Genomic DNA, 72089 nt, shown 5'->3' on the forward strand with positions numbered 1-72089 from the left:
ATGTCTCATACAGCTTCGGTGATAGAAAGGAATATGAAACTCCTAATCAAATTTCGTTATAAACTGATTTTTGCGAAGTTGCACTACTGTATATAACATATGGAGACTTAATTTTGATCAACAAAGCCCTCAACGTTTAAATCAAACAACCATACCGATATTAATTCATTCTGAAGAATCTCAGTATATCCACTGGATACGTTAAATTGAATTAATAATTTACTTCTTATGTAATATCTTCTTATTTGCTTAGCCTTTGTAAAGTGTGATCTGTGATTCAAAAAGTAAGCTCAGAAATTGGCTATGTTTTAAACTTAATACTAATTTTCATACGACAATTAATAACATACAACTGGTGCAATGACATTTAATAACAACTGGTGCAATAAATCTATATCTAATCATTTAGTTTTCACATAATTACTTTATTGACACACGTATCCAAATTCACACAAAGTTGGCTTACGATTTTAAAAGCAACAACAGAATAGCATACTATAAAACATCTTGCGCTCGCTTTTGCCTTTCGCAGTGTTGATACACTGATATTGGGATTAAAAAGAAGCCGAAGCTAAATCGTGGAAGATTTATATGAATTACTGGTATTCATAAAACTTTCAGCAATTGTTCCGGTAGTTATTAATTTGTTTTTTTTCTTCTATTTCTTGAAATTTTCTCTGAAATATGATTGAATATCTAAAAAGAAGCTGCAGCTGAAACATGTCTCATTACCAGGTTCTTTCAGCGAGCGAGAACCCCACACAGCCACATGCGCGCTACTTTCAAGTAGGAGCTCCACTGACTTGTTCAGCCGCGTTGAGACAGATTTCGTGATGTCTCTCTGTGGCCTGTTTGACGGCGACAGAACTTTAATTTCCCAGTTTTGACAATTAAAATTATTTACAAATTAGATTCTACCACTATTGCTATTAACCAACCTATCACGGACTCTATTATTTCTATATTTTTCTCCAACATGAAATGTATATTGATTCTTATTAAGAAATTCTAAAACTATCTTCTTTTAATTTGAAAGGGTAGACAGTGTCTCAGTGTCTCATAACTTACTACGCCACTGTCGCTCCTCTACACTTTGTCGTCCTCCTGGCTGCTCTTGCAGTGACGTCATGTCACCAGCCAATCAGCGTCCCTTTACCGATATAACCAAATATTATTAATTCTAGTAACCTAGAATCACTCTACGAAAGAAATACGCAACCGCAGAAGAAGATTGGACAAATAAAGTTACTTTTCTGAAAGTTCTCGTAAATCATTTCATTAACTGGCAAAAAAATATAAGGGAAGTATAAGACCGGTGTTAAATTCTTATTATATTTCAATTCACAATGGCTGGAGAGGCGTCTGTTAAGTTGGAATTGATGTGCAAAGATGAAATTGCTTATGACTTACCTCAGGAAGATCCACTCGAAGGGAAAGGGTGGACATACGAACTGATGACTGACAACAAAGAGTTAATATTGTGTACAACGGAAGGAGAGCAAACAATGGACAAGGATACAGCTATGTGTTCTTTGGACGTGAAACTAAACGTTGATAGGTTGAAATCAGAATTAACAGAAGATGATGATCCTGCATTTGAAAGGAATATAGAAACGCTACGAAAAATAGTGGTTCAGGAGACTTGCGCGTCGTACTCTAATGACTCCCAACAATTAACCACAAAAAATTTAAATTCAGTTCGGCCAGAAAGGTAATGTTAATTTTTTCATATACTAATTGGCTCAGATTGATAATACGGTTACATCGGTTCGGAAAATTGTTGTTTAAAAGAAATGCTTCACAAGAAGTATTTATATATTGGAGATATCTCGAACTTAAGTTAGTGATCTACAATTTGGGAATGACGTGGCACACATACACTAGCTGTATACCAAATAACAAAAAGGAATTTTTTTTTTTAAAAAAAGAAAGGATATAAAGGATTTTTTTTTTCAAGATATAAACTACTGCTCATACAAGTCTTATGTAGTGTATATCTTGATAAAAATTTGATTCTTTTATTATTGATTACACATTACTCACTAATTGTTGCACATTTAAAATATAGGTACTCGACGATATTGTTTTATTTATATAGAGACTTTAGTAAAATAAGAAATATCGAGAATAATATTCATCCTAAAATTTTCCAAATTAAACGTGGAATGTATTATATTGGAACAAAAACTATGGACGTTTGTAATTTTACTCAGGATTTAGCTTAAATTGGTCTAGCCTCATTTCTCCGGAGGGCTTAGAAAGACATTAGCAAAATACAAAATATAGAATATTTTTACCAACAATGGATGTTCATTAATTGTAGAGGCCCATACACAAACCCATTTCATAGCTGCACTAATTTCTTTCAAGGAAGTCTACTTTTTAAATTCCCAGCAATCATTTCTAGGGTATGGACCTCCATTTCTCAATATAGGATCACTTTTGGGGTTTAGTAAATCTACATGAATATGAATCTATGTACAAATAACTCTAACGAGCATGCGCTAGATGGCCAGTAAAAAGAACATTGCTGTGCAGATTATTGCATTAGGCAGAATGTTGGTAAACGAGAATAGCGCAAAATACTTTATTTAGGATAAACTTACATGTCTTGCGTATTGAATGTGTACTTGAACGTTCCTAAGTATTTTATAGGTAACATTCTGAAATGCTTTCTTTGCTTGCATATTTGTGTTCCGAAGTACCACAATACATTAGGGACGTAATTTCTTAATTATATGGATTCCTTCATTTCCAAACATTTTTCTAGTTCCGTGTCATGATTTGACACATTGAATTTTGATACTCCATTTCGTGTACAGTGGTTACTAGATAACGTAACACGGGGTTGCTTTGCACATCGTTCGTTAGTTTGCACGAATATGAAAAGAGTTTCATAGTCAGCTTTCGGTACAACCATGAACTGTAAACAGGAAATTTCAATTACAATGTAAGATAGAACATTTAACTGTATTTTGGCTACAATGTTGGGTGTTAGCATCAGTTCTACTTACCGGGAGGGTTTGTTGAAGTGGTATGGAAAGCAGTTACTGTAAAAACAGCCTAAAATTAAAAGAATTTCCGTCAAAGTTAAGTCAGTTTCATAGAATACTAGCGCATATAATTGGACTGTGATGCAATTGCTGAAATTGAAATGTTTCATAGGTGGGGTTACTTTCAACAACATACAAAAAAGTATGTTGAACATACGTTTCAATGCAATGTCTTCATTCAGTATTTAAACATTTTACACTCTACACAAAACTGCATGCGTTTTATTAACATTGATATCAGGGTAGATTGATTTAAATCAGTCTGATTTAAATCACGATTTTAATCAAGATTTAAATCACTTGATTTTCTAAATAAAAATCGTTGATTTAAATCTAAATCAGAAATAAATTAATTTAAAATGAAAATATATAAAATCCCGTTTCTGTTCTGTTATTTCGATTATGAAAGATAATAATCATAATAAAATGAGACTGAAATTTGTGCAAGCACAGTATGAAAACGAGTATCATTCAAAGGCTAATTAGGGAAAATCCCGTTTTGAACGGATAACGGATGAATCTTGCTTTTTTCTTCTCGTAACATAAGGTTTTTAAATCGTTGACTATTATTACGGGGAAATCTCCATGGACATTTAAGCCGAAAATTCTCTTGTGTCCACGTCTATTTTTTGTTTTCCAGATAATAGGAGCGCATATAGAGAGGTCCGTTCCCCCCACCTAAAAAAATTAAAACTAAGCGAAATTTATGTACTAAATACATAGAAGTTCGTCGGGATCATAATACGGCAAATTTTGGATGCGTTAAAATATCGAATAATACTTTTGATAAAGTGGATACTTTCAGATATCTAGGATCAATATTAACCGACCTGTACATATTCACGAAGAACTTAAATGTCGACTAAAAGCAGGGTATTCTTGTTATTGATCAATTCAAAATCTTTCGTCGTCGCGAATTTTGGCGAGAAATTTGAAGCTTAAAATACTATATATAAAATGATAATAATGCCTTTTGCTCCATATGGTTGCGAAACATGGTCGCTTACGAGGGAAGAGCATAGACTGAAAGTACTTGAGAATAAGATCCTGAGACGAATATTTGGACCCAAGAGGAACGTGAATGGGGAATGGCGGAAACTTCATAATGAAGAACTACATAATTTATATGGTTTACCAAACATTGCTAAGGTCATCAAGTCTAGGAGATTCAGGTGGGCAGGTCATATAGCCAGAATGGAAGGAAGTAGGAACGCTTTTAAAGTCTTAACTGGAAAACCAATCGGAAAAAGATCATTAGGAAGACGTAGACGCAGATGGGAGGACAATATTAAGATGCATCTCGCAGAAATAGGAATAAGAAATAGAAACTGGATCCAATTGGCTAAGGCTAGAAGTCAATGAATAGCTTTTGTAAACGTGGCATTGAAACTCCGGGTTCCATAGAACATTATTTAATTTTAGGCGAAATTTATGTTTTTTATATGTATGCCGCTAGCTAGTTCCGGTTTTTAAATATGCCCCTGCAAAATATCAGTAAGTTTCGTGTCATGTTGATGAATGTTGATTTACTTTTTCCTTAATATTGAAGAAACATTGTTTGGGATTGAAATAGGTTAACAATTGGGGATTAATTCAAAATTCAACCCCAATACTTTCACTTAAATGGCATAATTAATACTTAAAACTAATTCCTAATGTTTTTTCTTCAGTTCGCGACCTGTATTATACGAGGAGAAAGATTTGAATTAAAACAAAAAAAAAAAAAATAGATTTAAATCAATAAAACCAACAAAAATGATTTTTTTAAAAAAAAATCATGATTTTTTTCCACCCTAATTGATAGTATAATGATGGAACCGGTATCAGTACTTACTTTGAGTTATCGATATTTGTAAAGGAAATTATGTATTTTCTGGTACCGACTATGGAACCACATTCTAATAGTTCAAAATATGTCCCACAAAAGTGCCAACTGACGAGACAAAAATCATGTCCAAGAATATGATCCGAATACATATCAGTTTAAGATTTACGGGGTTTGTACTTTTCAGGCTGAAACCCACCCAAAATGGCAAGTTTTTTTACTGGCTAGCCTGCAATTAGACCTCAGACAGTGACTTTAATAGGTTCCTACAGGTTTAGTCACTTCCTGGCACTGTTTCTGCGTGAGTCACTTGGAATTGTTCGTGTTTTTGGTGTAACGTCTTAGTTCAGTGATTGGTGGTAGTTCATATTTTTCCCATTGTCTCTGTACAGTCATATGGCAGTTTGGTACTGTGACGTCACATGTTCTGTCTGCTTGTATGTGTGTGCTGTTGCTGGTGGAATGCGGTGACCGGGTAATTGAATTTTCGTTTCATGGCGACGATCTAGTTAGGAAGTGCGATTGAGACAACGTAACTTGAATTTAATACAAAGAATTTGAACTTGTCGTTTTTAAATAAGTTTGTATTAGATTCGGATATTAACACATATCGCCTTTGAGCACTGTGGTTCAATTAAGTTAGAGAAAACCTCTGATGGTTGTGGTCGAACGCTGAAGATATTCCCGACGTATGGTAAAAATGGGCGGTTATTGTTTAGTCTTATTTGTTATAATAACAAATTTGCTCGCTTTAATAAATCGACGTATGTGCAGAAGGGAACATTTTCAGTATTGTGTAGTTGAGTATTGCGCATGTCTTGCTGCTATCTTAGGTTTTCGGGAATCAGAAACTATGAGTTCATTATTAATGAGTTTTCTGGTATGGCAAAACGGCGAGTGCTTTCGTTTTTTAATTGATATTATTTTTATTCTTGATTTGCTTTGCATTTGAGTATTTGGCAAAGTATCTGCTTTGCTGCTGGTTGTTCCATTATCTCGCTGAAATGTAATTTATTTTTCCTTGTCATGCTTCACTGATTTATAATTAGTGATGAATGTTTTTTTAATGTTTTTCCTTCTTACATTAGCTTTATAGTAGTGGTTTGACTAAATATTATTATTTTTGGATGTTTTTATTGTACTTGAGTAGGACGTAGGTGGGTTGGTAGTCCCCGTATAGATATCAACATTGATAGTCACCACTTCACCTGGATTGATATAGAATAGTGTTTAGTAACATTTTGGCCCTTGTCTTTATAGTATAATTCTTAACATTGTACATTATTTTGACTTGGACAGTAACTATAACCGGTTCAACTGATCCGGTTCTGAGAGCAAACTGGAGCATTTTGGGAATCATTCCTAAACTGCTCCCAACACCGGATCAGATAAATCGTTGGAGTCACTGCTTGAGTCAAAATAAAGATTCGCCTAAAAATCTATTGCTAGTGATTCCTACGTGTATAAGCTGCAAGCCCAGTCCCCAAAGGTCTAGTAATTTCTTTAAAAAAAAGAAAAAAAACAGTCTTTTTAAACGAAGCCTCTCTCATACTACTTTTCTGGATCTGCCACTGTTCATAATTTGTTTTCTATCAAACAATCCATTCCAACATCTACGTAAATAAGAAATTCACCTAAATTTAAAACACAGGAGGCTCCAGTGGTAATAGTTTCCTATCTAAGCTTTATTTCGCACTGGTGCAAGTTAACCACTAGTACAGGCTTAAACGCCTACTCTCAGTTTTACGTTTTTTATGATTTTAGAACGTTTCACATTTCCATTTCAACTACTGCATCCCAGTCCCATTATACATGGTAGTATTCTACGAAACTAATTTAACTTTGACAGAAATTCTTATAGATGATATGTTAAATTTTATCATCCTTTACAGTGACTTTACAGCCTTTATCAGCCTTTACATCTACTAGAACAAACTTTCCCGGTAATTTGACCTGAATTTTACCGCAAACATTATAGCTGAAATACAGTTACATGTTCTATCTTACGGTGGCAGTTGAAACTTCCTCTCTACTGTTCATGGTTTTACCGACAGAGTACTGTAAATCTCTTTTCAAATTTTGTGCAAAGTAACGCCCGATGTGCAAAGTAACCCGTCTTATGGTACTTTAAAGTAGTTTTATGCAAGACATAATAGTTCTGATTAAACGGTAGGTTATATATCATTATTTGGTTTACCTTAACTGGGGAAAAGGAAGTGTTAAAGCTGTTATTAACTTACTCTTTCTCTTTCCCTGTCGTCAGTTAGGAGGATGAAGCTCGACTCGTATACTAACTTATAAGAGCTATAAATTATGGAGTAAGGTACGATAGATGTGAAAGACCCCAATATATTAGGAAGAGTAGAGATGAGAAAATGATCAAATACGGCCGCTATCACTATCGAATCCATAGTCTTCTAGCGCAGTAGGTGTTGCTCATTGGTATTTATTCTGTTTAATTTTTATAATAATAGTTATTATTATAATTATGATAAGGAATTAGAAATGTACCGGAAAAGACATTAAAATCGCAAGATATTTGCTCCTCTTATTTATTCTTATCAGTTCCTTATTTCAATTTTTTTTTTGTATGCACATACTTTTCCTGAAGCTTGTGCTATTTCGCCTAGTACATGGTAAAATGCAAGTTTGTACAGTACTATAATATGAATTTTTACCTAATACTGCTGAAAAAATTCCGAATGTGTATCATTGGTTTAACATAATATAAAAAATATACCAACAAAATATATATTAATAATCATAACCTATTGAGCAATCGGGGACAATACATAACGATTCCAGTTATGTATAAAAATATTTATAATAATCTTTAAAATATCCAACACACGAAATCGAAAATGGCATCAATATTCACTATAGTTTGGAAACACGTCTCAAATAAACAAAAAAGTAACAAATTGTTTGTGATTCATATATAGGCCCATTCTTTCTGTAAGACCCTCGAAAATTTTTAGTAATTTCACTTGTCTTTTAAATGGTGTGATTTCAAATTATAACCCCTATGGTAAAAAGCAGAACGCTCGCCGTTAACATCTCCAAATTCTAAACATGTTACAAGTAAAACGTTTGGGTATAATTGTATAGCTCTTACCTAGAATATTATTATCCCTTCCTAGATTGTAGAAAATGATAACTAATTATTTCACTCATCGGGTAGCGATAACGTGATTTGAAGTGAAACACCTCCGCGTTAGTTCCTCAGAGCTCGTAAATGAGAAGTCAAAATTTAGAGTAGGTAAAAAAAAGAAAGAAAAGGATAGTTTCAGTTTCTGTAATCTACGGACATAATTGTATGTTTTATATTGTATCATATAGCAACAAATTTGTTTCTCTCAGTTATTACCGATAAGACAGTTTCAAATTATATCTTTTGTGTTGAGAAGCGGAAAAACTGTTATTATCAATAACAAGTTTGATAATATTTCAGGAATAAGGATCGGAAATATTTTCCTAACTTGTTTCGGATTTGTACCTTTTACTTGCAACTATTCTACAACCAACTCTACTGAATAAATAATTTATTTTTTTTCATATTTAGGAGTTAAGTGTAACAAATAAGGAGTTTATGCTTTCTACAATTTAGAAAGTTGTAAGAATGTCTTTAGCTGGAAACTGTAAAGAAAGTTGTATTTTTTTGTATTGTATCGTATTGTATTGTTGAAAGTTGTATTGTATTTTTATTTACAGCAATTGGAGGTTTAATTTTGCAGTTGTGCTTTGAAGGTTTTCCAGAAAGAACTGTCCAATAAATGTCGTTGTAAAGCATATTTACAAAGTTAGGCCCGAGAAGTATGGTTGTATATTTAAAGATTTACTACTCAGGCCAAATGTGATTTATGCTTTTTAAGCCCCAGTCCGGCCAGCGGACTAATCATTTTATATATTAAGAAGAAGGGGTTCTAGTTTTTATTACTTCTACTTTAATGTTACTTAATTATGCACCAGAGCATACTGTCATGAGAGCAATGAATGAATGGTAGAGTGAGAAAACTGAAGGGAAACGGCAGAATACCGCGAAAACCCACGTACACGTTTTTGCTCTTCAACTACAAAACCCGCTTGATGGAAGCTAAACGAACAAGCAGAGCTTTACCACTCAGACACCGTGTCTCCAATTAAAATAGAGTAGTACCACTTTGCAGCTCTCCTACAATACATATTCTATACTGATATTAATTTGTTTTGCAATTCAGAATTTAACTACAATATCATATAATTAAGAACTTGCTACTCGAAACTATTGGCATAATAGATTTTGTCTCTTTTTTGCCTCTAACTTGTGCGCTGATGACGGGTAATTAATTAAAGTAACTGATTGTAAAATTAGCTTTTAGCACTTTTACGTCGGGAATCGAACTCGGCACCACGTGCACAAATGGCACGAGCTAGCAATTTGAACAACGGCGAAGGTTTTATCCACATGCACAAACTGTCCTATGACGAGAAAATGACAAGATTAATGGTAGGTAAATTCCCAGGAAGATATTTTTCGGGAATATTCCCGGGAAGATTCCCAAAAATGGGAGTTTTCCGGGAATTTATGAACAATAACATATAAAAATGCATTCTGTTTGTGTATATAAGTTCAAAGTTAAATTCGTTTTTATATCACAGTATATTATTACAGTTGTCCCCAGAGGAGTCTTTAAAATGTATATTCTGAACGATGTTATGTTATTTTATTAATAGTTTATTATATTTAGAGAGTACGCATAAATTGATATTTATTTACAATATGTTCTACGAAAGAATATATGTTTCAAAAATGGTATAGTAAGTCCGCATACTTTTAAACGGCTAAAAAGTTTAAGTTTACATGTAAGTGGATTTTCGAAACTTGACTCTACCACTGATATAAACATATTAAATTATTACATGTTATAAACAAATTAGGTTGGGTAACTGCTAGAAGACACATGTCCCACAATTTTTTCAACATTTGGGCATAAATATGTATGTTCGCAGTATTTCCAGGAAAAATTGTTATCTTTATAATTTTGCATGTAATATTGCCACACGACCTCTCTTCCTGCCCATTTCTAAAAATGTCATGCTTTAATTTACATGTAAGTGAAGTCCGAGTACCTCTTCAAAAATTCAAGCCAGAGACAGGATTCAGACCGACGTATATTACTAACACTGTTTCAGGGTTTATTAATAGTGCTACATCTCTATTTCTACGTAATTCTAAATTACTTTTAAAATGATTCCTTTTCATTATTTGTAATTTAGTACTTTGGTATTTTGGCTATTGTTTATATTTGGTAGACCAGCATATGCGCCTACTTTTTGCGATATTCTATTCTGATGCGGTTGTTTTATGGTTTCATATGTTAAATTACGTTACCAACATTAAATTCAGACAGCATTGCCGAGCGAGCGTAGCCAGTGAAGGCGGGATAGAGCCCCGCAGGGCACGTTGTTTTCTATCTTCGTTACCAGCAATTCACATTCTTTTCTCACATAAATCACTTCCTCTTACACTTACGGTTCGTGAAAATCCCCTACCCCCTAAAGGAAATTGTGTTCGGTACTTTCTTGAGTACTTGTACATCACTGTCAACACATTTGTTCCGTAAATTGTCCTACGTTTTGCTAGTTTTGGCCCCTATACTAAACAATTACCCTACTTTTAGTTCAAATGGAAATGGAATTTAAGAAAATCATATTGTTAGTTATATAAAGTACAGTCAAATAATTTTAAACTTTTTAACGTCCAAATTCTTTAAAGTTTAGAAGTAATTCATATTATTTTAAAATAAAGTAATTAGTCATATTGTTCTTATAATTTGGAAGATAAAGTTGAGAAATGGAAATAAATTCCTTCCCGGGATTTTTTAGGCCAGGGAAAAAAACCCGGGAATATTCCGGGCCTCCAATAAAATGGTAAGAAATTTTTTGTGATTCATATCTAGGCCCATTCTTTCTGTAAGTCCCTCAAAAATTTTAGTCATTTCACTTGTCTTTTAATTGGAGTGATTCCAAATTATAACCTCTATGGTGAAAAGAAGAACGCACTCCATGAATAGATCCAAATTCTAAACATGTTACAAATAAAACGATTGGGTATAATTGTATAGCTCTTGCCTAGGTTATTATTATCCCTTCCTAGATTGTAGAAAACGATAACTAATTATTTCACTCATCGGGTAGCGATAACGTGATTTGAAGTGAAACATCTCCAACTTACTCCCTTAGAGCGCGTAAATGAGAAGTGAAAATTTAGAGTAGATAAAAAAATAGAAAAGGAAAATTTTTAGTTTCTGTTACCTACGGACATAATTGTATGTTTTATGTTGTATCTTATAGCAACAAATGTGTTGCCCTCAGCTTTTACGGATAAAACAATTTCAAATTATATCCTTTGTGTTGAGAAGCGAAAAAAGTATTATTACCAACCGCACGTTTGATAATATTTCAAAAAGAAGGAATGGAAGTATTTTCCTGACTTCGGAATTCCTTGTTTTGGATTTTACCTTTTACTTGCAGCTATTCTACAACCAAATTTACGGAATAAATAATTTATTTATTTTCATTTTTAGTAGTTATGTGTTACAAATTAGGAGTTTGTGCTTTCTACAATTTAGAAATTTTAAGAATATCTTATTTGGACATTACAAAGAAAGTTACAACTCGTTCTAATTCAAGCGCTTTTCAATTCGATTTTTTTTTTTTTTTGGCGGTGCTCTGAGCCTATCGTAGAGGTATATATTTGACATACTGCTATTCCTAGTATAACAGGCAAGAAACTCATGAGTATTTTTTTTTAATGAAGAAGGAAGTATTAATCTCCGTACTGACAAACAATGAAAGAAATTTTGATCGTAACATTAAACTTATTTTAAATTTGGTGTTCAGAACAGCTCCTACTCTGCGAGTGGTATAATTTGAGACCGTTTCATTTATTTTAGGCGAGTGAAATGAATTGAGATCTTATTTGAAAATATAGACGAATGTAAGAATATTCCAAGTACAAACTTTGAAAAATTTTCTAACCAATCTGTTTGAAAACTCTTGCGAAATTTAACAGGTATTGCCAGTTATTTTGCTTCTAATTGCAGAGAATGTAATTTAAGATCAAGATTTTCTTATTATTTGAGTGAAATAAATTTTGTTATTCTGCTTTTAGATTTTAGACAAGTAAGAATGGCCCTAGATACAAGTCCCGCAGGATTTTGTGTTCTTTATTTAAGAAAAGTTTGGTACAGAAGATTAAGAATAGATTTGTCAATACAAACTAAATTTGCAAAGTATGTTTTTTGACAAAATAGAATCTTAGTACCTTTAAAAATGTGCCCAACGTCGGCTTTTTCTTTTTAGTTTTCGTTTAAAGGGAGGTGGTCATTATGACTACTAATCGATTTCTGAGTAACGTTTGTTTCAATTTTTTTAAGGGGCAGCAGCATTTTATCAGATAATGTTCTCGCAGTACATTAGAAAACTATTTTATAATAGATTTTCGTTCTTCTATATAGAACTCCTGTAGCCTGACATCATCATTATTATTCAAATTTATTTCAGAACGATGTTAAGTCAAATTTCATTGTGGGTTAATGAGATGTACTCATAAAATGCCAGCGAAGCGTTACTTATTTATTTATAAATTAGCCCTGTACAGTCCAGATTACGAATATAATCGTAAATACGAAATTACTAAGTACGTCCCGCCTTTCGAACAAAATATTTTAGTAGCATAGACTGTATTTTGCTACAAAATATTTTAGTTGCAAAATGTTTTAGTACACTGTCTAAGCTGAATTTCATTCTGGATTGTAAGTTTGCATTAGGAGAGCACGATGATGGATATGAATCCAAGGTTTTTTAGTGAAAGATATAAACTGCTTTAAAAAAATGTTCACTTTTATTATATTTCTTGCACGGGGGAATATATTAAATTATCCAATCAAAAGTGCAGGAACGTGAGAGTACGTGGAACCAAGAATGACGAGAAAGTTATGGAGCTAATGGTTTATAGCTTATTTGTGTATCAGTTTTTTGATATATTTTGTGTTTCCACGTATATTTCCCTTTCTTTAATTTGCACTTTTTCTCAATTTTTAAAAGTTTTTCACACTATTTTCGATTGAATTGCACCAAGATATGAGTTTTCTACCATTTTGTCAGTACTTGTGTGTATTGATAGCCTTTCTCATACTTCATACTGCCTTTTTGGACAGTTCCATATTTTTGCACTTGAAGCTATAAACGCTGAGGTATTTCATACAAAATCAGGAAGTTCATGAGTGAAACCCTAAAAATTAGTTAAATTTTACATTTCAAGTAGTATTACCAGTTGGCGAAAAAAACTGTAAGGCTGAGATTTTTTCGAAGTTTGTTTTGAAATTACAGGTTCTCAAAATACTGACAATTTACCATCAAAGTATTACATGCTTGACATTTGTTCGATTAGGACTTGCAGAGAGCTCAAAGTTCATAGGATACTAGCAAGTAGCAACATAGCACTTGCAACATAGATATTTTCTATTTCGTATACAAGTAGTATGAGAATCGTGAAGGTAAATTAAATGATATTTTTATTACTTGTTTATGGTAATGAACAATTTGTTAAACGATTAATTTATATTTTAGCTGAGTGTGACGTAAAAAGCCACGAAATATCGAAAGTGTATGCAAGGTGGCAATAATATCATATGACAGTAGGGGGCGCGGTGGCTCAGTGGTAGAGCGTTCACCTCTGGTGTTGGGGTCCCTGGTTCGATCCCAGCTCGCGCCGGGTGTACTTTGTGGTGGACAAACACCGTGCTCGTGGGTTTTCTCGGGGTTCTCCCGTTTCCTCCCACTTTCTTCATTCCACCATTTCACTCATTTCTCATTATCACCGTCTCCTTTAGCCTAACCGGCATAATCGTGGGACGTTAAACTTAGAGATTTCATGTCATTTCAATATCATATGACAGCACATGATTAGGGTACTACTTTCGTAGTGTCATCATTAGCACACCTGCGGAACTATTTCCAAACAAGCAAACGGAGTGAAAATGAATACCCAGTCAGCAATGTCCAGAGGAATAGTAACTGTATTCGTATCAATAGTAATTGTATTTAAGCGCAGAACTCAACTTTAGCAAACTTGAAACCAGAAACTTAATGAAACGACATAATGATCTTACTTTCTTCCAGACACTATTATGTTTTCACCTTGAATTTACCATGAAACCATTGCCTTCAGGAATCTTAAAAACACAACTCTTGAGAGATAAGGTTGGTAACTACTCTTTACATCTTTTATACGGTACCATGCTGATAGCGGGAAATGCAATAGGAATACCAGGAAAACGAAGACCAAGGATATAGTATGTAGGCAGTTACGAAGAAGGGACGTTATCAATTTTAAAACTGATCTTCGATCGTAGAGAAAAAAATCATAGTTTCCATGTTGCCCACCTACCTATGGTTGGGGGGAACAGGAAGGAAACGATTATTTAAAGAGTGATCTCCCAAATTTGCCATATTTACACAACTTCCTTAAGGATGATTAGAAAGTTGATTTCATAAATCTACGAAGCCAGTTCTACCTCTTGAAGGATGTGACCTCACCAATAATCCATGCGGGAATTACATTTCGTAGCTTTGTTAGATAATGTTCGTGGAGTGTAAAGCTTACTTTGAAAATCATATGTACAAGCTCTCGCAGGAATACATCGGAACCATGTCGTGTTATTTATTGAAATAACCCGCGTTCAAATATCGCCTGCTGCAAGCTATATTTTACTCTAAAAAAACACATTGTTTTGTTATTAATAATTTGTTTTCTGCATTTCTTCTAAATATCTTAAATTTTATTGACCAGTGGTTAGTGGTTAGTATACTTTTGTCAAATACCTTTACACTTCTATTTGTTTGTTTTGACTGCATGGGTTATTCCTGTGGCCGTGAAATCGTGTTTCTTCTCGTTGTTAGAATCTTGTAAATATAATCGTAACGCTCATATTGATTTTCACCTTTTTCCCAAAAGTTTACACGTCCCTCTCTCTCCCTGTCACTAGTTTATTCCGTTTATCCCAGCTTTGCTGCCGCAAATCAAGATTTCTTCCGTACCTACGTTTTATCATAAACGTAAGCTAGGGAGAACGGTAGACAAAGCGTAGGTATCGCAAAAATGGAAAAGTGAGCAAATTATCAAATTAAGCTCAGATATTAAAAAAAACTAAAATTATTTTGCAGTGCAAATCACAAAACCTTGTTAAACAGTATTCAAAATCTAACAATACTGAATGTAATTCATACAAAGTAAAAGAACATCAAAAGGTTACAAATGAACAAGTAGCTTTTACTGAATATGTTTACGCCCGTTTCGACTTCTTTATTTCCACCTGTATCTTCTTTTTTCTTTTAATTCAGGTGGCGGTGTGGCACAATGGAAAAATTAAGATTTCACTTACAGTAATCTTCGACCGGTCATCTCCTTCAGTGGCGTTGCAGTTATAATGATCTGATACGTTCCACGTCGGATAATCCCAAGTGTCCTCTGGAGTTTTCTGCTCATAGTAATAAGTGATCGTCCAAGCCGGCACAATTATTCCGTCCTTTTCAATGATTTGGAGAGAAAAATTGTCACACAATACTGAAATTACAAACAAATATTAAGGTGCTAAAACATTTCTACTAGTCACTTCACTGCTGATTTCTGCACAATATTAGAAAAAATGTTTTACACGAAGGTGTATGCAAATATCGTACAAGCACTGATGATAAACTAAAAAAATTGGCTCTCGCGCATGCAAACGGCGATTTAGCTTGCGAAGCTGAATCCGTACAAGTGGAGCACTCATAAGAGTATAACGTGTGTTTACTTTACAACAATGCACCCCACTCGCCTTCCTGGGTGCCTTTCCCAGCGACGACCAGGCGTTCGTGCAAAGCACTGAAGGTTCTTTTAGCAAACCAAAGCTTGTATATGGTCAGCCGGGAAAATCCCGATTTTCACTCCCAGCATCGGGACCGGGTAGACGTACGAATTTAATCCCCATTTGAGTGAACGTAACGTAATAAAATGCCACTTAAATGTAAACACTCAACATATTCAATTATTTATTTTAAACTGTTCAGCTCTTGTATTTTATAATGTGATGCATAACATATTTCTTTAATATTTCGTTATTCAGTGTGTAGCATTTATCGTCGCACGCCCTATTTACTTTTAACGTAAAAAACAATAATGACTAGAGTGTTTCACGATGCTAATAACATTCGAGGGGCATTGTTTGCAAAAGCCGTGTAATAGTACGATTCCAAATCCAGTATATATTTCGATTTCTGCGATTACATTACACCGGGTTATGATAAATTTAAATTCTATGTTTAGATCATAAACATAAAAGCACTAGTAATAATCAAAGAGTAACGAAAGTTTTAATGGTTGTCCATATTACCTTATCGTGGAATTCTGGAATCGTTATATCATTTATTTCAAATAAGTGGTTTAAAATTACAAGAAATTGAAAACATTATGCTTGTCAAAAGTATTTAATAAGAATGTATCAGATGTAACTACGTAGCTACATATCAATATACGCAAAATTTTACTATCTCAAGGCATCAGACTATATAAAACCGCAATTTGAAATTGGTATACATAAGGGAATCACGTATCTTTAAAAGTTAAAAGTTATTATATTAAAAGTTATTATATCGTTCCTTTGTTTCTTTGTAATCATAGTCACAGTTTCTTGTAGCTGCAATTGAAAGAATTTTTTCCGATTTTTAAATTCTCTGACACAAAAAGTAATGATATATAAATAAAGTTAGTGACACCCGTCTCTATTTTCACTTATAATAATGAAATGTTTATTCCATATAGCACAAAATAAGTATTTTGGTATGTACCAGGTTAACTCTGATATCGTATATATCGTGGCGGACTTAAGTCTTTGACCAGGTAATGGCGACTTCTTTGAAACAAATGCAGCTTATGGGAATTAAATCGTTCCTATCTGTAGTTTCCTGTGCAGAAGAATTATACTTCTGGATCATGATCGCAGTGGTTCGTGGTGAGTGGTGGGTCGTAGTGTGTCATGGTGGTGGTGGAGGATCGCAGAGGGTCATATGCATTTGTCCCATGACCGACTGACCACCGATTCAACGAACAACTCCAACAGTGGCACTTTCCGGAATATCGGTACAGATTTTGGAAAAGTTGCAAAGGATATGTAATGGTTACATTTTAGGTTTAGGTATTACTAGTCTGCAGTTTCATTTTTGAATGGAATTAGGATTCCCGTGACTTTTTCTACATAATTTTCGTGAGAAAACATTAATGACCAATAGAAAATTCAACTTTTTCGATTCGGATTGGTTTGAGTTAACAGCTTGAAAACTAAATCCTTTAATGCCCAACGATTATGCCTGTTAGGTTAAGGAAGGACTATGATTAAAGCAAGTGAATTATGATGGGCGAATTCTTGGAATGACAAAGTCGGAGTATCCCGAGATAACCGACAAGCACGATGTCCGTCTCAACCTTACTTGCCTTGGGAACGAACCAGGCACCCCACATATCAGATTGTTTATTATGCGGGATCTCACTTTCGATTCCCCATTAGAAACACTTTTAAATATTAAATGTCTTCGATGTATCTGTGTTCGTGTCCCTGTCGTTCAAGGTTATTGGAAACACCTGTAAAACAAGAATAACCGAATATAATAGAGATAAGTTACGGAGATACTTTGGGTCTTTTTAAAATTTAATGTTGAATTCGCAACTCTTAATTAAAAGAGCGTTCTTAGGGTGGTGGCTTGAGCATTTGCTGTGTGTGTTAGGGGTCCGCAATTCGATTCTCTCCGAGGATATTCAGAAAAAATTATAATTTAGAATGTTTATATTTCTGATTTATAATAAAATGAAAAATTTTCAATTTCTCTTGTTCTTACAAGTTAGAGTTTAAACGACTTCTTTGACAGGGAAAACTAATTACATGACGCCCTCGGTTCCTACTGTCTAAAAACTTCGCTTGTTCTACAAACAATTCGTGAATAAAAATGCGTCATTCTTCAGAGCTATGAGTCATAAAATATCCTGAATTGTTACTAACTGTTCTTCTTCTCATAGTAGAAGCAATAATAATGTTTTCCTTCTCCATTTTCAACACGTTCCTTATATTTGTTCAAGAAAATTTATAAATAGTAACTATTTCAGTTGTATATTTTGATGATATTTCAATATAACGCATCCATAATCCAACGTCTTTTACCCAAATAAAGGGTGTTACTTAGAAAGAGTGTCGTGATGAAGACAAATCCTACTTAGCTTCTTTTAAGGCATCCGAAGTTTCGAATTTCATATTGTCAAGTAGCTGACACATTTTTTCTCTCTTATAAACTCTCTTGAAGTATCTCTCATAACTCAATACCTCCTTATAGGGTGATAGAATTTATTTTCATTTTCGTAATTTGAGTATGCTTATTTGCATTGCAGTATGACGTAATATTGAGATATCAAATATTCAGTAATAATAATAATAATAATAATAATAATAATAATAATAATAATAATAATAATAATAATATAGATAAGAAATTCCATACAAGGACACATATTATTAAAGCCTGTATAATCGCCGGTAGCGTCAGCCAAAAGTTACAAAATACTCGGGATTGGGAGAAGTGTCAGGACCATCAGGACATACCCTCTCCATACGTCCCTACAACTAGCCAAATGTTATAACGGAAAGTTTCGAGACAAATTTCGTGAAGAAAGTAGGGATTCTGAATTCACAAGAGCCGTAAGAAAATTTATTTTAAGTAATGGTTATGCCGGATAAGCTACAGAAGAAGTCGATGATGAGAATGAGAGAAATATTCGAAAAAGATAGTGGAAGGAAGCGGAACACGGAGAAAACCTATACACACGGTATTATTTCAGCACAATACTCACGAAACGGGAGTTAGGTGAAACAGGTTGAACCATTAAATTTACAACATTTCAGTAATAATGGTAATAATAATAATAATAATAATAATAACAATAAGGGTATTAAAAGTTTTAAAGTTGTCCTGAAATTTGGCAAAACTTATTTAAACGTAGGGGTTTCGGAAAAGGGATTCCGTAACTTCCTGAAACATTTCTGCAGCTACTCTAATTTAATCGAAAGCTTTCCGCTAAAGTTTCCTGTAGAAAATATTGTATTGCACGATTTCAGTAAAATAACTGTAATAAATCAAATGAATATTATTGAACACTAAGGGTTATAATAAACTAAATTGTGGAGTTTGCAGATGTAACTATATATAAGCTTTGCTAATATATATATATATATATATATATATATATATATATATATATATACACCATAATACAAAGTAAGAAAATAATATATAAAATTCAGTCTACAGAGCAATGTTACCTAAAGAGTGGCATATACCCTTTCGAGAATCGGGATGAGACGAGCAATGTTTCCGATACTTTTCGTCTCGTCTCGTTTCTCGTCTCTAAAGCGTGACGATATTGAGTTAACCTTGTCCCTTGTGCCATCTCGAATTAAAATGTTAAGCCTCATCCCAATTTTGTTCGGTTTGTTTTAGAATGGAGATGAGAAATTCGTCTTTTCATTGGCAACATTACAGAAAACCGAAATATTTTTTCTAATATCAAGTTCCTGCTTGTAATGGTATGACTTGTGCGATAATAAATTTTTGTTTTTTAAATATTTCACGAGATAATTATTATTATTGCTAGTATTATTCCTGAAAATTTGATAGCTCAAGTATGAATGTAACAAACGTCTGTCTGCCGATCAATCGCAATCAAAATTCTTAAAGTAGAGAAAAAAAGTTGCACGACGTGTATTCGGTGAAAGAATCTCCAGCTTACTGGTCAAGCGTCTAGACCACTGAACCACGATCACTACGCTGTAAACGATTCATCTTTAGTCTGGTTACGTTAAGTTTCTCTCCTCAGCTCGGAAAGTTGTATGTTACTTTTTCTTTTTTTCAAAATGACTTTCCTGTTCCACTTATGATGATATAAGTGAATAATCTTCGGTAGAGTTTATATTAATAAGTTGAGTTGTTCTTAAACCTTTGGTTCGCAAATTTGTTTTTTCTCCACACTAAGCTTCAGATATGACAGATTTACTTCTCATAATCTCCATTTGTTTCAAAGCAGTCACATGGTCAATGACTTATGACCGCCACGATACAAATGATTGTTCAATTTGATATATTGAAAAAGCTACAGGCTCTTATTTTGAAAGTAGAAAGATATGGACACTTCTCAGTGGTACTCGAGTTCATATTTCTACAATATTTCATGTAATAAAACAAATTAAGCCTAATTTTATCATTAAATATAGCCAATGATGACAATTTTTTGTTGCTACTTAATGATTATCTCCAATCACATTTCGTTGTTTGTTCAATATGTTACAGGCCCGATAACGTATATGCTTCCCACGGAGAAGAGAATACGTTTATTATATTAAAGAAAGCCATTTCTCATTCAGATCAGGAATCTCATACTTCGATGCAGTTTGGCAAAGGATTTCATCGATCGCGTTTGTCAAGACATATGCTGACGCAGGAAAGTGGAAAGCGTCATATGTACCAAGACACTGATGAACGCTTTAGTCAAAGCTCAAATATGTCAAGCGGTAAGTTACTGCATGCAAGTGAGAAATCCCACATCTGTGGAGTATGTGAAAAGAAATTTCGTGTATATTCAAGTTTGGCTAGGCACATGTTAATCCATACAGGAGAAAAACATCACACTTGCCAAGAGTGTGGTAAGGCATTTAATCAACGTTCAAATTTGGCTACACACATGTTAATCCACACAGGAGAAAAGCATCACACTTGCCAAGTGTGCAGCTTATCATTTATTCGACGTTCGGATTTGGCTAGACACATGTTAATCCACGCAGGAGAAAAGCATCACACATGCCGAGAGTGTGGTCGGGCATTTAATCAACGTTCAAATTTGACTACACATATGTTAATCCACACTGGGAAAAAACCTCACACGTGCCATGAGTGTGGTAAGGCATTTAATCAACGTTCAAGCTTGGCTACACACATGTTAATGCACACAGGAGAAAAACATTACACATGTCAAGAGTGTGGTAAGGGATTTAAATATCGTTCAAGTTTGGTTAAACACATGTTAATCCACACAGGAGAAAAGCATCACACTTGCCAAGTGTGCGGAAAATCATTTAATCGACGTTCAGATTTGACTACACACATGTTAATCCACACAGGGGAAAAAAATTACACTTGCCAAGTGTGCGCAAAATCATTTAATCAACGTTCAGGTTTGACTACACACATGTTAATCCACACAGGAGATAAGCATCACACATGCCAAGAGTGCGGTAGGTCATTTAATCGACGTTCACATTTGGTTACACACATGTTAGTCCACACAGGAGAGAAAGATCACACTTGCCAAGTGTGCGGAAAATCATTTAATCAACGTTCAAATTTGAGTAGACACATGTTAATCCACACAGGAGAAAAGTATCACACATGCCAAGAGTGCGGTAAATCTTTTCATCGACGCTCACATTTGGTTAGGCACATGTTAATCCACACAGGTAAAAAAAAACACACTTGCCAAGAGTGTGGCAAGGTATTTAATCAACGTTCACATTTGGCTACACACATGTCAATCCACACAGGAGAAAAATATCACACTAGAATGGAATTTATTCAACGTTCATACGTTTTGACGCACAGCAAGAAAACGTCATACGCGAAAAATGTGAAAAAATATAGTCTACGCTCAACCTTAAAAGACATTTCAACATCAAAGTAAAAAACCACAGAGATGCAAAGATCGTAGATTGCATTTAGACAAGGTTCACACATAGTAAATCATGTACATTCACAGAGGACAATAACCACACGTAACGAGAGTGTAGAAAAATATTTACAGGCAGTTCTCATTTGGCAAATGGAAATATTAAAACATTGCAATAACCAAACATGCAAATAGTGTTGAATAAGATATAGTTTGGTATCAGGTTTGGCAAAACATGTAACTATACATAGGATATAGAAAGATTTGACACACTCACAAGATGTTAAGTTCTGAAAAAAATGATAAGTTCACGACAAATATTCTACGAGATAGGTTTACAATAATATTAAAGGAAACATTAAGTCCTTCAAATAACACCTCCATTTTGTGACGGAATGTGTTTTGGAAGACATGTTTTAAGTTCGTAATTTCGCAGATATTACTGGAAATTGGTGCCGCATCTACTCTACGAGCTGCACTTCTGCCTTGCCGTCAAAGGGATTGTAGCATGGTGTAAAATGGCTGACGCCGAGGAAGATTCGAATGACGATTCCTCAAGTAAATGTATATCTGAAAATAATGACTCCAAATTTACCTCTTCTTGAGTCTACATATATGTAATGGAGATGACGGTAACAAGTTTATCGACATCGATAATCAGGGTGCACCTTCCGCATCAGCTACAAGTGTAGATCCAGCGGAACAAACATGTTCCATGTCTATTCCAACACTAGGGCCTTCTGGATCATCTGCGATTCGGCTGCATCTTGCTGGTTGATACCTGGTTGCGCAAACCCGTTTTCACCGCATATATTTATATTTCCCAAGACATTTTTTCATGCCGATTGACGGAAACTATGGCAAATTGAAGAATAAAAGGGACCAAAAAATCAAGTCGTCCTCTCTTCCACATGGGATAAACTGATCAGACAAGTTTAGGCAGTTTAGTAAACCACACATACGACGAGTTTAGAAAAGTATTTTGTGTATTTTTAAGTCTGGCAGGACATTTTGATACACAATGGAAAATCTCTCACACTTGAATACACACAGTTGAAAAGAAGATTTATATGGAGTTCACATTTTGCAATGCATGTTAAAACACGCAGGAGAAAACATTAAAAACTAAAGCGTTCTAAGTGTGTACAAATGACTGAATAAGTTTATATTTTGCAACAGATATATTAATACACATGGGGAGGAACTGCTCGTGTCAAGACTATGAAGATTGCTATAGTCGAAGTTCAGTTTTGGGGAAACATGCTATTTCATACAGGTAAAAGATGGCTATGCATAATTGTGAAAACCGTTTACAAGAAGTCCATATTTTGTTAGTGATAAAATATAGGAAGATATGTGAAACGATTTACTGAAAAATAAAGTTTGTATATAAAATGGTATAGTCAAGTTACACACGTGATAAATATACAAATGCGAAACATCTTAGTTGTAAAAATTTTGCGATAAAATTCGTTAAATATCATGTTCTTTAACCTTCATCCGCTCACTTACTGCCAATTCACGTTTCCACTCGCGACGACGTCAATTCAGCCGCCATCGATTAATCACATATTTCAGCATTGCGCATGATGCAAAGTGTATGTGTTGGAGCATTTAGGTTTAGTAAATTAAAACAAATCATTGTTGACCAAAAGTATACTTTTGCTTTAAATTAAATTACAACACTGTATGAGTGAACACACTCAACAAAATACAAAAGAACAGAATCTAACCTAATCAACATCCATGTCACTGAGCTAGCTGTTATAATGTTGATATTTATTGCAGGGAGCAGTAATCATTGAGTGCTTTCTGCACATGTTTTTCCACAATATGTAGATGCCAGGCGAGTTCAAAATGAATCAACCTCCATGTCACTGCCCTCTTTCTGAGATTGCTGGCATGTATTGCAAGTAGTAGTAATTGTTGACTGCCTTCTGAACACGTTTTTTCCACAATCATTACATTCAAGGCGAGTTCTGTTTTGTCTTGACCAGGAGATGTAGCAGTTATCTCTTCGGATATGTTAGACTGGTTCATCATCGGTATTTTGCTTTCTATATTTGCCAAGGACAGCTGCAATTTTTTTTTTCAAAGTTGAGATTTCAGAACGAGCTTTCAGGTTTTCATTTATTAGTTCAAATGCTAACTGATACAGATGTGGTCTTCTTGTATTATTTTTGATGTTAGGGATGCTAAAAATGAAACAGCGACTGAAACCTAATGAAAGATTTACTTACATTGCATGTAAATGTGAACCAAAAAAAAAATCACGTTTTGGCTACCTCTGATAGAAGATGGGCCATCCAACTTCCAATACCAACTTTGACATTGTACTGAACCGGAAGTAATGTCTTCGATAAGTTTCTCGTAGAGGATTCATATGTTTGAGGGTAGCGAGATATTGCTTCAGCAAGAGACATAACTTTCTAATCCAGATTTATAAATGGGAGAGAAACGGACTGTTTTCCAACAACAGGGAAAACAGGTTTCCCTGACGGATCTATGAAAAATGAGCGAAAGCGGAAAAGAAATAATAGATGACGTCGAACGCAGAAAGGTTTTGCTTATGTTGTCCTGGCCAGAGGCTCTCAGGCCGGAGAGAAAATAAAAGTGCAGAAGTGATAGACAAATGAGATAAAATGGACAAGCAAACGGATTGAACAGTGAAGTACGATGATTATGTAGTTTAGAATTTATTACAAAATAACTCATTAAAATTTTCTGTTTTTCCCTCAACTTCTGCACCTCATGCATCTTTGTACCTTACTAGATGTATGCTAGAAGTTTTAGACCTAAGACCAAAATCGTTTAGTGTTGTTGATGCTGGTGTCTGATTTTTTTTTTAAAATATATAGTTTAGGTATTCGCTGCATCTCAATAGCTTTTTTCCTATATCAGAAAATCTTTTAAGAATATGTGTTCATTTGGAAATGGCACGCCACAATTCCCAAAGCTTTGTCTTATTTCGGAATGTGTGGCAACTCTGTTCGCCATGCCTTGTTGGAAATGTCATTGTTTTTACTTTTTTGAGCCGTACAAAATATGTATTATTGTTGCATTAAAAACATCAGAGAAATAACCCACTGTCTCGTCTATTGTTCCATCTAGTAAAAGTGTCCATTGTAAAACCTGTAGTTTTTTTTACAAATTTCACCCAAATAGTCCGTCCTTCTGTCAGGCACAAACTTTCTTTTTGAGTTGGATTGCTGGCTTCTGGGTTTGGGAGTAACATATGGAACGAGGAACTCGCGGTCTGGGAGAAACAACACTTTATATGAGATGACACATTCTGTTGGAAAGATAGAGATGACATAACCTAAGCTGTTATTTTTACGCGCGTTATGAATATTGTACTATCCCAAATCGAGTCCTTGAATAGAATTGTCTACAAAGGGTCTCATGTTATCCCATGTTTACTGTCGATCCATATCTAAGCCTAAGTTATAGTCACAAAAATGAGCAACTTTGTCACCTTCTAATGGCAACTGGAAGTGATTCGTTGCATGTTTCAAGTAAATCTTGAGGACTGTTTCTATATAGTCTGCAGAAACACCCGACGAAATTTGTGTTTTTTACATACCTTAGCTCAAATAATTTCACACACGTACGAGATGATTCTATGCTCTGCTGCCCCATTTATTTTAATATTACGAACACTCCGCCCCTATTATCTTGCGGTCGTTTATCTATGTAGACAATTGGTTGAGAAACGGCATTCCACTGTTCATTACCAATTCTTTCAATCACGTTTCACTCACCACTAAACACCCATATTCCGGCAACAAACTAATATTCATAGCAGAGTCCGTAAAATTGTTTTTAATGTTAGGTGTATTTTGGTAGTATACTTTAAATGTGGTTTCCTGTTTCCTGCACTTTTGATCTGCATTCTTCTGTACATCAGCACATTAAACAGACAATATGGAGGAATTTTCTAGCGTGGGATCACGTTGTCCAATCACTCTCACTCTTTTCTTGCCATCTATGTTGAACATTGTAAATTATATTAAGTGTTATGTAGCAATAAGAGATAACGGTATTTCACTGCATTTCCAGCTAAAGATACTGTCAAACGCAGACCCTAGCCGTAAGCTTACTACTGGGTTCACAATGGAAACGATAAGAGCAGAGAAACCACAAATATTTCTCCCGAAACAGGAGCACGAACTTTAACTTTTCTACAGTTTGATGCCATCTTTTTGAACTTTATTAATAGACGATCCTAAGTACTTTGAAAGTTTTCTTAGTGCCAAACTTAACATACAGATTTACGGTGTGGAGCCGCATCATCCAAGATCTATCAGAAACTTTTGATTCTCTAACTATAAGTTTTCCACATAGGTTTCCTTGTCCGATTACCTAGTGCCACTCTGGAGCTATACCAACACATAACTTTCCCCATATTACAGTTATATATCGAAAAACTAAATTTCACCTATATCAACAAACTCTTCAAAACTCAGCATCCGTTATTCATGCAGTATCTTGTGTCTCACTTTAGACACCACTCCAAATCGCTATCAGCATACCCTTTACCCCTAATGTTTACACTCTGTCACTACACTTTGCCCGCGTGAGATTCACCGTTCTTAACCCTACAGTGGTAACGTGAAAGAAAATTTCATGAATGGTAACATTTTGCCTCCTGGACCCAAAAACAGTTTTGCCTGATAAGATATGATCTAGGATTTAAATTTCTATTATATTTACAATATTAAATACAAACACCAGATAGTGGATACGCTTTAAGCGAAACTGTACATTCACTATATTGAAGCAATATCTTTCTTGTTATAGTTAAGTTCGATACCTATGTGACTATTTTATTGCTTAAATACCAGCACTCAAAATAAAATATTTATTAACTAGAAAAAAGTAAACAAGGATTCTCCTAATACTGGTGTATTACACATAAGGAAACTCATTATGTTCATTGTTGACTCATTTTGTTCCATATCGAAAAGACGAGACTTCACGAGAAACTAATCAATTTCTTTATATTCATAAACTATTAGCATTTGGCAACCACACTCTTCAAAACGTTAATCTTTTGCACAACCATGAATATTACACGTTCCGCACGCAGCTTGCAACATTCTTCACTTCGATTTTCATGTCACTTACAATGGTTCGTACGTGCAATTTGATGTATCTTCACTCGACACAAATATTTAACTTCATAGTGATCATATATACCTAGGTATTTGACTATGACTTTTATTTCTATTTCTCAACATTCTCTTCTACTTACTTCATGAACTCACATTTGAACAATTATTATACGAGGAACAATTTCACACATTGCTTATCAGTAAAACGCATCTCACTTCCAAATTTAATTGGAAATTTACCGGCTATCAACTCATTCCACACGATAAGAAGTTTCCGGCTCGACGCGCCACAAGCGCCGTGACAATAGTATTTCATCCTTACACATGGTATAGTATTGACTCTCCATCTAACATTCCAGAACATCTAATCATAACTATTTATTACAGATTTTTATGTGTCACAATGACAGTCATCTATGTTCGACCAGGTCGTCCTATTCCCCTCCCATTCCAATATATTTCAAATAATTTCCGACATACCTGATCTCTTTCAATATTAACATCCATAGCCGCTCAGACCGAGAAAAAACAGCTTTTAACAATTTTATCCCTGCCTCCACTACATGCTTCATTCACCCACTACCCAAACCAATCCGTTCCTGATCTAACACTACTTCTGACATAGTGATCACATGATCTCTCGCCCACAGTATTTTCATCTACATTCTAGATCTTCTGGGTAGTTAACATGTGCCCATTATACTCACTCAAAGAGTTTCCACTACTTCTTCCTCCGTCCGAGCACCTCCTCGGCTAATACTTCGCTACTAAACTTACTAAACTCATACACAGTCAGCGGCCTATCCTCCTTTTACTAAAAATGAATTACACCTTTGAATACCAAAATTGGGTCAATTTGGCCCAGATGATCTTTTATAAAGAAATGACACAATATCAAAGAGAGGTAGTGGGCTAATATTTTTGGTATTCTTCCATTAGCAACCATTTTTACTTTTGGAAATCATTTCAGTAGAATTCATATGAAAAAAAAAAAAAAACAGAATACCCCCAAAAATGGCAGAAAGTGTAGCTAGGTCATTTTCATCCAGTTTTGGATACCTCGCGGCACGGCCCGCAAAAATATCATTTTATTATTATTATTATTATTATTATTATTATTATTATTATTATTATTATTATTATTATTTTGCCAATTGAAATGAAACCTGGAATAATAACTTCTCCGTTCTACCGAGCTTTGATTCAGGTAAGAGTAATAGTAAATATTATTTTATGAAACTCCTTTTTTCCCCACTCTTTCCCACGTGCACACGTCACTACATATTTCCTTCTCAGCAATTGTTATATTTTGGTTCAGTTCCCTAAAATATTTTTTTAGTAAGACACGTGATTCTTCACCCCTTAAAAGTACATAGCTTGGATAAAAAGTACTGGCAACCCTGTCGGCACGCGCCAGTCTAGTGACTGAGAACCGCGAGGTGGCAGCACCGGAGAAGACAATCTCAGTTGAGGAAGTTAGGTGAGTTGGAAAGCTATTGAGTCAGTCAGTCAACGAGAGCAGTGGCGTCAAATTGGTATCGCGAGTGGAAGCGCTCTAAATACAATGTTCACTAAACATGAACAGCGTTCGTGGATCAAAATTGAAGTGGCACGTGGTCGTAGTGCACGAGAATGTTTTCAGGGACTGCGGGAAGCCTGTGGTGATGCAGCGTTGCCACACCGCACCGTAGCTCGATGGGTTAAAGTGTTTCGTGAAGGCAGACAGAACGTAGAAGACCGCCAACGTTCTGGACGACTTCCAGTGGACAACATGACAATTCAGCTCCTTGCATCCTTGCTGGACGTGGATAGACGGTGGATTGCGCGTGAGTTATCGGCAGAGGTTGAGGTGTGCCATAAAACTGCTTCACATTTTGAACGACATCCTGGGTTTTCGCAAATTTGGAGCACGTTGGGTTCCACATGTCATTACCGAGGTGCAGAAATGGTACCGATATGCACTGGCACAAGAATTGCTCTACCGCCACCAGAGGGAGGGTGACAAATGCTTGGGCAGGATCGTTACCATTGATGAAACCTGGGTTCCATCCTACGAACCATGTTTGAAGCGCCAATCCAACGAATGGAAGCATCCCGGTTCCCCTCAGCCAAAGACTGTTTGCCCTAGTCAGGGAGTAGTGAAGGTGATGTTGATAGTGGCGTATGATGTCCAAGGGGTTATCCTGCACCATGCTGTACCAGCAGGGCAGACTGTGAATGCGCCATATTACTGTTCGTTCTTGCAACACCATCTGCGTCCCACACTTCGGAGAAAGCGACCTGATCTTTTGGCACGGACCCCAATCATTTTGCACGACAATGCACGCTGTCACACAGCTACCGCCGTGACGGACCTTTTACGTGCCTGGAACTGGGAGATTCTGAAACTTCCACCATATTCGCGGATATGAGTCCGTGCGATTATGACCTGTTTTCCAAGATGAAGCAACCACTTCGCGGACAACGATACAACACCAGACAGGCCATCCTCAATGCCGTAGGGCGGTCGCTGCGAGACATAGCCAGAGAACAACGTGCTGACGGAGTACGGCGCCTTCCATACGTGTGGGAGAAGGTTGTGGACATGGGGGGTGATTACATTGAAGGAATGTAAACGTATTTTCCTTTCTAATACAGTCATTTGTAAATTATAACAATTGTGCCATTACTTTTTATCCATCCCTTGTATGTAATCTGTCACAAGCTTGTTTGCAAAGCGCATTGCACCAGCAAACCGCTCTGCAAGGGCTGTCAGGTGTAATCAAAATACAGTGTGTGTCAGAATTTATTCCTAACAAAGCGTATTTTTATGTATAAATTTCTAATGTTACAGTACTATAATTCAGGTATTGTTTGAAAAAATCAAAAGCCGCCACTGACAGTGTATACAGCGTATAAAATTTACTGTAAGAAGCACGAATGGGTCAAAATAACCCACGCTTAGTACTTTACCTAACATTTTAGGTTGGGTTCTCTAAGGGTTAACCACTCTAATCTCTACCACCAATCACTCAACTCGCAATTGAGCTTTTCATCCCTCAAACCGCATATATATATCACCTCATCATCCTAAAATTCCTCCGCGCTACTTTCGTCTAGTTAAACACTCACGTCAAATCTATACAGAATGTGTTTGCACTGGCAACCACGAAGCTCTTCAGCAACATAGAACCCTCCACCGAACAGTGTATAAATTACGACAGTGGATTAAAACCTAAAACACAATTTCTGCTTTATCACACCCTTCGCAATATTAGATGCGTTTCATCGCATTAGCTGGTAAATTTATCCAAACCTCTTATCCTCTCTTACATCACGATCAGGAATTGTACAGAGACCAAGGAAAAGCTAAAACCTTTGCTTCCTAATTATAGGAGATTTTTACACCTCTATCATTCACTTAGCATTTTAGGCCTAATTATCATCCTGTAGGCATTTCAACTTCAATTCACCACATATCCATCTTCAACCCAACATATATACTCACAAAGCACTCACTACCTTCATTTCTACCACTGAAATCACTAATTTCATCAATCATAAATGTTATAATGACCCGAAAATCAATAACATCTATCGACATGTAAGACAAAGTCCACGAATACTGCTAAATCTTACAAATCATCCAAATTTCTCTTGTTTTTTAAAATCAACAATACCGTCCGATACAGCTCAACAGAATCTTCAACCAAATTCTAAGGAAATATATCGTCAAATGACTTCATGCTCATGTTTCTCATTACTATCTTTACCACACCATCAAGCAGGCTCCCGCCCACAAATTACCATCAACGATCAGCTTCTGCGTCTCCTCAGCTGCATCCATAAGCAGTATAATACCACCAAGCCATCCTGCCTGGTACTCTTTAATTTAGAAAAGGCATGTAGCGTTAATGACGTGTAGCGTTAGGATTTGCCTTCAAACCTGCTACACTTTCGCCTTATCGCATATATCCGTTTTATTTACAATTTCTTGTCTGGTCACCGTACTTACGAATACCTTAATCAACAGTCATATCAAATGATATTTATGCACTCAGCCGTGTTTAAGGCTCTTTACTATCACCCTTATTATATCTGTTTTATGTTGTTGACATGCCTCTTTCCCCACAAAATATTCAGTTCTTTTCATACGCTGATGATACAGCTTTTCTTGCAATTTGCAGTATTATACACTAAGTAAACAACGCCTTACAACCAATAATACAGACGTTTGGTCTGTGGTGCAATAATGGGCTACTGAAATCAATTGCTGCTAAAACCCAAACTACAGTATTTCTGGTCCCTGAGAAACGCTCCAGATTTCACAGTAATTCACTTCCGTCACTGTTAACGACAACTTTCTTAGAATCTCCAAAACTGCAAATACTTAAGACTCACCATAGATAGACACCTCAGATGGAAGACTTATGTCCAGGACATCAATAGAAAGGCATACATTTGACTCAATCTATTAAAACGACTTACTGGCACAATCTGGAGTAGTTCTACAAACCTACTCTTAAATACTTATGTAGTATTCCTTCGACCTGTGATTAGTTAAGGCCATACCGTTAGGTCTCGGCAGCTACCCCCCCTTTTTTTATCAAAAACTTAAGGTTCTCGAACATCACACACTCACAATTCTATACCACATCAATCTCCTGAGCTCTATGCTCGCGTGAATTTTCCATACATATGGTTCCATGTAGAAAAGATTTGCCTCAAATACTTCCGGAACGCTCAATCTTCATCGTCTACTCCTCTCTGATTCCATCAACGCTCATATTTATTTTTATATCGTTCACAGCATATGTCATTCTTCCTCTTCCTCCTCTTTACAATATATCTTTATTCCTTACCACCGAATCATCAAGATCTTCCCCTCATCAGAAACTTTCTTCTCTATCACCCTCCATACAATATCATACATATTCTACACAATAATTCCTTTGTCACTAACAGAGCTACCCATCCCTTTGAATTATGCTTGAAGAAGTCCCCGAGGGAGAATAATATCCTATATCCGTCATTTTAAAATATATTATAGTTTTTCTCGTCCAAACGCACCTCGTCTTATAGATTTCACTCAACAACGCAATATGATTGAATGTAAATCCAAATATTTTCATCATGATGTCCATAATTCATTGTACAATTTCCATTCTCCACCATCATTATAATTACGATTGTAAAGATCGTAATGTCCTATTTACTCACGTTGTTTATGACATAAAATTACAAAATTTTGAAAATCCCTTAGACCATCTTTAACTCCTTTCTCGAAATACCCTTCGCTTCTCTTTCCCCCATGGAGGGCATAACCCTTGAGCGGGTGGTTATCTAAAAGAAACACGCGCCATACCTTTACGTTATAATTTCAATTATGTTATTTCTAAAGGGTGTCTTATAGGTAATTTATGTCTTGAAGCAAAGTAAAGTTCTTTGTTTATACCTTTATCACAAGACTGAAGTCGCTGTAAGACCGTAAGTAAAATTTTGCAGAAATATGTACAACGTTGGCACTTTCAGATAATGTTTTTTCTTTTTTTTCGTATCAGGGAGCCAACACAAATATAGGGAATAAGTGTGAGGTTTAGGACAGTTGGAGATGTGGGACAGTGATATACCTCTCTGGTGATTTGTGTTAAGCCATAGCGGTTGCTGGCAGATGTGGCGGCTACGTTTAAAGAGCATTGCTACCAGGTTCTGAACGTGTACAAGGTTTTAGAAGCAAAGACAGATTTTCCTTCACCGCTGATAACTATTATATCAGATGTATATTATAAACATATTTCGCAATATGAAGAGGTAGTAGAGGATTTGATATAAAAGTAGAGAGTTATTTATTGAAAGTATATTTAGAACATTTTTGTATGATTCTAATACCAGAGTTCGTAGCTTTATAGTAACAGTAGTTAAAATGGGTATACAGGGAGGATTATAACATGATAAGTTGTGGAGGATTGGGACACTGCCCTACTCCTTTCTGCACACACGTGTGAAAACGTTGGGTACCTTTATTATAATTCCTGTGTTTCCGCTTGGCTAACGCTATATTTATTTAGTACTTTATCAGAAAAATGCCACGCAAGTGGAAGAATTTAAACCTAGACTACATACAAACAGCAAACAGTGATATTCTGCAAGCCGTAAAGATAGTAATATAGAAAAAGAAGAGTATTTGAGAGGTAGCAAGAGAACACAACATATTGAAAAGTACAAGCAAGACTCAAATGTAGATGCTGTAATATTTCAAGGAAATCTCTTTGTGAGAAACTCTCGTTAGCGCAAGTAAGACGAACTATGGGCTTAGAACGAGGCACGGACGAACTTTGACTTACGCATATGAAAATGTATTGAAGAAGAATATGCCAGAATTTTAAACTGTGCAAAAAAGTGCGGGATATGGCTGGCTTAATGGTTTTATGGAGCATCCCCCTCAGTTATCTCTGCGATCCCTGGAATCAAAAGTTTATCAAAAAGTACCAGCTTCAATAAGCAGAACGTGGACGACTTTTTGAACAATTTGAAATCAGCATATGAGAAATGTAACTTCACTCTGAAGTGTACTTTTAACTGTGATCAAACTGGATTTAGTACCATACACACAACGCCACCTGTGATAGCTTCACGAGGACAGAATCAATTCGGACAGGTAACTTGAGCGGAACGTGCTGAACAAGTGACAGTCCTATATACTCCCATGTGCAAAGAATATTGCGCGTATACTGTAACTCATGATTTTTCGAATTTATTCCATTATCCTCACGTTTATGAGTAAAATTCAGTTGTTAGTATGTGGAGATAATAGAAAGCTATTCATCTAAGGAGATATTTCCAAAAAATACAATAAAATAATAAAAATATAAGCAAAAAACAAAATTACGCTCGGTTTTGTGTATACTGGCAATCATGCTTTCGAGGGATTTTTCAGTAGCATAGCACAACCGCGAAGGGAAATTGACAATAGGAAGTGAACGAGCTGGCGGGAAGAACTGGAAAATGGAGTAAAATATTGAATTTATTGGTTTAAACCTAGTGTCTAGATGGTTTGCCAAATATAAATTAGCTCCTGTAACTAAGTTGTCATACGAAAATATAGAATTAAACAGAAAAACTCTTATCTTAAGGTTCGAAGCGATACGCAAGATGGTTATGAGCATTATTTGTTAAGGAAAAGAGAGGAAACAAAACGTAGTCTCCGTGGTTAAGTGGATAGAGTGGCAGACTAGTAGTGATTTTATTATTTTGACACGAGATCGAATCTCATCCCATTCCATATATATTTTTTCTTACAAAACATTATAGGAAGTTTATAATTTTGATGTTAATAAGAACCGAAACAATATAATAAGGAAATAACTTATTGATAGTATCCTTTAATCGACGTATTTATTGAGTATTAGAATACGTGTAATATTGGAGACAATTGTTGTTTTCAGTTTATGGTCTTGTATGTTACATTTTCCCTGCCCGTTCTTGAAAAGCTGACAACTCACTTCGGATTTGCGTGTCAGGAACTGGAAGAACGTACGCAACCTTGACAGTCATTTCAGTCTTACCCTTGTTACATCGACATGACGTTGCATCGAATGTTAGAATAACTTGTTTTCATGAAAAAAGGAAGAAAAGAAAAAGCTGATGTCAAGTTATCGTTTGTGTGTGTGTATATGTGGGTGCTTGTGTTTTTTTCTTTTTAGAGTATTGACTTTTTCCCTCTCTCTTTTTTTCATATCCACAAGTGCAAGAAATGCAATCATCAGTCTGTGCTCTCGTTGAATGGAACTATTCAAACGCTGTTCGCTGCTTCCATACTGCTTGGGATGCGTTTACTGTTTGGGATGCGTTTTTTCGAACAATTTACTCAATCACATTTCATAAATAAATGTATGATTAATAACCTAAAAATATCACACAACTCGTTCGTCCTGTAAACATTCAGAAGGGGTAGTTTACTCTAAGTTTACTCTTCTTCGACGATTTTCCCATTAACGCCTGACACAATTTTTTTCATATTTCAGAAATAAATGTTACATAAATAACCTAACGATACGGTATAATTCCATCGTCCTAAAAAGCTAGAAATGGTATATTACTCTTCGGAGCAAGTTTTACCTTACGATTTTGTCGAGAACGACTCAGACAATTTTGTTCGTATTTCATAAATAGCATAACTCGTTTGACCTGAAAAGATATACAAGGGATATTTTATTCTTGAGGAAACCTTTTTTGACGATTTTCTCAGAAAGTACTCAGACGCTTTTGCTCATAGTTCACATACAATTATTTCCTTAATAATTGTAATATATGGCATAAGTTATTTCTAACGGAAATATGACTAATGGGTACTTTACTTTTGGACGTAAGTTGTTTCGGACAAAGTTTTCCAAAATCCATTATTTTATTCGCATTTCCCAAATAAATGTTTCAGTAATAGCTGCAGCCTAAGACGAGTCAGCTTAAGAAATTCGAGCGAGAAAATTCAGTGCGTTTCATCCCTAGGCCAACAACCAACACTAAAACGACCGGAACATATCTCAGAATTATGGACTATTTATGGGCTAATTAGTTGCTCTGATCCCAATTTTTGGGCTCTTACTGTTTAACGGGAAATCGGATTCAAAATGGGCGAGTCTAGCTTGTCATCAGCTAAAAAAAACATACGGTTACAATCAGTGGCGGATCCAGGATATGATCAAGGGAGGGACTAAACCTTAATTTGCCGTTTTATCCAGTGTAAAGCTGAATTGAAGTCCATTTTATCCAGTTTAAACCTAAGCGTCAAGGGGGGGCTATAGCCCCTTAGCCCCCCTTACATCCGCCCTTGGTTACAATGGTCCGATCCTAAAAATTCAAACGCTAGAATTATGTTCTATTATGGGCTAATTATTACCTCTAATCCTGATTTTTGGGCTCCTACTTTTTAGCGAGAAATCGGAATCAAAGTCTGCGAGTCTAGCTTGACATCAAGTAAAAACTCTCCATAAGGTTAGACATCTCGAATTGTGAGATTTGGATTAACTTCTAGCTATAAACCTATAGCTATAATACTCCGATCAAAAGAATTAAAACGTCGGAATTGTTGGTTATTTGTATTGCTAAATTGTTGCTCTAATGTCGAGCTTTTTCTTCTATCGTTAGCAAGAAATCTCATGCAAGATTGGTATTGATTTTTAGATAAATAATTGGGATGATACTTTCAAAGTTGCAGTGAGAAAACATCGATGTTTATTAACTGAAAATTGATTTATTTGAACTCTCCGCAAATGTAAATCTATATCTCTACTAGCAAATCCATGAATCTTTTTTCGTGTGTTTGTGTTCATTATGTTTGGAAGTAGTGTATATATAGAATGTATATTGTAATATCCCATGTGAAGTCGTTTATAAACAAATGCACGCATCAAGTGTTTATAAACACCACCACGTGCTTCATCAAGAGGAACTTCCACCAGGGGGACCTGCAATCACCTGCAGACGACATTTAACCCCTCCCAAGGAGCAGAAGACGAAATTGAAGCAGCAGCGCCACCGCCACCCAAGGGACGCTATAAATTGGACAGAAGGATCCAGCTCAGTACCAGTTCTCTGGTGACCCTCCTGTAGTCTGCTACGGGACTACGCCTATCCTATCTCCTGGCTTAGCCTGCTACCGGGCTCTGTCTGGGAATCCCAACCTCAGCCGCTTAGCCTGCTACGGGGCTCTGTTGGCAACCTAACCTGCCTCTGCTTGCTACGGAGCATTGGTTCCTTAACTCCACTCCTCGTAGCCTGCTACGGGGCTCTGTTGGAGATCCTGTCTGCGACCACTCGGTCAAAGACTACCTTTTACTTACCTTTTGAAATAGAAATCAAATTGTATAGTATTTTGTACAAATACTGTTATAGTGGATTTTATAATAAAACTGGTAGTGGGAGTCGATTCCGGACACTCTTTTTATTAACATTTCTACCTCTTCCTTATATCAGACGAAATTACACAAAGTTTTACAATATAGTGAAACATCATTATTTTTTAAATAATTTTTTGTGCAAAGGAAATGCGTCTTTGCCGTTACTGGGGAACCTGAGGCACAGTGGTAGAGCGTTTACCTCTTCTGCGTGTGATCCCTTGTTCGATCCCAGATCGCACCAATTGGTCTTTGTGTTTGACATACACTATGTGATTGGATTTTATCTGAGTTATCCCATTTCCTCCCACTTAATTCATTCCACCATTTCATTCATTTGATATTATCACCGTCTGCCTTAGATTATAAATCACTCAACATATACACACAAAAAGGAGGCATTACATTCGGAATGAGTCTCGTAATATAACTTAAACTTTGCATAAGAATGGACAAATAATCATCAGAAATAATATCTTTCAAATGGTCTTGTGTTTTTTCTGTACCATGCCTCCAGAAAAAGGCATTTTCTGACTTTACCACTTTTAATTAGTTTAATAAAAAATTTCCAACATGCTTGTCGATCACAATCTTTAGCCTACTCTTCGAGAACTATTACAAATAGAGTTATGGTTTATGCAATGTATTTATCATAGGCGAGATTACCTGTATTTCTTGGAAAAGTAAAGCCTCCACAAATGTAAAAAAATGGAGGTACGGGGAGGAAATGAAATATCTAGTTTAACGTTCCCTACTAACCGAAGCTAAGGGAGACGGTGATAATAAGAAATGAATAAAATGGTGGAATGAATAATGTGTGAGGAAGCATGACAATTTCGATAAAACCCAAGCACACGGTGTTTGTCAACCACAAAGACCACTTGGCAAATCTCGGATCGAACTAGGGATCACACGCGCAAGAAATAAACATTCTATCGCTGTGCCACTGCGGCCCCCAGGAACGGCGAAGAGGCATTTCCTATAAACAAAAAAATATTTTAAAAAATAATATGATATTTCACTATATAAATTCTATATATACACTACTTACTTCTTAACATATTGAACATATAAACGTGAAAAGACAATTCATGGATTTACTAGTAGAGATATATATTTGCATTCGCGGAGAATACAAATAAATCAATTTTCAGTTAATAGACATCGACGTTTTCTCACTGCAACTTTGAAATTATAATGCAACGTTATCTAGAAATCAATACCAGTCTTGCGTTTTAAATTTATCATATATACCAGCTCTTTCTTTCTTCCAAGATTTGAAGCCCTTTATCAAGAACTCCTTTAACTTGATATTCTTATTAATATCTTTCTCATCCATTTATTATATAGAAAACGAACAAACGTCAATAAAGGTCAAAGAACATCAATAAACATGAAAAACCGTCAAACATCAAACGTTTATAGTGTTTTATCTTGTTCCTATACTTACCATTGTTTACCTTCCTTGTCATATCAATTACTATAAAACCATAATCTTCTTGCCAACATTTTGAACATATCTCTTTAAATTTATCATAAGACATATCTCCTCCAACAAACTCATTATACACATGTTTAAGATTAGTATCATCTTGTCTAAATATGCATAGGAAGTTAACGTTATCTCTTATAAGCTGTTTAGGTACTTTTGAACATGTTTGTGCAAGATAGAAACAGTCTAAATATCTACGTCTACCTCTTGTAAAGTAATTTCTAACAGTATCTTGATTCTCCAAAATGTAATCATCAAACACAACTACAGAGTATTTTTCACATTCATCAATAGGTACAATAGAGTCATTACTGTTTAAGAACGTTGCTATTTGCTTCTTAAACTTTAGTTCTGCTTTTTCAAATCGATCTTTTAACTGCTCATACTTTGGCTGATTCATGATTTTAGAATATATATAGAAGTAATTATTGTTTAACCAACCTGGCTGTAATAAAAAATTATCTAACAAAAAAGTTTTACCACACCCAGATGGACCCACTTTAAGACATCGAATATCATCAGGTATAAGCTCTCCATTTCTTTTCTTATCTGTTGTTTCTTTTATCATCTCTTTTACATCCCAATTAATAGTTTTCTTACTCATTTATTATAGAGAAAATCGTCTCTTTTATGATCTTATATCTTTAAGTTGTTCTCTGGTCTTAAGCAACGTATCTTTTATATATTCGTTATCCATTTCGCCATTTAATGTTATTATCATCTCTAACTGTTTTTAAATGAGTTAATACAACTTACAATGGTTTTATATTCATCTTTTCTTTTGCTTATGTTTAACTTAGAAGATAAACCTGTTATAATAGCACTTCCAGTTGCAAGAGACGTTAATATTGAGTAAATTGTTACAGGTATAAAAATATTAATAAACCCAGTTGTTGCAGAAAGTATAACCGATAACGTGATCAAAGGGTAATATGCATATTTAACAATTCGTAGTTTTCTCTTTTTCTTCTTTAAACTGTATTCTAACTTTAGAATGACATCTTCTATTAACTTGAATACTTTCTCTCTTGGAATATCTCTAGGTAAATCAAACTCATTCATTTATTATATAATAAATGGCTAAGGTATTTAAGTTAACGAGTGATACTTCTGTTTTAAAGAAGAAACTCCATTACGAATTAGACAACAGTAGCAACTATTTAAGTATAGGACTAGTTGGGTTTTACAGTACATATCTAACTCCAAACATAACAGAAAAAACAGTTTCTCATATGGTGATAGACAAGTTTTTATACCAGAAGGGCAATATAATTTAAAATCACTTAATGAGTATTTAAAATCTCAATTCATCAACATAACATTATCAGAAGATCATTTAAGAAATAGAGTTAAAATAGAAACTGATAGTAATGATGTTACAATTGGAGGTATAGGTACTGTCCACGGGTTTAATGTTCTTGAAGTTTTAGAAAAAAACAAAACATATATTGGAAGTAAGTTGCCAAAGTTTCACCCGTTTGATACAATTAATGTTCACTGTAATATAGCAGATGGTATGTTTGTTAAAGATACATAATACACACATAGAGAAACAGGGATTAAAGCATCATTTAAAACAGATGCTGAGTTTAAACATAGTATTATTTATGAGCCTACTTATCCTTTATTTTTCCCTATATCCAAAGACAAGGTTGATAATTTTGAGATAAGGATAACAGATGAGAATGATTCCTTAATTGATTTTGGTGGAGCAACAACAACTGTACTTTTACAAACTAAGATTTTCTCTTAAATAAATAGGAAGATGTGTTCTATTAAAGGTTGTATGTTTAGTGTTCCTTATAACTATAACAAAATACTTTGGATAGATTAATAATTACCTGTACCTTGGGCAGAAAGTGCTCATACATGTGCACTATACTTAATAGAATGTTAATTTAATAATAACAGAAGAAGAATGTTTTTAAGATATGCAAGATATATTATGGGATAGTATTATCTAAAGAGTTGCTATGTAAATGTTTATGGATACCTCGTCAGCAAGTTTGTGTGCTTGACAGTTTGAAGGAAAATATATTATAAAGTATATCAGCTAATAAACCATTTTAGCAACGTTCATCGACGTTATCATTCTAATACAAAAGGTGAGAATAATGGTATATAATTATTAAAGATAATTTTTACATGCAAACAAATACTACCACTCAAGATTTATATATCTTACTAAGCCAAACCAGGTTAACGATTACCTTGGGTGAATCGTTGTAAAAATTTTGGTTTACCTCACCCGGGACTTTTCATAAATTCTTACCCCGAAGCAAAGTAAGGGTGAATTTACTTTTGTCATATAATTAATGAATACAAATTTGACCGTATTGAGAAGTGGTAGAATAATTATAAGGAAAATGGACACTGAAATAATGGAGAATGAATCCACTAATAGTGACAACGGTGAACCTAGTGTAACATCAGGATTGACATCGGAAGACCGAATCTTGCTAGTCTTACAGCGGCAATTGATGCAGATGTCTACCGAGTTAAAGCAGACGATGAAGCATAACTCTGAAGAATCCAACAAGCAATACGAAGAATTAAGTAGACGAATAGAACAGAAGTCTGATGAATCTAACAAGCAATACGAAGAATTTAAGCAGACGATAGAACAGAAGTTCGACGAATCTAACAAGCAGTATGAAGAATTAAGTAGACGGATGGAACAGAAGTCGGATGAAACGAAACATTTAATTATCCAGACGATGAGCGATATCACCTCGCAGTTCGAGGAAAAGTTAAAAGGAATATCGGAGGAATGCCAGGATAGTCACAACCACCTGAGCCAAGAAATCAGCGATATAAAAAAGGATTTAGAAGTAACCGAATCTTCTGTTCAACAACAAAAGATCCAGGTCATGAATAATTCTAACAATATACGTGCAAATACGCAATTGATAGCTACGTTACAGGAAGAAATTAGAACGCTACAGGTTAAGGACAACACATACCGTAATAACATGTGTAGTGATCGCTTGGATTTTCCCCACTCACCAGAGATGGCATCGCCTTTGCCGGTGTCTGATGAGGATATTATATTAGAAGAAAGTTATCCGAAAGGTACAGATGGGCGAAACATAGATGGTGTAACGACACATCACGTCATGAATAGGAACTGTCACCCAATGGGTACATGGAATGATAAAAGGAAGGTAAAATTAAGTGTTAAGATGAGTGAAATACGAGCTATGAGCAAATTCAGTGGTAAGTGTAACGAGAATGCTACTTCTTTCTTAGAGAAATTCCAGGACGAATGCAATATAATGTGTATAGATAGATCACAATATATGAAATTAATCCCTCATGTATTACTCCCACCTTGTTCATTATGGTTTAAAGCAGTACGTGATCACATCAGTACATATGAGGAATTCAAAGCGGCACTGATCGCAAATTATGAAAATGACTTTTTGCTTGCGAATAGAGATGCTACCATTAGAAATCAACACTTCAATCCTCGATTGCATAAATCTGTTGTAGAGTTTGTTGTAAATACATACAACGAATTAAAGGTCGTTAATCCATTCCAATCGGAATCGAGAATAATAGCATCGATTCGAAATTTACTTCCATTTAAGTTACAACAGATCTTATTTTCCACACAGTGTATGAGTTTCAACCATTTATTAATGCTTGTCCAATGCTATGAAACTCAATACCATGCCATGAATCAACAAGCAGGAATGGGTAAAAATAAGAATAATTCAGATCATTTGGTGCCTGTTCGAAATTTAAATATCCGAAGTGTGAATAATACGAAACATAACCTAAGTCGAATAAATGCTAGCAATCAAAATGAGCAAAATAGGCAAAGTTATGTAGGGAATCCGCCTAACCTAATTAATCGTAGCAATCCATATGTTAGACCATATAATCAAAATAGGTTTAAAAATAGACGAAATGTATGGCGAAATTCCAGGAATACAGCGAACTACGTGGATAGACGTAATGGGAGGACAAGAGATGGCACTTCGCATCAAGATCCAGGTATTGAAGTAATTTCTGTACAGAACAATAATACGGGACATAATCATGATTGTGCAGTACAATGTACTTTATTAGAATCGTATGCAAGTACGAACGTAACCTGATTACCGTTAATGAAATTAGGTTAAATTCATATCAGTTATAGATTCTTGTGAATTTTTATTTTTAAGTTTATGTGTTAATATTAATAATGAAAACGATTCTTATAAATACTTGAAGTGCTTAAATAGAGTTTTAGATAGACTGGAAAATTAATTTTCAAATGTTTTTTATTCTTTCTTGTTAATGTGAAGAATCATAATTCGATTTATAATTGATTAAAAGCAAAGATTATTTATATTAGATTGATTTGTGTTGAGAATTTAATTGCCAAAGATTATGTTAAGAAGAAGATCTATTCTATAAAACTTATTATTCGACGACTGTTTTTATGAGCTATCCTATATATTATTCGAACAAGATTCTTCTTTATTATGACATCTTAGTGTTACAATGTATACATTAAAATACAACATCTAACTTATTTGTTATTTAATGCGCCCTGAAAGATCCAACATTATTTGTAACATCACCGTTTTAATAATAATCAAAACTATTAATCATAGCAAATTGTGTTTCACCCTCGTTAATTATATTAATAAGCGACGATGTTTTAATAATAATGAAATAAATATAATTAATGTAATAAAAGATAAATATTAATGAAGAGAAAAGATTTGTTATAAATGTATCTATATATATATATATATATATATATATATGAAATGTAATGAAGATATATACGAGGTGTGATCAAAATATAAAGAACATATGTAATGTAAGAACACTATTGTAAACGGACCAGTGGTTCTTGAAGATAAAAGCCAAGCTCACTCATGACTTTTATATTCAGTCCATTTGTCGGGCGACATTTTTATATAACAAAATACTTTGGATAGATTAATAATTACCTGTACCTTGGGCAGAAAGTGCTCATACATGTGCACTATACTTAATAGAATGTTAATTTAATAATAACAGAAGAAGAATGTTTTTAAGATATGCAAGATATATTATGGGATAGTATTATCTAAAGAGTTGCTATGTAAATGTTTATGGATACCTCGTCAGCAAGTTTGTGTGCTTGACAGTTTGAAGGAAAATATATTATAAAGTATATCAGCTAATAAACCATTTTAGCAACGTTCATCGACGTTATCATTCTAATACAAAAGGTGAGAATAATGGTATATAATTATTAAAGATAATTTTTACATGCAAACAAATACTACCACTCAAGATTTATATATCTTACTAAGCCGAACCAGGTTAACGATTACCTTGGGTGAATCGTTGTATAACGAACTAAAGGATTTAAATATTGATCATGTATTAACAAAGAAACAACTTAGTGATAAATCTAAGAAAATTAAAGAAGGTAAAGGAATGGATTTTACTCTAACTACTGCACAAATGAAAAAGATTAAGAAAGAGCATATGGGTGGTTTTATCTTTACAATTCCAGCCATTTTAGCAGCTTTAGGTGCAGTCGGTTCATTAGCAGGTGGTGCAGCAGCGATTACTAAAACTGTACTGGATGCTAAGAAGAATAAACAAGAACTTGAAGAACAAAAAAGACACAATATGGCTATGGAAGAAAAGCAGGGAGCAGGTAAACCAAAGAAGTCAAAAAACTAAAACCATTGACCAACTTCGATATAGAGAGGTTGGTTAAAGAATTAAAGATAAAACGATTTAGAGGTGTATTTATGAGTGACGAACTTCCACAAAAACCCTATGTACATGAGTGTGGTATAGTTAACCTTGATAAATCAGAAAACATTGGTACTCATTGGATATGCTATTGGAAAGATAACAACATAAAGTACGTGTTCGATTCTTATGGTGGTGTTCCTCCTAAGCAACTAGTACAATATCTTGGTACCAAAAACTTATTTTACAATGATGAACGAATACAAGACTTTAATTCAGTTATATGTGCTCATCTTTGTGTTAAGGTTTTAAATCTTCTAAATCAAGGGTATTCTTTTAGTGATGTTATGTATATGATTAAAAATGATTAAATATTATTAAGTTTAAGTACTTTTATGGTTTATATTCATAAAAGTTTTGTTTTAAGATAAATATGAAAGCTATACACAATAGATTTTTAGATTATTTTGAGAAGCATGAGGATGAACTAGATGCAGGTATTTTCGGGATGTTAGTAAGATAGACTTAAAAGATGAAAACAACGCATATACAGTTGTTCAGTTATGGAAAATGTTAATACCTAAATTTTTGTATACGGAAGAAGAATTAGTAAAGTTATTACCAATAATTACCTTAAAGGGTATGCTGTCAAATTATAGCTCCGCACCATTAAAATGCAGTAATTGTGGTTGTAATTCATTAACAAAAGGTAGGAGTACATACATTTGTGATGATTGTTCTGTAGCGAATGGTTTTGTTTACAGTACTTGTGAAGGAATGAGAGCTGCTTGCGTAAGAAAACCATGGTATGATACTACAAAAAGATTTAAGTTACAGCTATCTCGTTTGCAAGCTTTACAGGATAGAATTATTTTCAAAGATGTGTTCAAGGTGTTAAATGATGAATTTAGAAATATATCAAAAGATTTAATATCATCAAAAGATGTTTTAGAAGTACTAAAGAAAAACAAATACGCAAAATATTATGATGATGTTTATTTAGTACACTATCACCTTACCGATCAAAAACCATTAAACTTACGACATATGGAAGAAACAATTATAAACGACTTCGAAAACTTATACGAAACCTTTAAAGAACTGTATCCAAAAAGAGTATTGTTTATTAACTTAAAATGTGTATTGCATTATCTGTTGAAAAAGCATGATGTTCATGTTGATATTGATTTTAAACACTCATCTAAACAAATAGAGATGTTAAAAAAATGTTTTGAAAAATTAGGATTGGCATTTTCTGTATAATAAATGAGTATGGATATATTTGGTAATGTTAAAGATAGAAAAGATGATGTTAATATTAGTGAAGAAAAATTAAAATTGTTGGAGAATTTAAATGATGTTGTTAGCGTAAATCAACTTAGATCAGTAAAAGCTCAATTAGAGAAAGATAGAAAACGATTTGAAGATACATTAGAAACGTTACAAGACACATACATACAGAAAGAAGATTTTCAAAAGGTTAGGATGGATACTACTAAATTGATTATGCAGAAAGAAACTATACCCTTATTATATCGATTGAGAATTAAGAATGTTAAGGAACCAATCTTTAAAATATTCAATCTCTCTAATTTTTACAAATTTCTCTATAATGGGAAAATAATGCACATGGAATTAAGTTTGGATAAATACTTTCTAGAGATATATTTAGGTGATATTTTGATTGAAAATTTACCTTTTAACTTTAACAAGAACGATATAATCACAATTAAACGAAATAAAAACTCAGCTATGGAAGAAGGTCAATTATTGTTTGTTGTAATATACATAGAAAGAGAGCTTTCCTAAAGACGTTTGCTATATAATAAATATGGATATTTTTGGTAACATTAAAAGTATAAAGGAAGAATCTAGAGTTTTTACATCCTGGGTTGATTTTAAGAACAAAAGATTGGTTAATGTATCTAATGCTATTGATAAACAAGATGTTGTAACATTAGAACAGCTTGAATCAGTAAAAGAAGAGTTTAATTTACTTACACGAGAAAAAATTGTTGAATTACCATGTCGATTGGGAGAAGATGATCTCTGGAAACCAGCCTTTTTGTATATAATTTAGCTGCTGCCTACAAATTTCTTTATAGAGGTAGGTTAATGGATATAGAATCAAGTCTTAATAAACATGTTATAGATCTATTTTTAAATGACGCTTTAGTTGAAAGTTTTCCATTACACTTTAATATACATGATCAGTTAACAATTAGACCATCCAAAGATTCTATATTGAAAGAAGGTAAATTATTATTGATTATTATGTATATAGAAACAGAAGATGAAAACGAATCAAGTGATGATGACGATAATGTTAAAAGTATAGTATTAAGTAATGATAAATTTTATTTTTTTTTGTTGATTTTCTATACAATAAATAATGATGATGTATTGTGTTAAGTGTAAGAAATTGACAGATACGGAGAAAGATACCATTAGAATAGAACAAACAAAGAATGGAAGATATCTAAAAAAAGGCATTTGTTCTGTATGTGGTGTTACTAAAACTCAATTCGTTAAAAAGAATGATTGATTATATGATGGTAAAGGTATAAGAGAAGACATTATAGAAGAAATTCACAAACCATCTAGAAAAAACTTTGACAGATTAAGTGTGGTTATAAAAGGTATAGATGATTTATGGCAAGCTGATCTTGTGGAAATGGATAGTGGTGTGTTAAAAGGTGTTTCAAAATTAAATAAAGGTTATAAGTATTTGCTAATGGTTATAGATGTGTTCACAAAATATGCGTTTGCTGTTCCTGTTAAAGATAAGAGTGGTAAAAATGTTACAGAAGCATTCGAATCTATATTAAGAACAAGGAAACCTAGTAACTTACAAACTGATGAAGGTAAAGAGTTTTACAATAAAGAGTTTAAGAAGTTAATGGAGGAAAATAAGATTAATCATTACTCAACCTATAGTGGTAAGAAAGCTTCTGTTGTTGAGAGATTTAATAGAACACTTAAACAAAACATGTGGAAAAGGTTCACAACACAAGGAAATTATAAATTGATAGAGATATTACCAACATTGGTTATTGAGTATAATAATAGAGTACATAGAACAATTGGTTTAAAGCCTATAGAAGTTTGTAAGAAGAATGAGCGAACAATATTGGAGAAAGTATATATGAAAGAATATAAGCGTGTTAAACCCAAATACAAATTAGGTGATCATGTTCGTATAAGTAAGTTGAAAGGGTTATTTGAGAAAGGATATACATCTAATTGGTCAACAGAAGTATTTGTTATTAGTGAAGTTATTCCATCTAATCCGCCTACATATAGAATTAAAGATTTAGAAGAAGAGGATGTACAAGGTAGATTTTACGAAACAGAACTATTAAAGACGAAACATAAAGATGAATACTTGGTGGAAAAGGTGTTAAGAAAGAAAGGTGACAAAGTATATGTTAAATGGGTAGGTTTTGATGATTCACATAATAGTTGGATAGATAAGAGTAATGTTGTAGTGTAAATATAAATGTTTGTCTTTTATGATTATTATTTCATAAAAGGCTAGCGAACTGTTACTCTCTGTGTTAGATGATTATGTAAGAGTGTAACGATTTCGAAAGAGTTAATACTTGCTATGACAGGATGGTGAATGAAAATTTATTTGTGTGGGTAAAAACTCTGAAAATGATTAAATTAACATTTTTATATAATAAATATGAGTACTATGGATAATTCGTATAGTTTAAATGATATTTGTTATGAACAGATTAAGGGTAATTATTGGTATGGTATTTTTGGTGATTTTAAATTGATTATAGATAAGAGTACAGGATACTTCAATGCTACTAAACTGTGTCAAGATGGTGGTAAAGAGTTTAAAAATTGGTTTCAAAATAAAGAATCTAAAGAACTAATAGCATACATTTCCAGCGCTGGTAATCCAGCTGTGGAAATTATTAAAAAAGTAGCAGGTGGCAAAGGAGAAATATGGAATGAATTAAGAGGAACATATGTTTGTAAAGAATTGATTCTAGATATATCACGATGGTTATCTCCAGAGTTTTATCTTAAATGTAATCAAATCATTATCAATTACTTCGTTAAAGACTTTCAACAGCTATACCTTACTAACAACGATCAACTTCAAATAAGACTACAAGAAATAGAACAACAAATGAATCAGTTACGTATAAAGAATGAGAAATAAGAAAAGGAAATAAATCGTCTTAAAAGAATCGCAGCACCATATACATATGATGTTTCAAAAGATAATTGTCTAATCATATATAAGAAGAACAAACCTAATGATCCTTTCCCTTATTATGCTATCAGATGTCAAAAGAGAAGCCTATATAAACCTCTTAATGAAGCAGAAGAAAAATATCCGAATCATGTAATAATATATGAAAAGTTTAGAGATCCTAACAGTATTAAGCTATTCAATCTAATGCAGCAAGAACTAGATATTCGTAAAGGTAAGGGTAATGAGCTTTGGACACCACTATCATAATTAGAATTGATTAAAGAAATTGATTGTTTATATGATAGGTTATTATCTGATAATTAACGTTAATATCTAATAATTAAGGTTACGACTTTTATGATATAATAGTCATAAAAGTTAATTAAACATTAAACAAACCATCTGTTGTAACATTGAATGCTAAATTCAATATACTACCTAAATCGGGATTATTACGGTATTTTCTTATTATAACTCTCCAATCTACGTAATGTCTAAATAAATATAAAAACTCTACAGAGAGATGTTGATAAATTGAAATGTTATGCCAATGAACTCTGTCTTTGAACTCTGCAATAAATTCTTCTGTTAAATTTTGAAATATTGAAATTATTTCCCAATCTACTTTATCAGCGTAATCTCTTATAAGGTTTTCTGATAATTGTTGAGTTCCAGACAAGCGCCTCCAAGAAACTTTATCTGCATGTTCTCGTATAAAGGCTTCAGAGAGTTTGTTTCCATAAGATATAGCATCAAAATCAACTTTATCTATAAACTCATTAATAAATTCTTCAGATAGGTTTTTATTATACGATACTTCTTCCCAATCAATTCTATCTGCAAATTCTCTTATAAAGTCTTCTGATAAGTCTTGGCTTCCTGAAATAATCTCCCAATCAACTTTTTCAGCTAATTCTCTTATAAACTCTTCTGATAACTTTTTCCATAAACATATTTCACTCAAATTAACTTTCTCCTGATATTTGCGTATGAAATCTTCTGTAATGTGATTATAGTTATATTCCTCCTCATAATCATCATAACCTATAGATAACCATTGTTCATTAGTCAGTGAATCTAATATCTCATCAGACAAATTCATAACGTTTGCGTAGAGAATGTTTTGTATAAGAAATGAGTTCTTTTCATAAGTGGCTTTCTTGAACAAATGATCTAACATACCTATGGAGATGCTAAAATTTATTTTGTCTTCATCATTATAACCTCCAATATCTAAATATTTACATACACAATCAAATATAGGTTTGTAAGATAATATTTCCTTAGCACTAGTCATGTTCGTTTTTATTCTTAGATTTTTAAAATTTATCTCATTTTTTGTTGGTTTTCTATATAATAAATATGGAGAAAGATTTTGATTTATTACATGATAGACTTAAACTAATTCATCATGATCTTCAAGTCTTAGCAGCACTATTAGAGAAGCAAATACTGTTAAAGGAAAAAGAATTATTAATAATGCAACAAAAAACATCTGATTTGAGTAGTGATGATGAATATAAATATGGTAGTGATTATGATGATGATGATGATGATGATGAGTAAGTTTACAAAAATGATTTAATTCTAATATGTGTATATGTGACTTTGATGGGTTATTCTCATCAAAGTCGTGTTCTAATACAACGCGTAATATGTAGACAATGGCAGGAGTGTACAATGTTAAGCGTTGTATTAGGATATATGGAACGAAAAATAGTACAAAAATGATTAGAAATAATCCGGCGAAGATAAAAATTGAGTAGTAAGATTTTCTATATAGTAAATAAAATGAGTAATTATAGTAAATTTACGGTAATAGAGTTAAGACGACAATGTAAAGAAAAGGGAATCAGAAGATATTCCCGATTAAGAAAAGCAGAACTAATAAACCTTCTTAAACAATATGATGATGAACAAAGCAGACGAGAGATTAGATATATATTCCCATTTAAACAAGAAGTAATTGAAGAACCGAAACCAACACGTATACCTATAAAAGTAGAATTAGAAGAAACAGCATTAAAGAAGCGTTTACAAACCATTAAAGTTGAAAACACAGGAGGATATAAAGACCCAATAAAATTTTTAGATACAAGTGGAAGAGTTGCTATTAGCAAAATCAAAGAGGAATTAAAATTTCACCCTGTTAAAGTTAACCTTGTTTTCATTTGTGACTATATTAAAGATAAAGAAATACAAGAGCGTAATTTTAAAACATCAAACGAGAGAATATTAGAATCAACTGACTTAAGTGAATATATATATCATGCAAAACAAAAACTTCGTAGAGAAATGGAAGAATTTGAAGGTAGAGGATCAGGTTGGACATTGCGTCAAATTAAATATTTACAAATCAGATTAAACAAGTATGTACCCTTAAGAGCTTCTTCCTATATTGAACTTCCTAAACCAATTAAAGATAAGAAAGCAGTGATTAATATTAAAAATAAAGGCAACAAATGTTTCTTGTATTCTATTGCAAGCTATTTAAAACCTGTAGACAGATGTTCTCAATATCAAAGATCTTCACATTATAAACAGCTTGTTAATGAGTTGCAAAAGAAGTATTGTGATAACATTGAATTTCCTGTACAATTAAAAGATATTCCAAAATTTGAAAGAAGTAATATTTCTATCAATGTTTACAGCTATGACAAGAACTATAATGTATATCCACTTCAAATCACAAAAAATAAGCAGGAAACTCATATCAATTTATTATATGCAAAAGATGAAAAAAACAGTCATTTTTGTTGGATAAAAGACCTATCACGATTAATAAGAAGTCAAGTGACAAAACATACTGAGAAGTTATACTTTTGTGATAGATGTTTAACGAGACATTTTAGAAATGAGAAGCAATTACAGAATCATGAGCTATATTGTAAAGAACACGAGGCTGTTAGAATAGAACTTCCAAAACCATACGACAATCAAATAGAGTTTCAAAACTATAATCGATCATTAAGAGTTCCATTTGTCATATTTGCCGACTTTGAATGTATCTTATGTAAGTTAAAAATAGAGCATAATTGTAGCAAAACAGTAAAATATCAAAAGCATGAACCAATGAGTTTTTGTTACTATGTCAAATATTCAAATGGGAACTATAAAGCCCCTGTTAGTTATATAGGTCCAGATACTGCAAAAATATTTATTGAAATGTTACAAAAGGAAGCAATAGAAATTAAGGAAATATATAACAGGGTAGTTGATAAGACCCCGCTTAGTGAGGAGGAAATAGAAGCTTATAACAGTTCAGATACTTGTCATATATGTGGGAAAAACTTAAATGGCTTACCACCAGCTGTTGAGAAAAAAATAAATATATTAAAGGGGAAAAACAGTTCTACAAGGATAAAGATGATATGAGTGAAAAAATAAAAGAATGGAAGCATGACTTTAAAAAGTGTTTGTATAAGATAAATAAAAATAAAGCAAAAGTAAAAGATCATGATCATTTAACTGGAAAATTTAGAGGTGCAGCTCACAGTTATTGCAATTTAAACTATAAAAATCCTAACTTTGTTTTTGTATTTCTTCACAACTTAACTGGCTATGATACACATTTGTTTACTAAGGAGTTAGCTTATGATACACAGAAAATTAAACTGATCGCTAATAATGAGGAAAGGTACATAACATATGAAAAATATATAAAAGCAGGACCAGAAGAAGATGGAATAAATTTAAGATTTGTTGATTCATTTAGATTTATGCCAAAGAGTAGCAGAGTTAACTAGTAATTTAAAACCAGAACAATTTCGAGAAACATTAAAGTTTTTCCCGATTGATAAACTTGATCTAATTAATACTAAAGGTGATTATCCATTTGAGTTCGTTAATTCATTTGAAAAATTAAAATAACCCGTTCCAATATCTCCAGACAAATTTACAAACAGATTAACAGGAGAAAAAATGAGTCCTGATCGTCATAAGCTTCATGTGCGAGTTTGTAAAGAATTCGATCTGAAGTTAGTGAGGGACTTAACTGAACATTATAACAAAACATGTTCTCCAATTAACAGATATATTTGAAAACTTTAGAGATGTGTGTTTGAAGGCATATGGATTAGATCCTGCATGGTATTATACACTACCAGGCTTATCGTGGGATGCAATGTTAAAGATGACTAAAATTAACTTAGAAATGTTAACTGATTACGACAAAATACTAATGCTAGAAAAGGGTATACGAGGAGGAATCTCGCAATGTAGTAAAATATATGTAAAAGCTAACAACAAATATATGCATGATTATAATAAGGATGAGTGTTCAACATACCTAGCATATTTAGACGCAAACAACTTATATGGATGGGCAATGAGTCAATACATGCCTTATAAAGACTTTAAGTGGATTAAACCTTACATAGATATAATGAACATTCCAGATGATTCAGAAACTGGATACATATTAGAAGTAGATTTAGAATATCCGAAGTATTTACACAACAAACATTCTGATTTACCATTAGCTCCAGAAAACATGTGTCCACCAGAATCTAAACAATCAAAATTATTAACAACACTTTATAAAAAAGAAAGATATGTTATTCACTATAGAAATTTAAAACTATATATGTCGCTTGGAATGGAATTAAAGAAGGTGCATAGAATATTAGAATTCAAACAATCAGACTGGTTAAAGAAATACATTGATTTAAATACAAATATTAGAACGCGAGCTAAAAACAAGTTTGAAGAAGATTTTTATAAGCTCATGAATAACTCGGTATTTGGAAAAACAATGGAAAATATTCGAAAGAGGCAACCCATACAATTAGAATGTGATCCTGAAAGAGTAGAAAAATTAATTGCAAAACCTAATTTTGATTACAGAACAATATTTACAGAGAATTTATGTGCTATACATATGAAAAAAGAGCGATTGACATTTAATAAACCAATATATGTTGGTATGAGTGTATTAGAACTATCAAAACTGTTAATGTACGATTTTCATTATAACACTATGAAGCCGAAATATGGAAACAATATAGATTTATGTTATATGGATACCGATAGCTTTATATATGAGATTGAGACTGAAGACTTTCACAAAGATATAGCAGAAATAGTTGACCAGTTTGACACGAGTGAATACAAGGAAAATAACATATATCGACTACCACTAATAAACAAAAAAGTAATAGGTAAGATGAAAGATGAGAATAAAGGTAAGATAATGACAGAGTTTATTGGATTGAGATCAAAGATGTATGCTTATAGAGTAGAAAATAAAGAAGGGAAAAAAGCTAAAGGAGTAACTAAAGCTGTAATATCAAAGGAGTTGCAATTTAATGATTATAAAGAAAGCTTATTTAAAAATGTAAAAACATATAAAGACATAAACCTCATTAGAAGTTATAAGCACGATATATATAGTATAACCGTTCATAAGCTAGCATTAGATTCTTCAGATGATAAAAGATACATCTTAAGAGATGGTGTAAATACATTAGCTTGGGGGCATTATGGGATAGAATAAAAGTGTAATTATGTATAGTGTAGTGTAGTTTTAGATGTAAGTTTTTATGATTTTAAATGTCATAAAAGGCTATTCAATCTCACTTTGGTTTATCCCTCTGTGTTAAAGTACAATAGTCAGTGGTGGCTTCATAATTTTTTTGGTAGTTAGGGGGTGGAAGGGGGAAAAGTGTCCTAAAACATACAATGATACCCTACTCTTGTCGATCACAATCTTTACCCTACTCTTCGAGAACTACTACAAATAGAGTTATGGTTTATGCAATGTATTTATCATAGGCGAGATTACCTGTATATTTCTTGGAAAAGTAAAGCCTCCACAAATGTAAAAAATGGAGGTACGGTGAGAAAATGAAATATCTAGTTTAACGTTCCCTACTAACCGAAGCTAAGGGAGACGGTGATAATAAGAAATGAATAAAATGGTGGAATGAATAATGTGTGAGGAAACATGACAATCTCGATAAAACCCAAGCACACGGTGTTTGTCAACCACAAAGACCACTTGGCAAATCTGGGATCGAACTAGGGATCACACGCGCAAGAGATAAACATTCTATCGCTGTGCCATTGCGGCCCCCAGGAACGACGAAGAGGCATTTCCTATAAACAAAAAAAATATTTTAAAAAATAATATGATATTTCACTATATAAATTCTATATATACACTACTTACTTCCAAACATACTGAACATATAAACGTGAAAAGACAATTCATGGATTTACTAGTAGAGATATATATTTGCATTCGCGGAGAATACAAATAAATCAATTTTCAGTTAATAGACATCGACGTTTTCTCACTGCAACTTTGAAATTATAATCCAACGTTATCTAGAAATCAATACCAATCTTGCATGAGATTTCTTGCGAACGATAGAAGAACCAAAATCGACATTAGAGTGACCAATTAACGCACAAATAATCCATAATTCCATCATTTTAATTATTTGATCGGAGTATTATAGCATTAGGTTTATAGCTAGAAGTTAAGCCAAATCCCATAATTTGATGAAGAACTCCTGCTAAACGGTAGCAGCCCCAAACTCGGAATTAGAGCACCAATTAACCCAAAAATAGCCCATAATTCCGGTGTTTGATTTTTTTTGATCGGAGCATTGTTACCGCATCGGGGTTTCTAGCTTGATGTCAAGCTAGACTCACCCGTTTTGTTTCCGATTTCCCGCTAAACATTAGGAGCCAAACAATAGAATAACAGCAACTAATTAACCCGTAAAAAGCCCATAATTCTGACGTTTGAAATTTTCCAATCGAACCATTCTAACCGAAACCGTTTGGGGGATTCTTACTTGATGTCAAGGTAGACTCGCCCGTTTTGATTCCGATTTCCCGCTATACAGTGAGAGCCAAAAAATTGGGATTAGAGCATCTAATTAGCCCATAAATAGTCCATTGTTCTGGCGTTTGAATTTTTTCGATCGAACCACTGTAACCGTATAGGGTGTTCTAGTTTGATTTCAAGCTAGACTTGCGCATTTTGCATCCGATTTCCTGCTAAACAAAACAAGCCCAAAAATTGTGATTAGAGCAACTAATTAGCCCATAAATAGCCCATAATTCTGCCCTTTGAATTGTTTTCGATTGGACCATTCTAACCGTAACCGTATGGGGGGTTCTAGCTTGATATCAAGCTAGACTCGCCCATTTTAAATCCGATTTCCCGCTAAACAGTAGGAGCCCAAAAATTGGGATTAGAGCAACTAATTAGCCCATAAATAGCCCATAATTCTGAGATATGTTCCGGTCGTTTTGGTGTTGATGGTTGGTCTAACTTGACACGCGTGTTTAAGTGTTATACCTAATCACAAATTTCCTAACAAAATCGAAACTTCTCTTTAAATGTGCCTAGTTGTGGCCAAATAGTTCAAGTGCATTGGTTCTGGATTTGATTCCCGGTGAGAGCTAGTGTATTTTTATCCAACGTTAAGGTATAGGTAATAAGTAGATGCAAAGAGAAAAGTGTTTAAACAAGCCTAACCAAGCTAATGAATAACACAAAGAAATAATACAATATTACGAAATTATAGAAGAAACGTTGCTAATATTAGATATTTGCGTGTGAATGTCCAACCGATGACTATCAACTCCACAAGTAAGAAAGTGAAACATCCAATACCAGGTTAGTCAGTGGTCTCTAGGTAAAGCTATCTTACTAGGAAGTGATTGAGATACCAAAAACTGTTGTAATCGCTGGGAGACATGTTAGGAGAATACAGTGGGTGAGAGAATTTAATACTGCAACTCATGAATAGTCTGCACCTTCGTTGAGTATTGAAGTGCGTAGGCCTATATAGGGTTGCACTGAAATGAGCATTAATACACAATATCTGTTGAACATTACGGGGGGGTTTGCGTACAGGTTTGCAGTGCATTTCACAGGGTTTGATATTGTAAAGATCCTAGCGAATTCCTGAGCCTTCCTCACTTTACACTATAAGTTAAATTCGTGCTTAATTAAAACTCTATTTTTTTTAAAATTTAACACTGGTAACTGTTATCACCTGTGTACTACAGGCAACAATCCGCCAGTAATTCTTTATTTTTGCCCTTTGTTTTAGCGCCATAAATGTCTTTGTTCATAAATTTCTTTATCTATGGTTTTGCATATACGTAGCGTGGACATTAAATTTTGACTTCTACGCCATATGCATCTTTTTCTGTCCGTATATATCCTTCACACTTTGTTGGAGACAAAATTGTTCTTTTCCCAATAAAACATAATGAGAGAAGCTATACAACACCATGAACTGAAAACAATAGCTATTAGAAAAAGTACTCTAATCCTGGATAAATACGTCATTACAGCAAAATATCAATAAGTTATGTCCTTACTATATTGCTTCGGTTCTTATTAACATGCAAATTATAATGTTTTGTATATAAAAAATGGGATGGGACGGGATGGGATTCGATCTTGAGTCAAAATAGTGCAAGAATTACTAATTCACCACGCTATCCACCTAACCATGGAAACTACTCTTTGCTTGTTCTCTTTTTCTTAACAAATAAATGCTAATATAAATAGCATATGTCACTTCCAACCTCAAGATAGGAGATTTCCTCTTTGTTTCTATATTTCCGTACGACATCTTGGTTACAGAAGCTAATTTATATTTGGCAAACCATTTAGACACTAGGTTTAGACCAATAAATTCAATATTTTACTTCGCTTTCCAGTTCCTTACGCCAGCTTATTCACTGTCTATTGTCAATTTCCCTCCGCAATCGTGTTTTGCTACTGAAAATTCCCTAGAAATCATGATTGCCAGTATACACAAAACCGAGCATAATTTTGTTTTTTGCTTATATTTTTATTATTTTATTATATTTTTTGGAAATATCTGCTTAGATGGATTGCTTTCTATTATCTCCACATACTAATAACTGAATTTTACTCATAAACGTAAGTATACACAAAACCGAGCATAATTTTGTTTTTTGCTTATATTTTTATTATTTTATTATATTTTTTTGGAAATATCTGCTTAGATGGATTGCTTTCTATTATCTTCACATACTAATAACTGAATTTTACTCATAAACGTAAGGAAAATGGAATAAATTCGAAAAATCGTGAGTTACAGTATACGCGCAATATTTTTTGCGCATGGGAAGACCTTCAATGCAGTTAGGAATAGCATTCCTCCAGTTTTTCTATATTCGAGCGTAGGGTACAAGAATTTCTTCCTGACGAAAATACCACCTCATAGCTTGGTATTAACAAGGATCACTGGATGGATGATTGCTGAGGTATTTGGTGTTTGTTTAGAACACAGTAACCAAATTTCAAAATATTCGAAAGAAAATCCAATCATATTGCTCCTCGAACACCAAGAAAACCTCGTAAACATCATTGTGGTAGAGAATGCTTACCAAAATGGCGTGTTATGAATATTTTAACCCGCATTGCAGTCAAACTGCAACTGGTGGATGTTTCGCTTTATGGACCTCTGAAGACCCATTACAATCGGGTGTGCAATGACTGGCTGATTAATAACCAAGGACAAACTATTTCTCCTCATTCTATTGATGAGTATATAGGACGGGTATACCCCTGTGCTATGACACAATAGAATATCATATCTCGATTTAAAAAGACTAATGTACCCTTTCAACAGTGCTTCTTTTACAGAAGAATAATTTCTGATATCTTTAGTAAATGACCGTCCAAATCCCACGTTGAACAGAAACGCACCGTTTCACCAGCAAAATATATAGACAACCTTACCACGCAGAATGTTGCTGTCATATCTGAGGGTATGGACCATGGTTCATCAGAGCTTCTGCCTCAAAGCTCGCTTATATTAGCTATCCAAGAAACTACATATGTTATATTTTACAGCAATATCTTCCACTGCGTTAGTATTCACTCAGAATATCCGTTCTTATCCGAAGGCTGCCTACCTCTCTTAATAAAACCAACCGTGAGAAAAAGAGGACTGGTCGAACAAGAGTACTAACAGCAACTCCAGGAAAGATGAAACCAAAGAAGAAGGCTTTGCACAGCAAAAGCGAAAGAGATGTCGGTATTAGAATTCATTTACACAAGTAATAGGAAGGTTGATACGAACTCAGAGTCCTCAATCGAAGACAGTATTTTCTCTCAAGAACAGTGTTGATATATCCTTTAGTAGTTCTGTTAGTGATGTAGGTCTATCCATGAACGAAATAGGATTGAAAAACACTAATGTCAATGTTGAAAACAGTAATATTATACTTCTTAAATTTTGCATCAATAATGCGTACAGTTTCTGCCAGGTTTTCCAGACCAATTACTAATGGTTGAGATCATTCAATGGTAATGGTTACTTCTTCTTTTCAAATTAAATAATATGTTTCAGAGTAACTTCCGAATTTCTTTTCATGAAGTGAGTAGTGTGTTTTCTTTTAATGTAAATAATTATAAAATGGAAGTTATTATGTATATTATTGAAATTATTAATATGTCAGGCGATGTAATTGTAAACTTAATAAAAAAATAAGAAATAGTTCAACTCTCCGCTGCACAGCATTACTAGTTTGATAGAGATTATTATTATTATTATTATTATTATTATTATTATTATTATAATTCGATGTGTCCAATTCTGCTCTGAGTTTATGGGAGTAGGTGATGGTGATCATGGACGACATAGTAGCCTGAAGAACGTGAGATGAATCGGGTTCGGGACAAACCTGAGAAGTCACACGGATAGGATGTTTATCTACCTAAATGCCCACTTAACGAGAGCTAGGATCAAAACAGGAACCCTGCATATCAGAACTGATCGGTCTACTATTGAGCCACTTCGAGAACCGGAAACATTCATGTTGGAAATGAACGTAATTCTTTCTACTCCATATCTTATCCCGAATTGAATCCAAAGCACCGAGAATTATCAAAATCCCTAAAGAAAATACACATACTTCATATTATGTGAAATCAAATGTACATTCTAATTATCCATATTCTTCTCCACATCCACATTTCAAAAGCCTGCAATCTTTTATCGTCCCTTTTGCTTAAGTCCATGTTTCTGCCCCATTGAGAGAAAATGTATAAAGCAATCTAAACATCTGAAAAGAAAACAGGCTCGCAATTATAGTATCGGTGTCTATACATATGAACAAGTACTATGACTATGGGCTATCTAGAAGCAAATGTGATTAAGAGGTTTGGATAGGTTATCTATTCATATTACAATGTTCAATATTAATGTTTACAGCGTTGAATATTAATGAAAAACGCAAGTGCAACTCTGCAAAAATTGAGTCATTCACAACATATTACAGTAATGCTTAAATATAGTTAGTGATGCCCACGAGACAAGATTTGAGAATGTCTCATCTCAAAAAAGTTTCGAAAGTTCTGTCTCGTCTCGAAAACCGTATATATTTTCTATTGAAATAGATCTATCTCGTCTCGAATCTTGTAACGAAAATTCTGTATCATCTCGTGCGTATCATTAAGTATAGTGCGTGAAGTAACAAAAAATCAAAATCACGAACCTTCCCTCTTCAATAAATCCCAAGTTTTAATTAACCTTTAGTCTAATTTTTGAATAGATTTTACAAACGTTAAAATAACTTATTCGTATGTTTAGTTTGGACCCTCAAAAGCTTTGGATCCCTTCCGAAATAAGTTCCTGCGCACGTGACTGAATATTAGATATTCATGTTGTTTGTATATACATAGTTGGACTTCCGTCCTTGTTCAGTTTCATGCCTTAGTAATTATAATAGTTGAATATGAACGACTCGATTATGTTATATACAGAAACAGTATCAATCAATATTGTATACGCTTAGTTAACTATCTACTCTCTGTATTTCGCGATTCATCGCCATATTTAATCTCACTCTATTAATAAAAAAAAACTCCAATTTAATCTTTTCAGGTGGCTAAAGCGCGTATTTCCATGGTAGATTCATAATAATTTGCGACTTGCTTTTCGAACTGACTGAAAATCTTACCTGGTGAGGGATAACGCGCTCTTTAGTGTCCGAATTCTCGTTTATATTCGCGAGATCAGACTAGTTAAAATTCTTTGCGGTGTTACTTCTTACGAGATAACCTATCCAAGTGCAACTCTGACTTCGAGTCGAGACTATGGCCGTTGGATACCTTGTCCCAAAAGAACATAACACGAAAAGGGATATCCTCGATCGCAACCACTGCGGAGATAAAACGTGAAAAGTTACATATTGAGCTCCATACTATATATTACAAATTCGGATTCCGGGTCAAATTTTTCGGGAACGGTCCCGTAAGGAAACGTAGCCAATACATATCAAATTAGTGTGGGGAGCCCAGCACGTTTTGAATGAAAAATTTGTGTCCCTGGAGCACTCGCAGGGTCCCAGGCGAAGTCCAACTCAAAATTTGCAAATCGAACCTGGGGTCAAGTAGCATACTGTATAAGAGCTATTGTTAAATAAAATAAGATAGAACATATCTCAACTCTCTACGATAACGCTGTGTAACCGGGCAAGTGGTCAAAATGTCAATACAACCTACATCAGAAAATCTATGGCGAAGCTTCTAAATCCGTTAAGTTGCGACTATAACAAAACAGAAAAATACGTTTAAAAGTGCAAGGTATTGAAGTCAAACAAATTGCTGCAGTCTCTCACAGAGTTGAACAACGGACCTTATCCAGGTATAAGTTTGACTTCGAATGACCAATGGACCATAGAATGACCATGGCCATTGGATTTCGTGTCCTAGAAGAGAAAGGTTACATTGTTAACCGCAACCGTCATGGAGGGTGAGAAGGTCAAAAGCCAACGGTATATGCGTCGCACATCGGGACCCCAAATTCACAGATTCCACCGTGGAATTTCTATCGGAAGGTTGGAAAAAACTGGAATAATGGTGCAGAAATAAAATATATCGGAGGATGCTTTTAAGAGAGTGACTCTGCAGAAATTTCCTTTACTTCAATACTTTGCACTTTTAAACTTGTTTTTATGTTATTGTCGCAACTTAACGGATTTAGAAGCTTGGCCATAGATTTTCTGATGTAGGTTGCATTGACATTTTGACCACTTGCCCGTTTGCACAGGGTTATCTTAGAGAGTTGTGATTTGTTCTATCTTATTTTATTTAACATTAGCTCTCATAATGTATGCTACTTGACCCCAGCATCCATTTGCAAATTTTGAGTTTGACCTCGCCTGGGACCCTGCGTGGGCCCCGGGGACACAAATGTTTCATTCAAAAGGTGCTGGGCTCCCCACACTAATTTGATATGTATTGGCTACCTTTCCTTACGGGACCGTTCCTGAAAAATTTGACCCGGAATCCGACTTTTTTATGTATAGTATGAAGCTCAATTTCTAAATTTTCACGCTTATATCTTCACAAAGGTTGCGATAGAGGATTTATTCCTTTTCATGTTATGTTCTTTTGGAAGAAGGTATCCAATGGCCATAGTCTCGACTCGAAGTTAGAGATACACTTGGATAGGTTCCCTCGTTGGAGTTTATTTTTTAGTTACTTTGTTGTTAAGTGTTTTATATTTTCTAATTTAATCTTATATATATATATATATATATATATATATATATATATATATATATATATATGGCTATTTTTACTCTATTATTTTGTCGAGCTTATATCTAAACATCAATTTTCTCTAAAAGTCTTTGCTTTGAACAAGATGCATGTTTTGGGCATTGGCCTTATCGTAACGGGAATGAATAGCCTCGATGCTGACATCACATTAAACCTTAATGAATTAATCAGTCAATTGTAGATATCGTGCCACATAGAATCGGTGTTAAAGAGGGACGTTAAATTTCCATCCATCAATCAATATAACATAATAATGAAAACAGCGAAACATATTTCATTTTATACTCTTAAACAAACAGTTCTTGTGAATTGAATGATGTTAATTACTGAGTAGCTGGTCACAAAGCGATTCAGCCACTAGATGTCAATGTAGGAAAATCCATTCACAAGGAGTTGATAATAAACCATTCCCATTGTATTAGGGAATTATAGGTACATGCGAACTACCAATTCGAAAGACTTTCATCAAATATTGTACATTTGCCATTTCCATCAAGTTAGAAATCGCTTTAGCTTTGGAGGAAAGTCATTTACACTTAGTGATCTGCATGGACCAGGCTCAGTCTGAGACCCGCAATCCGCTTCGGTCTACAGGTCGCACTTGGGAGGATCAGCTCATTTCCTTCTTTGGGCCGGGCCTGGCTCGGGCGGGTTCGATACTGCTTTCTCTTGAGGGCAGGACGGGCTCGAGACGATTAATTGCAGTTCTTTAATAATGTTTCTTATTAAATGATAGTTGGAATAAAGCTAAGCGTTGAAGTCTGTTTGCACGGCTGCACGTGTACTGAAAAACATTGCAAACAATGCATTTTGTACAGTTAGTGATCCTTAGCTGTAGGACCAGGCTCGAGCCAAGACCTTTTAAAACTTAATGGCCAGGTTGGGTTCGAGCCAAAACCTCCAAATCTTTGCGGGTCCGAGTTGGACAGGAGATAGGTACGTTAGCGATGGATTGGGCTTGGGGCGAAAAGTTCGGCTCATGTATTTCTCTAGTACAACTTTAGCAACTCTAGTTCATGAAGTAAAAAGAAGGGGGTATAGAAAGAAAAATCTGCAAACCAATAATTTTAATGAAATAAGACTTGTTTGTCAATTTATATTATCAGGGTATGGCAGATCGCTTTAGCTTGGTTTCAAATTATATGAATGCCAAATTGAAATCTTATTTGTAGAACGGATATGTATCCACATGTGCAAAAAATTGCGCGTATACTGCCACTCACGATTTTCCGCGTTTATTTCATTTTCCGTAAGTTTATGGGTAAAATTTAGTTATTAGTATGTGGTAATAATAGAAAGCACTCTATCTAAGGAGATATTTTCAAAAAAATATAATAAAATAATAAAAATATGAGCAAAAACAAAATTATGCTCGGTTTTGTCTTTACTTGCAACGATGATTTCTAAGGATTTTTCAGTAGCAGAGCAAGATTGCGGAGGGGATTCAGTAGGGGAGTCTATGAGTTGGATCAAGGAACTGGACACTGTAGGAAAATCTTGCATTTATTGGTTAAAACCTAGTGTGTAGATTGCGTGCCAAATATAAATTAGCTTCTGTAACTAAGATGTCGTTCGAAAATATAGAATTAAACAGAAAAACTCTTATCTTAAGGTTCGAAGCGATACGAACCATGGTTATTAAGATTATTTCTTAAGAGAAGAGAGCAAACACAACGTTGCCTCCGTTGTTAGGTGGACAGACTGGCGGACTCGTTGTTATTTTATTATTTTGACATCACAACGAATCCCATCCCATCCCATACATATTTTTTACAAAACATTATAGGAAGTCTATAATTCATATATCCTTTAATCGACGTATTTATTCAGTATTAGAATACGTGTACTATTGGAAACAGTTATTGTTTTCAGTTTATGGTCTTGTATGTTACACCTCCCCTACCCGTTCTTGAACAGCAGACAACTCACTTCGGATTTGTGTAACAGGAACAGGAAAAAGAGCATACGCGACCTTGACAGTCTTTCCAGTGTTACCCATTGTTATATCGACATGACGTTATATCGAATGATGCTTGTTGTCATGAAAAAAAGATTGAAAGGAAAAAAGCTGATGTCAAATTATCGTTTGTGTGTGTGCTTGTGTTTTTTTTCTTTTTAGAGTATTGACTTTCTCTCTATCTTTCTTTTTTAATATGACTATCAACTCCACAAGTAAGAAAGTGAAACATCCAATACCAGGTTAATCAGTGGTCTCTAGGTAAAGCTATCTTACTAGGAAGTGATTGAGATACCAAAAACTGTTGTAATCGCTGGGAGAAATGTTAGGAGAATACAGTGGGTGAGAGAATTTAATACTGCAACTCATGAATAGTCTGCACCTTCGTTGAGTATTGAAGTGCGTAGGCCTATATAGGGTTGCACTGAAATGAGCATTAATACACAATATCTGTTGAATATTATTGAGGCTTGCGGACAGGTTTGCAGTGCATTTCACGGAGTTCGATATTGTAATGATCCTAGCGAACTCCTGAACCTTCCCCACTGTACACTATAAGTGCTTAATTAAAAACCATTTGTTTAAATTTAACACTGTTAACCGTTATTACCTGTGCACTACGGGCAACAATCCGCTACTATTTCTTCAATTTTGCCCTTTGTTTTAGCGCCATAAATGTATTTGTTCATAAATTTCTTTGTCTATGATTTTGCATATACGTAGCGTGGGCATTAAATATTGACTTCTACTTCATATGCATCTAATTACAAACACACGTATAGAATGAACACAATAAATTTGGAATATATAGTTTGTGTACGGAAAATCGTACACGAGGCGGTGCACGGGAGAGCAGTGTGCATACTTTTGGCAGTCAACTTCCTAAGAAATTTATAATAATAATAATAATAATAATAATAATAAACAGAAAACGAAACAGTTATTTACATAGTTTATTTATTTAAGTATGTAATTGCAATGTACATAAGTTTTTTTTTCTCTCTCTCTCTTTGAAGGCAACAACCCTTAGGGTACCAAGACGTAGAAAAGGACTTGTGGCACTCATGACTATAGGGTGGTGTGTGTTTGGCACATCGGCTAATCTTGTTGTTAGTCCCATTTTTTGGACCGAATGAGTTATTCACGGTAGAATATACAAGAAAATATACCTTTCTTTTCCTTTTAAAGTAAATAATTATACTCATTCCCTCAATGTGTTACTTGTTTGCTTAACTGTATACAGATAAGTGATCCGTGGAAGAGTCGTTGATAATAATAAATAAAATAAACTCGACAAATATTCTTGTAAATAATAAGTAAAAGTTTGCGTTACAGTGTTCATTTTGCTGGGCACGCCAGTGTGCCGTGTTACCCGGTTGTGGCTCACTGGAATATAGGGTATGGCTTTCTATTTTTCCCCAGCTATTTTAACTGCTTCAATTGAAATGAATCTATAATAATAAGAGAGTGAATTTAGTCTTCTTATCCTTCGATTTGAAAGTAAGGTCCACTAGAATTGTATATATAAAAATTATAATACTCAGAATTCTATACAGTAGTTTGTTTTATTCGAAATGACATACCTCCTGCAACTGTTTGGGTTGGAATTATTTGAAATCAAATCTTTAAATTTTACGACCCACGGTTATACCGGCTAGGCTAAAGGACACGGTGATGATGAGAAATGAATGAAATGGTGGAATGAAGAAAGTGGGAGAAAACGGGAGAACCCCGAGAATGCTCATGTAGTTTGTCCACCGCAAAATTCACTTGGTGCGAGCTGGGGTCGAACCAAGGATCCCATGCACCAAAGATGAACGCTTTATCACTGAGCCACCGCGGCCCCTCTGAAATTATTTATAGGAGAGATGACTACTTTATGAAAACTTGATATCGAATACATTTGTTTAAAAATACCAGCTTTTTGTGAAATATTGCTTAATATTCAAGAAAACCTAAGTCAATAATAATAATAATAATAATAATAATAATAATATTAATAAATTGAAAACTCTCTGGACCTAGTGCATTGGCACAATTCCAACAATTAAAAAGAATTTGTTTCCTTCTCATGTAAGTGTACAAGGACTTGATCCCTGTTGCTTTCAATATACGAAGAAATTGTCCAACTGTCAAATGAGATGCTACATAAAATGCCCTATGCAACATAATGTAGTATAGATCCATCAATTCAGGTTGTCTAAAGAACACTTTCGTTTTAGCAAGAAAAGATGAAAATAGGAAGTACTCAGTTTTAACCAAGTAGAAAGTTTGCAGATTTAAGGCAAAATGCACAGAGTTGTTGGATATTAAATGTAGTTCGGATTGATGGAATAAAACATCGTAAGTAGTTTATTGTTTGAAATATACTGGGAGTGACCAAGCCATTACTTATGGAAATATCGAAAGAGATACGTTAATGGTGTTAGTTTCAAACTATTGTAGAAATGAAAAATTTAAGGAAATCTCTAAAACTCTGAAATCACAGATCCAAATTGACTGACTACTAAGTAAAACTGCTAAATCTGACTAAAGCCAAAGAAAAAGTCTTAATGACCTCTGTTACAGTTTCAGACATATCATTCTCATATCAAAAGTACGATAGAAGTAAACTATGAATAAAGGTGAATTCCGTTTTGGAATACCAACAAATGATTTTGCTAGATTTAAATTTTGGGAAAACTTTTTATAAGGCTTTAGAGTTTGTTTATTGGTTTGTTTGTTTATTAGCTTCCCCATGCCGTAAACGTCGCCAATATCTAGTGGCTCAATTGCCGGTAAACGGCGATCGTCGATATAGCACTAGTGGCAGGGATTCGTCGAGTCGAAGGAAATGTCGGGGGTATTGAAGTTACCACCACGTAACAGCGAGAACTTCATTTTGATCCGCGCTCCTTTGATTTGTCACAGAGAATGGCAAAGGGACAAACACGAACTATCCCCAGTCATGTGCATGCGGTTATTATTATATAATATTTTCCCTGACGAATTGTTATTATAAGGACAACACTTGAACTCCGGGGGTCAAGAGTAACTCCTGCTTCTACATCATGAAGTAAAAAATCTTGAGATGGGTGCGTATAATTGTATGAATTTGGTTGGCAACTGTCGCCGATCACTAGCAAGTGAATATGGGAGAACTATGAAAAAAGTAAATAGACGCTTGTCATTTTGTTACAAAATTACATGACGAGTGCATTTGACCTGATTCCAAACAGGTATTGTCAAATACACACGGTTAAAGGAGCACGCTGATTAGAAATATTAAAACGACTTCAACGATTTATCACTTTACAAGCTGTCTTCGTAATCGCCTCCGTGGCGAATTCGGAAGAACACGCAACTAGTAACCCCAAGACTGGTGTTTCATGCCGAGCACATCTCAGGGCACTTCTTTTACATTTTAAAAATGTTTTTAGACTCACCTTGATGCAAAGAAATTACGCATATAGGCAATTTAACTTATTTTAGGGGAATATTTTGTGGTTTGTTGGCATTCCATCGCTTCTCTGCCGGTGGTGGTATAATTTTCAAAAAGGAAGTGGGACCAATTTTTGGCTGCGGGACCGCCAATTTTTGGGGACGTGTCGCTAGTTGCTTATCGGTGGTCCACCGACGCTTACGGCATGGGGTTGTCCCCTCACAAGTGAGACAGATTCCAATCGACCAAAACTGTTTTGGAAAAATGGGAAACATCTTCCGACTTCGACTTCCGAATGATTCGTTTAGGATTAACTCAAATCAAGGCTGCGCCACGGGAAGGTAGAACAAGTAACGCAATCGCTTCAAGCAGTACGCTCGAGAGCCTCCGTCTCATTGAAGACTTAGACTCTTCAGGAAAAATAACAAGTTTATTACTTTGAGGCAGAGCCCGTATATTTTATTTATTTTAGGTTTATTTTCAGTTAATCATATTTTATTAAAGATTTTGATTTTGAGTATTAGATTCATAAAAACAGCAAAGTGTCAGGAAATAATAATCCACGAAAGACAAATTACATAAACATTGTAGTCATTGCTTTTTAATGTAGAAATACTTATGCAACGATGGTATGATGTACGCTTTGTCTAGCAAATTGTTTCATTACAGGAAATTAAAAGCAGAATTCAATTAATGTCTGATTGAAAAGAATTGGCAGAATTCGTTGTAAGTAAATTTGTAAGATGTTTGTGAACACAAAACACAATTCTCGGGTATGTTAGAATTGCCAGAATTGAGAGTCGAAGCATTCCAAGCATTGCCAGTCGTCGACCACAATGAGGAAACCATTGCGTTCCCTAGACAAGAAAGAGCACACGCCTCTGACGTCATGCAGAAGCGGCAGATTCCAGGTCAAAGAAAGTTCAACAATAACGAGAGGACCAGAGGTCACTGGAGCAGTTGATGTCCATGAAGTTAGCAGGCCACCTATGGCAGGCCAGAACTTCAACTTTACAGATCGTTAGTGCTTCGTTAGTGCTCCTTAGCGCCGCAAACCCCATCGTTAGTGCTAGAAAAATAACGTCTGAATTTTAATAGTTACTATTGGCCTGCTAACTTCATGACAGCAGGCCAACATATCAGAATCACACCATAAGTGAAAGAGCCGGTTTGAGCATCGTTAGTGCTCGTTAGTGCTGTAAACATTAACGTTACATTAGTGCTTCTATATATACAGTTTTTAAGGTAACAAAATGGGTCAGTTTTATGAAGCTAGCATGAACTTAGCAGGCCACTTATGGCAGGCAAGAATTTCAACTTCACAGATCGTTAGTGCTCGTTAGTACCGCAAACCCCATCGTTAGTGCTACAAAATTTACGCCGCAGTTTTCACCAGTCTCTATTGGCCTGCTAATTTTATGCCAATGAACTTTGCAGGCACATATGGCAGACCAGAATTTCGACTTCACAGATCGTTAGTGCTTCGTTAGTGCTCGTTAGTGCCGCAAACCCCATCGTTAGTGCTACAAAAATAACGTCTCAATTTTAATAGTTACTATTGGCCTGCTAACTTCATGCCAGAAGGCCAACATATCAGAATCACATCATAAGTGACGTAGCTGGTTTGAGCATCGTTACTGCTCGTTAGTGCAGTAAACATTAACGTTAGTGCTTCTATATATACAGTTTTTAGGGTAATAAAATGGATCAGCTTTATGAAGCTAGCATGAACTTAGCAGGCCACCTATGGCAGGCCAGAATTTCAACTTTACAGATCGTTAATGCTTCGTTAGTGCTCGTTAGTGCTGCAAACTCCATCGCTAGTGCTACAAAAATAACGTCTCAATTTTTAACAATCACTACTGCGTGCTAACTTCATGCCAGTGAACTTGTCAGACCACATATGGCAGATCAGAATTTCGAATTCACATATAGTTAGTGCTTCGTTAGTGCTCGTTAGTGCCGCAAACCCCATCGTTAGTGCTACAAAAATAACGTCTCAATTTTTAACAATCACTATTGGCCTGCTAACTTCATGCCAGTGAACTTGGCAGACCACATATGGCAGACCAGAATTTCGACTTCACAGGTCGTTAGTGCTTCGTTAGTGTTCGTTAGTGCTGCAAACCCCATCGTTAGTGCTACAAAAATAACGCCTCAATTTTTAACAATCACTATTGGCCTGCTAACTTCATGCCAGTGAACTTGACAGACCACAAACGGCAGACCAGAATTTCGACTTCACGGATCGTTAGTGCTTTGTTAGTGCTCGTTAGTGCCACAAACGCCATCGTTAGTGCTATAAAAATAACGTCTCAGTTTCTAACAATCACTATTGGCCTGTTAACTTTATGCCAGTGAACTTGGCAGACCACATATTGCAGACCAGAATTTCAACTTCACAGATCGTTAGTGCTTCGTTAGTGCCACAAACCACATCGTTAAAACTACGAAAATAATGTCTCAAACTTAATAGTTACTATTACCCTGCTAACTTCATACCAGTGAACTTGGCAGACCACATATGGCAGACCAGATTTTCGACTTCACAGGTCGTTAGTGTTCCGTTAGTGTTCGCTAGTGCCGCAAACTCCATCGTTAGTGCTACGAAAATAACGACTCAATTTTTAACAATCACTATTGGCCTGCTAACTTCATTCCAGTGAACTTGGCTGACCACATATGGCAGACCAGAATTTCGACTTCACAGGTCGTTAGTGTTCCGTTAGTGTTCGTTAGTGCCAGAAACCACATCGTTAGTGCTACAAAAATAACGTCTCAATTTTTAACAGCCACTATGGGCCTGCTAACTTCATGCCAATGAACTTGGCAGGCATCCTATTGGAGACCAGAATTTCGACTTCACACGTCGTTAGTGCTTTATTAGTGTTCGTTACTGCCGTAAACCCCATAGTTAGTGCCAGGAAAATAACGTCTCAATTTTAATAGTTAGTATTGGCTTGATTGGCCTGTTAACTTCATGCCAGCAGGCGAACATATCGTAATCACACCAGAAATGAAACTGCCGGTTCGAGCAGCGTTAGTGCTCGTTATTGCGATAAACATTAATGTTACTGCTTCTATATATACAGATTTTTGCGTAACAAAATGGGCCCGTTTCATGAAGCTGAGAAGCCACCTATGGCAGATCACGATGTCAACCTCATATATATCGTTTGTGCTTCGTTCGTGCTCGTTAGTGCTATACATCCCTTCCTTAGTGCTTCAAAGACAACGGATATATACAGTATAATATTTAAGAAATCGATTTTCCTCACCTAACTGCATGTCAACACGTCCCACAGAAATTACCCCAGAGCACAATCGCGATTGCACCCATTAGTGGTTGTTAGTGGCGCATGCCCCATCGTTACTGCTTTATAGATATTGCCTACAAATTTGTAGAAACTGTTATTGGCCTGCTAACTTGTGGCAGCACGCAAGGACGAAACCTACGACAGATGGTACCCGTGATTAGTGCTTCGTTAGTACTTGTTACTAAAGATTATTATATCTTTATTGCTTCATAGTTAATAACTTCATTTAAAAAAAACATTAATGGCTGCAACATAATGGCAGCAGACAATGGACGAAATGTACGACAGACCACAATTTCGATCGCATCCGTCATTAGTGCGTCGTTAGTAGTCGTTAGTGTCCCATATCCCACCGCTAGTGCTTCACAGAAAACAAATATATTTTTAAGGAAATACAATATTGCCTGCTAATTTCATGCCAGCAGAACAAGACCAAATCTACGCAGACCACAATTTTGATTATACCCGTTATTAGTGACTTGTTAGTGTTAGCTAGTGCTGCGTATTCCATCGTTAGTGTTCCACAGGTAAGGTCTAAAATTCTATAAACTTCATTTTCCTCTCATAATTTCATGCAAAAAAGCCACGCACTAAACCTACAACAGAACACAATATTGATTACACCAGTCATTAGTTCCTCGTTAGTGCTTGTTAGTGCACCATATCCAATCGTTTGTGCTTCACAGATAACGGGTACATTCTTGAAGAAAACCATTATTGGCCCGCTAACTTCATGCCAGTAGTCGAGGGACGAAATAGACGGCAACCCACAAGTTTGATTACATCTGTCACTAGTTCTTCGATAGTGCTCGTTAGAGCTGCACATCTCATCGTTAGTGTTCCCTAGTCCTGCATATCCCATTGTTAGTATTGCATATATAACGGCTACATTTTTTAAAGGAATCCATTGTTGCCATGCTAACCTCAACCTAGGAAACGAGGAACAAGATCAACTGGAGGGTACAATTTTGATTACATATGCAATTAGTGCTTCATCAGCATGCGTCAATCGCGCACATTCCACCGTTAGTGATCCACTGATAAAGGCTGCACTTTTTAAGAAAGCCAATATTGATCTGATAATAGTATGGTAGCAGACCAGTGACGAAATCTACGGGAGACCACAGTTTTGATTACGCCCGTCATTAGGCTTCATTAGTGCTTTTTTGTGCATCATATGAAACCGTTAGTGCATCTGTCATTACTTCTTCGTTAGTGCCGTACATCTCATCGTTAATGTTCGTTAGTGCTGCATATCCCATCGTTAATATTCTATATATATGGGCTATGTTTTTAATCAAGCCATTACTAGCCATTTAACTTCATTCCAGCATACTAGGGACCAGAGAAGGCCACAACTTATATTACATCCTTCATTAGTGCTTAAAGAGTGCTCGCTAGTGCCGCATATTCCATCGCTAATGCTTCACCAATAACAGCTTCATTTTTTAAGAAGCAAGTATTGGCCAGCTAACTTGATACCATCAGAACAGGGACGAAATCTAAAGCAGGTTACAATTTAGATTACACTCCTCATTAGTGCTTCATGAGTGCTCGTTAGTGTCGCATGTCAGACCGTTGGTTCCTCAAAGCTAACGGCTACATCTATCAAGAAAAAACATTTTTTGCCTGCTAAATTTATGGCAGCAGAGCAGGGATGAAATCTATGCAGACAACAATTTTGATTACATCTGTCATTAGTGTTTCTTTAGTGCTTTCTAGTGCCACACATCCCATCGTTAGTGTTCGTTAGTGCTCCATATCTTATAATAAGTACT

The 72089-nt window shown here is 34.6% G+C and overlaps 2 protein-coding genes across 2 annotated transcripts; both read left to right on the forward strand.

Annotated features, from left to right (window-relative positions):
- The first annotated feature begins 1179 nt into the window (after window positions 1-1179).
- Window positions 1180-24775, forward strand: LOC145690885 (uncharacterized). The gene is made up of 2 exons (XM_081766290.1): window positions 1180-1711; window positions 20290-24775. Exons 1-2 carry the CDS (start codon window positions 1347-1349, stop codon window positions 21671-21673), a joined length of 1749 nt encoding a protein of 582 aa, XP_081622416.1. The 5' UTR covers window positions 1180-1346; the 3' UTR covers window positions 21674-24775.
- A 3561-nt stretch (window positions 24776-28336) lies between these two features.
- LOC145689701 (protein GVQW3-like) lies at window positions 28337-28774 on the forward strand. Its single transcript, XM_081763898.1, has one exon. It carries the CDS (start codon window positions 28337-28339, stop codon window positions 28772-28774), a length of 438 nt encoding a protein of 145 aa, XP_081620024.1.
- Window positions 28775-72089: the final 43315 nt, after the last annotated feature.

The sequence above is a fragment of the Thermobia domestica genome, chromosome 7 (genome assembly GCF_964235325.1).
Source record: "Thermobia domestica chromosome 7, izTheDome1.hap1.1, whole genome shotgun sequence".
NCBI classification, from domain to species: domain Eukaryota; kingdom Metazoa; phylum Arthropoda; class Insecta; order Zygentoma; family Lepismatidae; genus Thermobia; species Thermobia domestica.

Bases quoted from the DNA above. Each gene is read 5' to 3' on its own strand.
- LOC145690885 (XM_081766290.1), top strand. From the start codon at position 1,347: ATGGCTGGAGAGGCGTCTGTTAAGTTGGAATTGATGTGCAAAGATGAA. The intron at 1,712-20,289 runs GTAATGTTAATT...AATATGTTACAG, and splicing joins AATTCAGTTCGGCCAGAAAG to GCCCGATAACGTATATGCTT.
- LOC145689701 (XM_081763898.1), top strand. From the start codon at position 28,337: ATGTTCACTAAACATGAACAGCGTTCGTGGATCAAAATTGAAGTGGCA.